The sequence below is a fragment of the Daucus carota genome, chromosome 6, assembly GCF_001625215.2.
Source record: "Daucus carota subsp. sativus chromosome 6, DH1 v3.0, whole genome shotgun sequence".
Taxonomy (NCBI): domain Eukaryota; kingdom Viridiplantae; phylum Streptophyta; class Magnoliopsida; order Apiales; family Apiaceae; genus Daucus; species Daucus carota.
The window spans coordinates 24,656,095-24,728,183 of record NC_030386.2 but is presented as its reverse complement, the minus strand read 5'-3'; the positions used below and the strand labels follow the sequence as shown (position 1 = coordinate 24,728,183).

The 72,089-nt window shown below is 33.8% G+C and overlaps 1 protein-coding gene and 2 long non-coding RNA genes across 4 annotated transcripts in view; all 3 read left to right on the top strand.

Annotated features, from left to right (window-relative positions):
* Positions 1 to 2,721, top strand: part of LOC108224286 (probable nucleoredoxin 1) — a 3,286-nt gene extending 565 nt beyond the window's left edge. The window contains exons 2-5 of the mRNA XM_017398816.2: positions 347 to 516; positions 730 to 1,263; positions 1,425 to 1,949; positions 2,179 to 2,721. Of these exons, the coding sequence (XP_017254305.1) occupies positions 347 to 516; positions 730 to 1,263; positions 1,425 to 1,949; positions 2,179 to 2,676 (1,727 nt within the window). The 3' untranslated portion in view covers positions 2,677 to 2,721. The remainder of the gene's footprint in view (positions 1 to 346; positions 517 to 729; positions 1,264 to 1,424; positions 1,950 to 2,178) is intronic.
* Positions 2,722 to 42,948: 40,227 nt separating this feature from the next.
* On the top strand, positions 42,949 to 45,847 carry LOC108226818 (uncharacterized). The gene is made up of 6 exons (XR_001807735.2): positions 42,949 to 42,991; positions 43,873 to 43,977; positions 44,305 to 44,399; positions 44,482 to 44,586; positions 44,827 to 44,935; positions 45,813 to 45,847. It is a non-coding gene; the product is annotated as an uncharacterized LOC108226818 (long non-coding RNA).
* A 1,344-nt stretch (positions 45,848 to 47,191) lies between these two features.
* LOC135147142 (uncharacterized) lies at positions 47,192 to 48,680 on the top strand. Of its 2 annotated transcripts, none has more exons than XR_010284675.1 (3): positions 47,192 to 47,574; positions 47,662 to 47,834; positions 48,288 to 48,680. It is a non-coding gene; the product is annotated as an uncharacterized LOC135147142 (long non-coding RNA). The 2 variants fall into 2 exon arrangements; XR_010284674.1 differs by having other exon boundaries at positions 48,285 to 48,680.
* The last annotated feature ends 23,409 nt before the right edge of the window (positions 48,681 to 72,089 follow it).

Genomic DNA, 72,089 nt, shown 5'->3' with positions numbered 1-72,089 from the left:
ACATATAAATGGTTTATGCTTATTCTTTTCAAGACAGAGCTCAATTTATTTATGTTGCACAACAATTTCTCTATTTTCGGAACATCTTTTTTAGTAAAGTAGTTTATATACTTGGTTAAGTTAACGCCTGTTAACAGAGTTCAATGACATGGGCTTTTCCGCTTCATGTTTAAGATCTTCTGGGTTTATATGGTCCATTTGTTACCAGGAGGGTGTAATCGCTCCTCCAACCAACTAAATCACAGGGTGTTTTCCGCTCCTTGACCCTTTTTCATATTGTGTTTTTTTATTGGGGTGAGGTGGGGTGTTGAGTTTCGTTTAACTTAGATGACTCTTTTGGTGACAGCTGATGATTTAATTAGTAGAACCCACAAACCGGAGAAAGAATTAAAAAGAGTATCTGAAAACGAGATGACGACGATGAAGCCCGTCATTCAAAAGGGGGATGTTGTTTGTTTGGCAGACCTCCTCTTCACCAGAAACCGAGATTCCCTAGTTAAAAATAACAATCAACAGGTAGGCATTTATCCTCTTTATTTAACTCATGTCATCCATATTCTTTTCTTTTCTCTACCTTCCCCTTCTAATTGATATCATTGTACTAATCAGCATCTCCACTAACGACTCCGTATCATACTTGTATGTCCAACTAGATATATTTCCTATCTTCTTTCTTATCTCTCTTTATAAATCAAACAACTAAAATTAATGGCTTTATGTTGCTTGTAGGTTAAAGCTGAGCAATTGGCAGGAAAGGTCGTTGTGATCTTTTTTGTGCCACTATACGGTTTTTCTGATAGCCTGACTTGGTGCACTGAATTGTTGAAGGAGATTTACCATGATTCTAGACTTAACAATACTTTTGAGGTCGTTTTTGTCGCTTTTCTTGGTGGTCGTGCTCCCTTTGATGGAAATAAACTATGCCATCTTCAACCACCCGAGTGTTTTCATGATATTTTTTCTAGCATGCCATGGACTGCCATTCCGTTCTCTGATATAGCATCCAGGGAGTCTCTGCAAAGAAGATTCGGTGTTCCCGATACTACATTTATACCTAAGATCTTTGTCATTGATTCAACTGGCAGGGTTGTGCAAGATAATTGGTTATTTATTGATCATTATGGAGCCTCAGGCTATCCTTACAGCGACGAAAGGATAAATTTTCTCAAGGGAGAAGATGAAGCAGTCGCTGAGCAGCCTTCCTTGAAAGCCCTCCTGACCTCCCCTCAACGTGATTACGTCATCTCAAATCAAGGACAGAAGGTGTGGTTTATTTGTTTGTTTGACTGCATAAACTAGTGGTTATGAGATTATTCTATTTATTTTTTATTTTCTTGCTTGCCTTTTTCCATATTCAGTGACTTGCATTATGAGTATGAATTGATCATCTTTTGACTCCATTCGTCCTACTTACTTCTTGACAGGTACCTATCCATATCCTTGAAGATAAAGAGGTAATCCTATATTTTTACAGAGAAGGTAGAACAGACGACAGACTCACTGAACAACTTAAGACAGCTTATGAAAAGTCAGCGGTCGAGCAAGATTTTGAGATTGTGCTCATTTATAGCGACCCGCTGATGATTTCGAATGAAGAAACATTCCGGAAGAAGTTTAAGACTATGCCTTGGTTGGCAATCCCATTCAGAGACCCGAATATTAGAAAGTTGGACCGGATTTTTGAGTACCCGAATATTGAGAAGTTGAAGCAGTTTTTCAACCACTGTTCTGATCCTCATCTTAGCGACCCACCCGAGGTTGTGATTTTTGGGCATCATGGTGAATTTTTCGAACCATTTGGCAAAGAGATCTTGTTGCAATATGGGACTAAAGCAAGCCCATTCACCCGCAAGGTAGCTGCAAAGTTAGAGACAGAAAAGGTGAAGGAACTGACGCTGGAGATGCTATGTTTTATATACACGGTCTTCAGAAGGAAAGATGGGTCTGAGGTGAGTTCTATATATATTTCATGCATGTTTTGAACTCCCTAAATTATCTCACCGTAATTTAGACAGTTCTTGACAAACCACGGACTAGAAGCTAGAAGCTGGATGTAATGTAGAAACTACAGATTTTAGCTTCTTTTTTTTTAAATATCAGTCATTTTTCAAAATTAACGCATCTAATAGATTTTGTACTTTTCTGTGCTTGTTGGCTTGTCTTTTTTGACCTCCACAGGTTCCTTTCTCTGAACTTGCTGGGAAGCGAGTTATCCTCTTTTATGAAAAATCAGGTGAGAATTGCCCGCGGGATGGCGACTGCCAGTGCCAAATCGTCGGATTCCTGAAGATGTTAAAAGAAAAGTATCTCCAGATGAAGGGTACTGATGAGGAGTTTGAAGTGATCCACATAGTGGACAAGAATGAAGGGGGAAACCCAAATTTATTTATGCGCCGTAATGGTTTCAAAACGGAATCTTTTGCGAGTGTGCACATTAGAGATTTCCCTTGGTTGGTATCACTTAAAAACAACCAGTTACCTGCTAGTTTTGGTACCTATATATATCTTGATGGGGATGTGCGTTTTTTGTTTCCTTTGCTTGAAAATCCATGTCTAATTCTTGCTTTTGATCAAGATGCAAGACTTGTGAGAAGGACATTTTATCCTACACTCGAGGATACAAACTTTCCCTTCAAAATAGCTCAATTTCCATTTTTTAGAAGTATAGAACTATAGTTCTTTTCTGGTCGAGCTAGTCAATGCAAGATTTTTTATCCATGACATCTCTTTCGGTCTTCTTGAATTTATATTCTTGAACTCAATTGGTAACTCTTCCCCCTCCCTCAGTTCAATATTAACAAATACACCTCTGAACATTGCTAGGCGCTGCCTGGTTGCATTTGATACAGAGACCTTGCCAAGCTTATTCTAGTTTCAGTTCATCTCCTAAATATGAGTCAGAGATATATGGATATATCCATTTCGTGTCAAAAAGGACCCCCTCCCTTTTTTTTTTTACCCTTTACATCGGGTGTTTTAACAAGTCTGATTATCCTTGTCTTTGTTTATGTCTTGGGTTGGAAGTTTTTCACAAATTTTACGAACAGAAGCTCTTATTTTCATATTTGACATTCCTCATATTAATTCTGAATATACTTTCTAGTTTCAGTCGGTACCGTTCTTTCGCGCTGTGGCGTGTGAGAATGCAACCACACACCAGTATAAACCTGCATGATCATATGTTTTATGAAGACTATAAGCTGAATTTTAAGTTTCTACTTTCTATTGACCTATTAACTTATCCGCCTTTAAATTTATTTATAAATTCCATTTATCTATTATAATTTGTTTGTATACTTTGTAAATTTTAGAATTTTATTTTATACAATTTTGGTTAGTCGGTCCAATGATCGGTAGTTGGTCCGGGAAACTGACCTATTTATATTAAACAGATTTTAGTAGCCTAATTATTTTAAAAACCTGTTATACATGATTATTTATTTTAATCGGTCTATGAATACATTTATTTTCGGTCTACGGATGCAATTATTTTCTTCGATCGTTTTCATACTTATGTATATATTCTAATAATTTTAAAAAAATATTTATCTATTTTAGCATGATTAATTATAATAAATGCTTATTTTAATTAAAACACTATAGACCTATTTTTATTGAACAAATATATTTAATAAAATATTAAAAATAAACAATATTATAAAAATCATTCCATTTTTCAAAAAATCACCATTAATCGTTTAAAAATATTTGACCGATTCGATTTTTAAAATCCGATTTATCGCTATGAATTATTTTTGAATGATAAGTTTCATTATAAATAAAATTAATATATTAAATATTTTTAAAATATTATAATTAAGTCGATTTTTATATTATATTTTTATAAAATATTATTATAAAGTATTATATTTTTATAAAATATTATAAAATATTTGACCGTAAATTTATCAGAATGATAAATTGGAATAAAAATTGACTTAATTATAATATTTTAAAAATATTTAATATATTACTTTTATTTATAGTGAAACTTATCATTCAAAAATAATTCATAGCGATAAATCGGATTTTAAAAATCGAATCGGTCAAATATTTTTAAACGGTGATACTCTCAAGGTTTTGATGATGACACTAACAGCAAGCTAATAACATGAAACTGATATGTGTTAGCATGCTATCAAAGGTTGTTTATGCGGACTAACAGTGTTTCAGGATGTTAGCATGATTATAGCTGTCAGCAAGCTTACAGGATGGTTTACAAGCTATCAGCAGGCTTACAACGTGAACAGAGAAACAATCGGATAAAGATCAAAGTCTATTTTCAAGGAGATTTAATAGGAAACGACTTTGTAAGGATTCTAATATTTGTATATATCTTATATAAATATTAGAGCTCAGTTTTTATAAAGAGTTTTGTTCAAAAACGTTTTCCTAACAAATAGGAGATTTTATCTCAAAAGAATCTTATCTTTAACAAACTCCTATTTTGTTTCAAACGGGTTTTAGTTTAAATGTCTTACTGAGATGATTTCAAATGTATTTTATCTTTTACTCAGTAAACTTATATCATCCAAACGTTCATCATTCAATTCAAATTTAAACGTGAGGTTGTTACCAAGATCGTTGGGAAGTTTGTTGGATTATGACCGTTGGTATGATGTATATAAATTTGTGTGTGCTTTCATTTTCGGTAGAGAGAACAAGGAGAACACACCAAGCTTTCTGAAATACAACTCTTTACATTGCTAAATCTTTTGTTGAGCTCTAGTACATATATTTGCATATATATCTATATTGAGAGTTCATAGTTTCGGTTGTATTACACTTATTCATTGTATTGTTCAAGGTGTAATGTTTTGTTGCTGTGTATCGAGCTTGTGAAACAAGGGAACAAGGGGACTAGTTAGCTTGGAGAATATACTTGGGAAGTATAGGTCTTGGTAGGCTTTTGGTTCGTGGTTCAGGGGTTTCAGCAGGCTGATAACAGGAACAAGGGAGAAAGGGAGTTATATTATTGAATCTTGTAATCGTTGTTATTATTGATTAATAATATAATCTCTTACCAGTTGGTAGGGGACCAGGACGTAGACCATTAGGGTTAGGGGTCGAACCTGGCTAAAATTCTTGGTGTTGCTAGCATACTGCTTTACATTATCTGCATTGCATTTATCTTGTTAGCAGGCTAACTGTTTACTCTGAAAATTAACAGCAGGCTGTCATTGACAGATTAATTATTTGGTAAATTATAAAAATCGGGTATATTAGCCATAACACCTATTCACCCCCCCTCTAGGTGTGTAATTTCAATTGGTATCAGAGCTGTGTTTGTACTAATACTTCTGTAACAGGAATAGTATCGATCGATATGGCTGATAACTTTCAGGGAAAGTCCGATTTTAGAGCTCCTCTCCTCACGGGTTCTGACAACTACAATTGGTGGAAAGGCCAAATGGAGGCTCATCTGTCCAGAGATCCCCTAATGCAAAGAGTGGTGCAAAGAGGTCCTTATGAATATCGTGATAAAGATGACAAAGTCAAGGACGTTGATGTTCTCACAGCGGACGAGCTATCAAAGGTTGCTGCCAATGGAAAAGCAAGGAGTACATTGATCAATGGGTTGAATCAAGCTGAATATGACAAGGTCTCATCTCTCAAAACAGCAAAGGAAATTTGGGATGCATTGGAGACATATCACGAAGGCTCACAGGCGTTAAAGAAGGTCAAACTTGGAAAGCTTATGAAAGAATTTGGAAGCTTCGCTATCAAGAAGGGAGAATCCATTCGAGAAAGCCAAGCTAGATTCCAAGTCACTCTCAACAGTCTTGAAAGACTTGGCAAAAAGATTCCTCAATCGGAAATCAACATGAATATTCTAAATGCCGTCCCATTCGAATATGGTGCCAAGGTCACAGCATTGGAGTCAGCTCTCAACATTGATACTATGGATCACCTGGCTATATTTGCTGAGTTGGAACAGTTTGAAGCTAAGATTGAAGCTAACAGCTCAGAAAGCAGCAAGCTGCCAACAGAGAAAATGAAGAATCTTGCACTTCACTCTACTGCCAGCAGGCTGGAATCAGATGAGGAAACAGAATCAGATGAGGATCTAGCTCTTATGTCCAGGAAAATCAAGAGAATGATTGAAAAGAAAAATAAGATGAAAAGAGAAAAGGGCAAAGCTTTTGGTGCAAAGAAAGATCCAAAAGATGATGCATGTTTCGAATGTGGCAAGAAAGGACATTTCAAAAGGGATTGCTACAAGCTGAAAAACAAGTCTAAGCCGTCTAAACAGCAAGCTGATTACAAGAACAAAAAGAAATCAAAGGCACTTCTCACATGGAGTGATGATGAGGATGAATCAGCTTCTGATGTTTCAAGTGATGAGATGGTTAACTTGGCTCTTGTTGGTCTCGATGGCTCAATAGAGACAACTGATTCGGATTCAGAGACTAATAGTGAGGTACATTCTATTAATTCTGAATTACATTCTATTGATACAACATCGTGTGAACTAACCATGCAGGATAAGAGTTGTCTATCAATTATGGAACTCATTGATCTAAAGAATGAGAATTATGAGCTCGAGAAAGAAAATGTTCATTTGAAGAAAGTCATAGGTGATTTCTTGAATGAAAAGAGTGCCAAAGCTAGTAGTGGAATCATTGCTACCCTCAAGGAACAGATCGCACAACTTGAAGGGAACAATATGCAAATCCAAAGAAGGAATGATACACTCATGAAGGAACTCAGCTCGCTGAGAGCAGACCTTAAAGCTAAGGATGCAAGCTTGGAGGCATTCGAGTTAAGCAAATCCCAAAGCTTAGCCGAAATCTCTATTCAAGCTGAAAAGATCAAATCATTGGAGCAAGAAGTCAAAGATCTTCAGAAAGCCATGGGAAAGTTTGTTCAAGGAGAAGAAAGTCTCAAATCTATAATGAAACAAGCTAAAGGTTCTCATGACAAAGGAGGCATTGGTGCAGCTTCTACATCCACATCATCAATGAGATATGAAGGGAAAAATGGCATTCCATACAATTATGCCATGCCTTGGGTGACTTGTCACAAGTGTGGAAAGAAGGGCCATCTTGCTAATAATTGTCCAATGAAGAATTCTCAATCAGCAAGCTGGGGAAGGAAGTCAGCTCACAGGCAGTATGCTGACAACAGAAACAGACAGAAGACAGCTCCGGGACAGTATGCTGATAAGACCAGCAGAACATGGAAGAAGAGTTCTAAAGTGGTCCAAATGTGGATCAAGAAATCTGATCTTAATGTTCTATATGTTTTATCAACTAACACTTCTGGACCCAACAAAATTTGGGTACCAAAACGTTGAGTTGTTTATGTTTGTTTTGTAGGTGTGTCTCGTGTCTAAAGTAAAGCCAAATCAATGGATATTGGATAGTGGATGTACTAGGCACATGAGTGGAGACAAATCTCAGTTTCTAAGCTTGAAGATGAAGAAGGGTGGTCGTGTCACAATTGGTGATAGCAAAACTCTTCCTATTCTTGGCAAAGGAACTATAGGTAATAGTATCATTTCTATTAACAAGGTACAATATGTTAAAGGTCTTACTTATAACTTGTTTAGTATAAGTCAGTTATTTGATGATGGTCATATTGTTAACTTTGGTAAGGATGAATGTACTATACTTGTTGGTGCTAACAAAACTCCTCTAGTTGCAAAACGAGAAGGAAATATATATGTTTTGAACTTTGAAGAACAGGAGGCAGGTGTTTGTTTAGCAGCTGTGGATAATAATCCAGAAATTTGGCATAGAAGGCTTGGACATGCTCATATGGATCATCTCAGCAAGCTGTCAGCAAAGAAGCTTGTTCGAGGACTACCAAAGCTTAAATATGTCAAGATGGAGACATGTTCTGCTTGTCAATTGGGAAAGCAAACAAGGACTCCACATAAGGCAAAGAAAATGGTATCTACTTCTAAACCTTTAGAGCTTCTTCACTTGGATCTCTTTGGTCCCGAAGCTTATAAGAGTATTGGAGGTAAACAATATGCCTTTGTTATTGTTGATGATTATTCTAGATTCACTTGGGTATTATTCTTGCGTACTAAAGATTGTGCTTTTAGTGAATTTGAGAAACTAATCAAGTTGCTTGAGAACAAGCTAGATACAAGACTTGTAGGTATTCGAAGTGATCATGGTGGGGAATTCCAAAAAGACTTCATAACTTATTGTGAAGAAAGAGGAATCTCACATGAGTTCTCAGCACCTCGTACACCTCAGCAAAATGGAGTTGTAGAGCGTAAGAACAGGTCCTTACAAGAAACAGCTAGGACATTGCTGCAGGAGAGCAAGCTGCCAAGAAGTTTCTGGGCAGAAGCTGTCAACACAGCATGCTATGTTCTTAACAGAGTGCTTATCAGGCCAATTCTCAACAAGACTCCTTATGAATTGCTAAGGAAAAAGAAGCCTAACATCAGCTATTTCAAAGTCTTTGGATCTAAGTGCTTCGTACTCAAAACCATTGATAGGGATGGTAAATTCGACTCTAAATCTTATGAAGCTATATTCTTGGGTTATTCTTTAACAAGTCGTGCTTATAGAGTGTATAATCTTGCTAAACATACTGTTGAAGAGTCTATTGATGTTTCATTTCAAGAGTCTACTGATGATCTTGCAAGGGATGAGGAAGAATGTGCAGGTACAGGTACTAGCAGCAAGCTGACAGTGAAGGAAACTGGAAATCAGCAAGCTGACAAGTCAACTGCCACAACTTCAGAAGGCAATAAAGCTACTGAATCCACTCCATCTCTTGAAGAAACTTTGGATAAGATGTCTAAGCTCACATTGGATGAATCCAGAGGTCAAACTTCATCAGCAAGCCAAAATGTTGTTGATCAGACTCCTCCTAGGCAGACTACAAGGAATGAAGAGGTCATAGCTCAACATAATCTACCAAAATCAACTAGAACAGTGAAGAATCATCCACCTCAGTTGATCATTGGAGATAAATCAGCTGGAATCAAAACAAGGAAAGCTCAAGCCAACATTTGTGCTTATGCTGCCTTCATAGCTCAAGAGGAACCAAAGAATGTTCAAGAAGCTTTACAAGATGAAAATTGGATCATGGCAATGCAAGAAGAACTCAACCAATTCGAGAGATGTGATGTTTGGGAACTTGTAGATCCACCAGAGGATGCTTCAATTGTTGGAACCAAATGGGTATTCAAGAATAAAGTTGATGAATTTGGTACTATCACTCGGAACAAAGCTAGACTTGTTGCACAAGGTGCTATTGTCATTTGCATGCTTCAAGAAGTTCAAGCTACATCAAATGGACGTCAAAAGTGCATTCTTAAATGGATATCTCAAGGAAGAAGTCTATGTCAAGCAACCACCAGGATTCGAGGATGAAAAATATCCCAACCGTGTCTACAAGCTCAAGAAGGCACTTTATGGATTAAGGCAAGCACCTCGATCATGGTATGAAAGGTTAAGTGAATTTTTGATCAAAAATGGTTTCATTAGAGTACTTCATCAGCAAGCCAAAATGTTGTTGATCAGACTCCTCCTAGGCAGACTACAAGGAATGAAGAGGTCATAGCTCAACATAATCTACCAAAATCAACTAGAACAGTGAAGAATCATCCACCTCAGTTGATCATTGGAGATAAATCAGCTGGAATCAAAACAAGGAAAGCTCAAGCCAACATTTGTGCTTATGCTGCCTTCATAGCTCAAGAGGAACCAAAGAATGTTCAAGAAGCTTTACAAGATGAAAATTGGATCACAAGGATACAATCAACAAGAAGGGATTGATTTTGATCAAACATATGCTCCGGTTGCAAGATTGGAATCTATTAGGATGCTATTGTCATTTGCATGCTTCAAGAAGTTCAAGCTACATCAAATGGACGTCAAAAGTGCATTCTTAAATGGATATCTCAAGGAAGAAGTCTATGTCAAGCAACCACCAGGATTCGAGGATGAAAAATATCCCAACCGTGTCTACAAGCTCAAGAAGGCACTTTATGGATTAAGGCAAGCACCTCGATCATGGTATGAAAGGTTAAGTGAATTTTTGATCAAAAATGGTTTCATTAGAGGTAAAATTGATCCTACTTTGTTTACTATCTTTAAAGGTCAAGATATATTAGTTGTTCAAATATATGTAGATGATATTATATTTGGATCTACTAATGATTCTTTGTGTAAGTGGTTTTCAAAGTGCATGCATAGTGAGTTTGACATGAGCATGATGGGAGAGCTCAATTATTTCTTGGGGCTCCAAATTAAGCAAACTCCAGAAGGAATTTATGTGCATCAATCCAAGTATATCAAGAATCTACTCAAAAGATTTGGATATGAGAATATCAAGGCGAAATCAACACCGATGAGCGTTGTCAGCAAGCTGACAGCAGACGAAAATGGTAAAGATGTTGATATTCGAATGTATAGAGGTATGATTGGTAGTTTACTTTATCTTACAGCCTCTAGACCTGATATTATGTATAGTGTTTGTGTTTGTGCTAGATTTCAAGCAAAACCAAAGGATTCTCACTTACAAGCTGTTAAAAGAATATTTAAATATTTAAGTGCAACAATTACTTTGGGCTTATTCTATCCTATCACAAATGCTTTTGATCTTGTTGGGTATAGTGATGCAGATTATGCAGGTAGTCAAACTGATAGAAAAAGTACAAGTGGTGTTTGTGCATTTTTGGGTCAAAGCTTAGTTTCTTGGTTAAGCAAGAAGCAAACTTCAGTTGCTCTATCTACGGCTGAGGGGGAGTATTTAGCAGCTGGTAGCTGTTGCTCTCAAATGCTATGGATGAGACAACAATTGAAGGACTTTGGAATCAAATGCAAGCAAACTCCTATCTTTTGTGACAACACAAGTACAATCAACATTTCAGAAAATCCAGTCAATCATTCAAGGACAAAGCATATTGATGTTCGACATCATTTTCTGAGAGATAATGTTGCAAAGGGTGCTGTCAAGCTGATTTTTGTGACTACAGCAGATCAATTAGCTGACATCTTCACAAAACCTCTTCCTGAAGAACGATATGTCGTGCTGAGAAGGGAACTGGGTATGTGTGATGTGCAGTCAGCAGGCTCTTAAGCATGGTCCGGGTACTATCAGCTTACTCCTAGCATTTTACATAATTTTTGTTTATTTTGCATGCCGGTCAGTTAAAGTGTTTAATTGATATATGTGTACATAAATGATATTACCGTTATGTGTTTAGACTGATGAAATTTTTGTGTTGAATTTTGATACGTGACTTTGTGCTTATCTGTGTAATTTATGATAAGTTTAAAATTCAAATTAGTTACAATGAGTATATAAAGGTGTGATAATGTGACGCCCCCAGATCCACATCCCGCGGATCTGGTCCGCCACTAAACATATGGCTCAAAACAACACTTGCATTACATATTAATATTACACAATCCAACTCTTGCCCCACAAGTCCAAGGTCGATCGTCTTACAACATTACTACCGAGTCTAACTTTATTACATAAAGGGAAGTCTGATTTCAGACCATTATAATAACTATAGCTCATACTACCAAGCGGCGTAGTCTAGCAGTTTCAGCTTGGGTGTCGCGCCTTTTCCCTGCCTTTGCCAAAAACCCATTTCCGGGCGGTTCCCTTGGATTGTGCCATACTCACTATTTACTGCTCAAAAAGGAATAAAATAGATGCAAAAATGAGCAATCAAATTGCTCAGCAAGTCCACATAGAACAAAACAACAATCAACAGAATATGCACGTAAGGCATAGAAAACAATTCAAGTCAAAGCAACAAAGCAGCTACCGTCAAATGACAACATAAGATTAAGTAAAGAAAACGCTGGTCTTCCACCTTTCGGTAACACTACATGGCTCGATCAGCACCATTTCGTGAATACCGTTCTCCTGTGTGATCTTTGCAGTCTGATCGTAACCGCACAAGACACACCTACCACTCTCATTTGCTAGCATAAGGGTTAACATTTGTAACCCTAAACTATCTGCCTTACCAGATAGTACATTCTCAACTCTACCACGAATTTAATAAATTCGTGTTGACCAGCTTGAACAGATTCCTCCGAATACAAGGAAATTCTCCCAAACAAACACTTCCTAATCATCACTATTACCAAAGAAGTGCGAGCAATGCACCCTTTCAACAAAGATTACCCGAAGGTAGAAGTGAAGGACAATTAAAAGAATTAAATTCCCAAAGAATAAGATGATCTCCAAAAAGAGAGTAAGTTAATTGTGGTGAGATCATCGCTGCAATGTATTCATATCAGGTTTCGAAAATCCAAGGTATTATCGTTATAGAATCAGTTCATTCCCGAACAATGGGAGTGCTCGAATAAAAAGTAATATATGAACAATATCTTTAAAGTCTTCACAATGAAATGGAGATATTTTCTCGATTCACATTAGTACGAAATGTAATATATTCATAATCAACACTTTTAACACAATTATCGAATTGGCACGAAAAACTTCATGTCAAGAGAGGGATAGTGAACTTGCCTGTCATCCTTAGCTTGAAAATTATTTCCCAAAATTTAATACGTCTAAGTGGCTCCGCCTTTTCAGATATCATATAACTATTTGATACAACACAAAATAATGATTTAGAAATCTCACCAAAAGAGATAATGATTTATATGATTAAATTCAATCTCCTATAATATTATGAATCTCTTTTATTACTAATTTCCTTTATAAATTTCTTGACGAAACATTATATCCATAACTTCTCACTTTTATATTTTTGTACAACTTTTGACCAATAAAATACCTCAAAATCGGATAATAATCAATTCTCTTTCATTATTCAAATAATTATCTATCCGTGATCATTAATAACGTTCTCTTATCTTTTTACTATTGATTATTCACTAATTTATTTATTATCAAATAAACTCAATCTCACCCAAATTATTATTCGATCATTATAAATTAAATTAATTCTTAAATCCACAAAATTTAATAATTTGCAACACTAATTATAATATATTCTCTAAATTCTCAAATTATTACCGGCTCACAATCTTTATTTTAACAAATCTTATTTTATGTTCAACAATTCTTACACTATCACGAATCTAATAATTTTACTCCTTCTTTATATTTGACAATCCCAATTTTGTTATTTATTCCAAATCTTATCATTAAATAATTCCCAAATTTCTTATTTTTAAAGTTATTTTAAATAAATCCTAGCTGGTGAAATGTCCAAATTGCCCCCAACATCATCTCTCTCACTCACCTCTTCCTCCCTCATTACCCCTCTCGCCGCCACTGTTGCTTGGCCGGAGGAAATCCCCGACGGCCTGCAGCCACCACCAACCAGCTATCTCTCTCCCTCCCCCTCCCCTCTCTCTCTCTCTCTCGCTCTGCTGCGACGGTGGCGGTGGATCTTGCCGACTCCAGCATCACCCTTTACCGGCAACTCTCTGCCTCAACCCCAACCAGCACTCAACCCAACAATTCAATTTACGCCTTCTCGAATACAAATCCCCAATTACTATGATGTTAATTTATATAACATAACCCTAAATTAAAGTACATATATGAATTCCATCAGTTTCAAACTTTACCTTACCCAAAGTGGGGCCATAAAAAGATAAAAACCACCACAAGCGTATGTATACTGAAGGAAGGTAAAGATAATCACCTTGACTTTAGGTATTAACTCCTTCCAAATTTCCTTTTGCCCTTTCTTTAATAACTCTGCGTTTGCTTTCTTATTTTTCAGCATAGAAAACCAAACTGTTGCTTTCATCTTACACTTCAATTTATACACCTCCTTAATGACAATTAACAATATTTAATAATTTAAATTAAAAGCTAATCTTTATATTACTTGGGCACTACTTAAAATGTTTGGGCACCAAGTTTGGGTCCAAGATTCGAGGTGCTAAGTACCGCCTCTTTTGTTTGTTGGTTTCATTTCATATTTTTTAATTTTCTTTTTATCTTGCATTTAATTATTTGCTCGCTACTTAACGTCCCGCAACGGCTTTATTTGTTTTGTTTATTTACTGAATACTTCAGTCCCGACTCATTTAACGCTACCTATTAAACTTATTTAAATATTATTCAAGATTATAAAAATAATTATCTAAATAATCATTCTAATATTTTCCTACATATTTCGTAATTTATTAACTAATTATCACGAAATATTTATTCTAACTAACGCGTAACAATTATCTCCGGGACGTGACATACAATTATACGTCTATCAACTGGTCCACGTACCTGATATTTAAAATTTAATGGTACGTTACTGGATTCAATATGCTAGCCAATATAATCCAAACTCAGCACTGGCCTTAAATATTTTACGTGCCAATATAATAAATTCACAATTATTTAAATAATTAACTTAATCGCATAAAATCAAATAATTAATTTAATTACGTACTTGAAATTTTGCGGTTGTTACATTCTTCCCTCCTTAAAGGATTCCGTCCTCGGAATCATGTTTGGTGTTGAATAACTCTGGGTAGCTTTTCTCATGGCTTCTTCTAGTTCTCATATAGCTTCTTCCACATCTTGGTTTTGCCAGATTACCTTAACTAATTTGACTTTCTTGTTCCTCAACTCTTGAAATTTTGAATCTACAATCTTTACTAGTTTCTCTTCATATTTTAAATCATACTGGATATTCATTGTTTCGTAGTTCAAAACATGACTGTTGTCAGTCTTGTGAGCTTTTAGTAAGGACACATGAAAGACATCATGAATATGTTGAAAGTTTAGGGGTAAAGCCAAATGATAAGAAACACTTACCACTTTTCCTTAAAATCTCAAATGGTCCTATATATCTTGGTTTCAACTTACTTTTCTTCCCGAATCTAATGGCTCCCATCCTAGGGTGATACTTTCAGAAGCACTTTTTTTTTTCCTACCTCAAGGGCTTTCTCTTTCCCTTCTAAATCTGCAATTCCTTTTGTCTATCTTGAGCTGCAACTAATTTCTTTCATGTCTTTTAATTGATTGATTAGTGTGTTGAACTAGTTTTGTCCCTAGAATCTTTTCCTCTCCAGCGTCATCCCAGCAAAGTGATGATCTATACTTTCTATCATATAATGTTTCGTAAGGTGTCATTCCTATACTAGAAAGATAACTATTATTATAAGCAAACTATACTAAAGGTAGGTGATCATCCTAACTTTAAAAAAAAAAAAAAAAAAAAAAAAAATCCAAAGAACGAGCTCTTAACATATTTTCTATAGTTTGAACCGTCCTTTCACTCTGTCCATCAATCTAAGGGTGATATACAGTGTTCAGGTTAAGCTTAGTTCGCAAAACATTTACTCTGTCCATCAGTCTAAGAGTGATATACAGTATTCAGGTTAAGCTTTGTTCCAAAACATTCCTGAAATGCTTGCCCAAATCTAGATGTAGTTATTTCATCTCTATCTAAAACAATTAACACTGGCACTCTATGCTTAGACACAACTTCGTTTATATACATCTTTACTGATCTCTCCAAGGTATATCTCACACTAACAGGAAGAAAATGTGCAGATTTCGTCAATCTATCTATAATTTCCCAAATAGCGTCATGATTGACTCGAGTCCTAGGAAATCCTATATAAAATCCATGGTGATGTGGTCTCATTTCCCTTCTGGGATTTCTAATGTTTACAACAATCCACTAGGTCGTTGGTGTTCTGCTTTAACTTTCTAACAAGTCAAACATTTACGTACCCAATCAGCCATCTTTTTATATATATATATATATATATATATATATATATATATATATATATATTAGTCTACCAATAATTCTTCTTCAAATTTTGGGACATTTTTGGTATTTCCTGGATGTATAAAATATCTCAATTCGTGAGCTTTACTCCAAATATCTCTTTTAAGACCGAACAGGTTGGGAACCCAAATTCTTTTGGAAAATCTCCTAATTCCTTTCTTATCTTTCACTTAAATACTCATCACCTGTCAATTCAGAATGTCTTTCTTTAATTATCAACTCTTAACTTCGTTTGATTCTTTCTAGTATCTCTGGTTGCACTTATAACTCAGAAATCCTACTCTCCTTATATTCTGAATCCATAACCTCTAATCCTTGTTTTTCCATCTTCTTAATCAATTTCTTTAATAAAGACATCACATTAATTCTTTCCTTTCTACTTGACGCGTCAGCAACTACATTTGCCTTCCCTGGTTATAGTTATTTGTACAATCGTAATCCTTTATCAATTCTAACCATCTTCCCTGTCTCATATTCAATTCTTTCTGAGTAAACAAGTACTTTAAACTTTTGTATTTTGTGAATATCTCACACTTCTTACCATACAAGTAATGTCGTCAAATCTTTTAAGAAAACACTATAGCAGCTAACTCTAGGTTATGGGTAGGGTATCTCAGCTCGTAATCACTAAGTTGCATATGCTATCTGTTCATTTTCTTTTTCATGTTCGCATATGTAAGTCTAAATGTAAAGACAACCCTATCTGTTACATAGGGATGATAACTCAACAATAGAACAGGACAAGTAAATAACACTACGCCTGCACCGGAATCGGAAGATACGAAGACAAAGGTTGAAGAAGCCATCTACAGTCTTGAAGGAATAAGTTCACTGGAAGAAGTTCATTAATATGTTCATGCCTCAGTGAAGAATAAAGATTGAAGTATTCAAGATTGTGGAAGCAATGAAGATGTTGTCCAAGTACTCGAAAGATTTCAGTGCAACCCCTGAAGCAAGATATGTCTATATCTTGGTTGGTTATTTATAATCAACAAACTGAAGCATAAACTAACCCGGAACCGACTGATCAATGTTTGCTGACAAAGACGGTACAATGTTTAACTTCAGTGTTAGTCGCTTGTGAACCAGACCAGTGCACTAAGCGTCAGCACGTACGGAGCTTTGCAAAATATTTATCGATGGAAGAATTGATCCAGTCATATTAAGTCATTTGTTCCAAGCCAAGCCAAGCCAAATGCCTAGCCTCTGCAAGCTATGCCAAAGTCTACTTCTCAAATGCCATATGTCAAGCTTCCACAGAAAGCCATATCAGGAAGTGACACTTTATATATGTGTGCACTTATATATTTGTATATGTACAAATATAATTATATATGTATATATGTATATTTAATTAAATATAATATATATAATATATATGTATATATGTTTTTTAAACATATGTATATGTATATTTATATGTATATATATTTAAATAAATATATATGTATATAGTATATGTATTTATATTTTACATAAACATTTATATATTTAAGTGTATATATATATTATATTATGTGCATAAATATGTGTATATTTATATCTATAGATAATTATATATATATCCCTATATATATTTATATTTATATTTACATATAATTTTATGTATATTATATATATTTAAATATATGAGAATATATTTAAATATATGTATATATATATTACTATATGTTTATATAAATATTATTTATATACATTTATATATATATCTTTATTTATACATATATTTATATAATATTATGAATATAAATATATATATATATATAATGGTGCAAATGGGTGTACAAGGAAAAATAACTAAGTACACTACAGGGAAGGGGCCAACACTTGTGAAGCGCAAACTTTGACTAAAGTCAAAGTTTGCGCCTCAATACTTTCCTGTACTTAGATTTTTCTAAGTATATACACTGCATAACTGATACTACAAGGAAGTGGCGCAAGGTTTGACCTCAAGTCAAAGCGCCAACTTTGACTTGAGTCAATCCCTTTGGATTTAACTAAGGCAAAGCTCTCAGGGATACAGTAATGCTCAAGTGAGGCGCAACCTTTGACTCACAGTCAAAGTTCGCGCCACACTCTCCCCAACTGTGTCCAAGGCGCAAGTCTATGGAGTGAAGAATTCTTCTAAGTCAACAATATAGTGAAGCACTAGGCGCAACAATTGACCATCCTCAAGGCGCCATGTTTGACCAAGAAGAAGGCGCAACAATTGACTCTCATTATTCTTCTAAGTCACATACACTGTTATACAGTGTACTGGCGCAACTATTGACTGCATTGGCGCCATGTTTGACCACAGTGGAGAGGTTATATATATGTGGCGCAACTTTAATATACATATACTTATATATATATATGTGTATATGAAAGTGGCGCCATCTACTGTGTTTATGGAGTTTGATTTATTTTCATAAATCTAATTCGTCCAGGACGAACTCAAGTCGTCCAGGACGAACTCGTTAACCATGGTTAGTTTATGAAAGCCTATAAATATGTGATTGTGGTTCTCACAATTTACATCATCCTTCGGGATGGATGGCCAAGTGCTATGCACAAACTCTCTCAAATATACACACACCCTAGCCTAGTTTTGTATCATAAATATTTGTAGTGGATAGGGCTTGTAATATTTAGAGGAGTGGTCATTGTAGCCAACCTTCGGGTTTGGATTTGTAGCACCTTCGAGGTATTTATCAATATACAGATATACCTTGGAAAATATTGTGTGTTGGTTTAATATTTTCATATCCTCAGAAACCGACCCGATAAATATCCGGAACACGAAACCCATTACAGGACTGCAATTTGTTTATCCGCAAGATTCGAAAGAATTTTGAATTGTAGTGAGTATCGTATTCAACCCCCCCTTCTACGATACTTTGGACCTAACAATTGGTATCAGAGCCAGGCTGATTGATATACAAATCAGGATCCTTATCGTACGGAAAATCAAGAACCTAGCTTTTGATATTTGATTAGGGGAAATGTTCTTCCGGTTTGTGTTGCTGAATTTGTCCGTAGGCCTAAGCAAGGATTATCTGTCGGATACTGAACTTTGGACCGGGACTTATAAATTTATACTTTAAATTTTAATAAGTTTATTTTATAAATTTAACTTAATTTATTTTAAACTTATTAATTGAGTTTATTATGAATTAATTAAATTTATCTTATAAACTTAATTAAATTTACTTTATAAACTTTGCTAAATTCATTTAATAAATTTGCTTAAATTTATTTTAGACTTGTAAAGTTTACTCTTAGACTTTATCAAGTTTATCATAAATTTTTATAAATTTATTATTTAAATTTGTATAGTTTATGATTTAAATTTAAGTTAAAATATAAAATATAAATTTAAGAGGATTTAACTGATTATGGATATAAGTTCAAGTTCAAGGGTTCAATTTGATTTGTTCTGGAAGCTATGATTTAATTGGAGACGAGACACTTGAATATTTTCAAAAATTAAATTTATCTAATAAATTTTAATATATTTACTAAATGAATTTGAAAAAAATTTGTTCTAAACTTGTTCAGTTTATTATGAATTTATTTAAATTTATTTTTTAAATATAATTAAATTTACTTTATAGATTTAACTAAGTTTATTTTATACTTTATTTTCTTTCATCTTTTAAAACTTATTTTTAAATTTATTTTCTTTATAATTTAAACTTAGTTTAAATAATCAAGTGTCCCGTAACTTTTTTAATTATTCTACTCCAAGACAAATCAGATTGACATTTAGTTGAGACAGATCAGGCTGACAGATTACAAGACAAACACCGGGCTTTCAAATACCAGATTCTCAGAACCGGTAATGGAAGTACATTGATGACCCAATCCAATTGATTTCTCAAAGGATTATTAGAAGCAGTTTTCTATGTTCGACAAAGCTGATTATAATTCGAAGAAGATTCTATTGAAGACTGATTGGACACTACTGACAGTGAATTTTGAAGAAGGTACTTCAGGCCTTGATCTGAGTAATTACTCCTACTTGATTATCAGATTACCAGATCAGGATGGGAATTTGCTACAACTGCAGTGAAGCATCTTTCCAGGGCTTGGAATGTCAACTTTGAATGGCACCACTAGTAGTAGGAAAAGAGAAGTTTTTACGGACGAATCTTCAAGGGATTTCAATCTAACTCAGTGATTCAGGGATATACAATTACACAGTGAATTGTATCAATGCTAAATCCATCCAGAATCAACTGAACCAAAGACAGAGAACTGTGGAGGTTTATGGATAAAATTATCGAGTTACTACCACATCAAATCAGTTTCGTGCATTAATGTCAGAACCTTAGGATTGAACAGAAGAGTTTATAACTGCTGAATTTGAGGAAGCTCAAGTCGACGAAAGTTAACACTTTTGAAGAATGTGAGGACAGAACTTCAAGGATTAGTATAACACTGTCTGAGAGGTTTAGTCATGTCAGATTCAGATGGAATCCATTGGTTTCAAATGGAGACTCTTCGAGGTTTAGTTCGACAGGTTGTTTGAAAACTGAGTTGATCAGCACGCACAATATTGATTGGTATCTTTAGCAAAGAAGGATTGCTATATATATTGAAGCCTCGACAAACAAGGATGATAGGGCTTGTCTGAAATTCTAGTGGATGTTTTGAAAGAAGCATCACAACAAGTTCTTATGCTATTTTAGGAAAGGTGTGAGATGGATCAATTGCTGATGAGAAGGATGATTATGGTTATCTGACTATCCTAGCATTCTCTGAAGATGACTCACCTCGCACTTCTCAAGTACGAATTCTTTCTAACTATGCAATAATTATTTCTTTATATTCAAAGCATGTTATAAATCTCTGAGTAGAACTGTTTAACACACAAGCACAAGCATGATAGCATCACAATTGATAATGTTAAACTAGTATGCTAGATGACTGTTCTGGTAACTAGGATTGATGATAATCTTGTGCATGTGTCTTTAGCAGATTCTTAACATGTGTATGAATATTTAGGATTTGATTATTAGCAATGGTGAGATTAGAAGCTTTCCTTTGGAACACGACTCTTAGTTTTAGGGGTTATGATCCTAGCATATATAACTTTGTTAAAACACTTACTTTCAGATTCCCTAGTACAACTAGATTTGCTTATTTATCTGAATTGTTTGTTAAGGATTTTATTTTGTTCTATGATGGACTGTCTACCTTGTGTCAGTAGAACTTTTCGAACTTCATGTTAGATCTAAAACTGACTTAGGTAATAGAGATAGTATAATGCCATATAACAATAGAGTGAGATTAGTATGAATTGATAATGTGATTATTAATTTGTCTATGATCATTATGCTCTTAGAAGATTATTGAATATATGTAATTCTACTTTATACCTGTTGCACTTGTGTTAATTGGTTTAAGTAGAGAGTACTGAATCTTCTGAATTGCATAACTGCCTGTCTTGCTCTTGTCTTATCTTTGATTGTTTGCCATGTGTATTCAACATCATGTCTGCTTATTTCATGTCATGAATGCATGTCTTTGTACTTGCATTGATTTTAGAAAAGCATGTTTGAGAATCATATTAGGGCAATGTCTAAATAAGAATTAGCATGTTAAGGTTGCTTCTGTTGTTACCACTGTTAAAGAAAAATCTCTAATCCATCCGGACCCAGTTATGATTGGGGACCATAGAACTCTTTCCATTTGTTATTGCAGGTTACATATGTTTCATATGATTTTTGGTGCACTCTGTTTGCTGAGTAGCTGAAATCATATGATTCACAAAAAGTACCCTGTCAGCAAATGTGATCGTGTGAGCAGTTCCGTCAATAATCTTTGAAAGATGACAACAAAGATTCTCTTGCGGGACATGCCTGTTTTCCTGGAATGTCATCATGGAAACATATCTTTCTTGAAAGAGTCAAAGCACACAAATTCCTAGTATCAGACTGTTCTCTGACAAAGGACATTATGTCAGTTCATGGAATAGTGTTTTATCTCAAATCAGGAAGGATTTGAATTTGCTCGTAGCTAATATGTAACTTCAATTGAAGATGGAGTGAGCTGTTTTGATAGTGAAGCTTCATCAGATGAGTATTAGCTATGGCACTTGAAGCTCTCAAACTTGTATGTCAAAACAAGGAGCTCTTTTTATTACTAAGAAGAGAATTGGTGAGAGGACTGCCTCATCTGGAATTCATTATGGATAAAAATTATGAGGTATGTCAATAGGGAAGTCAAAGGAGCATCGCACAGAAGCAAAGATATGATCATTATTACTGAGCCGCTTCAGATGATACGTATGGATTTCTACGGATCAGTTAATGTCATGTCTACAACAAAGCCAAATATCTTTTTGCGAAGATCATTGACTACTCTAGATTCTTTCGTGTTGTTCGTATGTGTTCAAAGGACAAGATGTCACAAATGAAGGTTGATCAAGATGAACCCTGATCATTGATAAATCCAGAAAGACACCATTCTTGTCAGTGGCCAATCAGAAGCAAACACTAACTCTTGGTATGTGTTTGGAGGAAAATGCCTCTTTGCAAGTCTTGCATTTGAAGCTCAAAGAATATTTTCCTCGGCTACTCAATGGAGTCTACAGTCTACAGGGTGATTGTGATTAATCAACAGAAGGTGATTGTAAGTCTAGACGGGACATTGAACGACACTTTGCTCCAAGCTGTTAAAGGTGATAGTATTGGTTTAATAATGATTCAGATCCAAGCATAATCTCTTTGCAAGGATAAGGAGTATTAAGGAGATCCCAGCAACAGCTTAGGGGGAGCATTTGGTGGATTCACTAGTCAAACTCAACGCCAAATTGAAGATGAACAGGACATATGACGAACATATCTGCTTAGACAAAGGGTTTGGACTTTGGAGTCAATATCATTCCCGGGTTCTAGTTCTTAAATGTTCTGAATGGTGAAGTGAAGACTGGGAGAGCTATTGTGAAAGGATGTTGTTTCTTTGGGTTTCAATCTGAAGTGAAACTTGAGGAAGATTCAGAAGCTCTTAAATGGATCCAGATTGAGTGATTGCACAGCAAGATGATCTCAATCAGTTTGAAAGCAGATTGTGCGGATTCTAATACCTGACCTAATGACAATTCAGTACTTAGTACTTGTCGGGTATTTAGATTCCAACTGGATGTTTTTGGCTTTGTTACGAGGGACAAGCCAATTTGGTTGCTTAGAGTTATTACAAAAGAGAAGGTTATGAAGATGATGGAAACAGAATCTTCAAGTCCAGGACTCTACATCTTAGGGACTCAACGATCTTCATTATTGAACTAAAGCACCATTGACGAGACTCGGGTTCAGGATATTACAGTGAGCTAGAGGATGAAGCTTCATGCAACATTTCAAGGACTTTGCAGTTGCAGATCCAACAGAATTTGTATGCTCTTTCTTCACCAGCTCTCTATGAGTTGTCATCCAAGACCTGATGATCGTCACGGACATGGTATGACTTCTGACTAGCATATTATTTTAATATCTGTTTGCTAGAGTCATATTTGGTATCCAAATTATTACCTCTCATGATACAAGGCACACACAATACAACTATCTGTGCTGTGATACCATGATTATATTATATGTGGACTAATGTCACTTGTGCAAGATAATTGCTAAGTGAATGCAGATTAGTGATATGATGATTTTGTTGGAAAGTTGCAATTCTTTATGGTCTACTAGCTAGCCTAAAGAATGATGGCAATAAAAGGAAGTCAAAGATCTTTTGAATATGCGCATTTTGGAAGATTCTAGACCTGCCAAGACTTATGCCAACAACCACTGGACTTAATCAGTACAAGAAAGGTACATCAACTGAAATGTCAAGTCTCAGAGGTATTCAACTTATCACTTTACTTAACTGCAAGTGGATCACATGATATATTTTCTATAAGGTATTACTTCTTTCATGAGCATGTCTATCGTATTTCTTGAATGAATTCATGAGTATTAAATTGTCTATACATAGGACTTGTGAATTTATTTAAAATCCAGTACCTCGTGCTTTTTGCTATTATATATGATTGCCATGTTTATTGATTTGCATGCTTAGATGGTGATTATATGTTTTAGCATGAGTATTTGTTATTTCAAATTATTTAAATTGTGTTGCATGACAATTAAGTGACTTATTTGTTCATGATTTAAATGATTAGAGATGACATGAAGCATGACTTAATTATGTTATCTTTCTTGATCTATACCTCTTTAACAATTGGTATCTAGTAGAGAACTTTGTCATAATCTGGTCGTGATATATCTGTATTTGTGAACATACTTAGGATTATTTTCTAGGTTGGATTCATTTTTATAGGTATAAAATCTGAAGCATGTCTTGTTTCTTTCTAGACTTGTGACTTGTATCAGTAATTGGTATCTAGTTTGACTCTAGTTAGAATTTAGTCATGATATACAAGTATTTGTGGAGTTACTTAGATTCTCTCTAGGCTGAATCCATTTATATTAGTGTATATACTTGAAGCATAACTTTTTGTGTTGGATATTTAATGATTTATTAATTGATATTTTATTTCATGTCTAACTGCATATAGTTGTGATACTTTTAATGTTAGTGATATTTTTGCATGCTTATATGTAGATCACTAATATTAATTGTTAATATTTTTCTGCGAGGAGTTGTGTGAGTTTACTTGTACTCAATGCTTACATGTATAGGACTTGTGAATTTTTCTTCAACTTTCCCTCGGGCTTGCGAATATCTTTGTATGATTGTCATGATTTTAGTTGTTATATGCTAATCTGATAATTATATGATATTGCGTAGGTATTATTATTTTATCTTAGTAAAATTGTGATCCACAATTATATGCTTATTTGTTTCATGATTAACTTTGATAGAATAATGGAAGCATGATTAATTCATTTTTGAAATATTTAATTGGTATCTATTTTTGATGCTTTATTGATGTTTTATTTGTGAATTAATTGTGATGTATTGGCACTGGTGAAATATTGTTGCATATTTCTTAAAACCACTAGTGCTAATATCTTTTAGGTGTTTAATATTCTGAGTACAAGGGAGACAACATAATCTTTATTCTGTCTCATATTTATGTTCTGGAGTGGTGAGTTTCTTCAATGAAATTTTCTTATTAATTGATTTCAACAATTGGTATCCACTACTCTATTTCATAAATACTTCTTAGAATATTTTGCATCTATACATGTAGCGTCATAGGACGAGACATTGATTATCTTGTATTTGTGTACTTGGTGATCTTTGTCACTTGCAGCGTCTGTTTTGACGATGTGCTAGTATGAGGCATTTTCACTAATTAGTGTGGCGAGTGCTTTATACACTGTAGCGCATAAATTTTCTTGTTTCCTTTTTAAATTGTAGTGAGAAACAGGAGTCTGTGTCTTTTTCAAAGACAAGTTCATTTAAACCTTTTATGCATAGATTCAGACTCTCGTACTCAAACCAGTTTTTAACGGAAAACTTTGATTCTTTCATCGGTTTTGATTGTCATTCTTTATGAAAATCATTTTTACAATCACAACTGATTCATTTTTTCTAAAAAGATTAAATGCAATTGCTTTCATTTAAAATCATAGATTTTCTAAAGTGCATTTATATCTCATTCTGTTCTTTGGAACTTTATCAGCCTCTTGGCTTTCCTAGATAGTCATAAGGTTGAAAACCAACAATCTTTATCCCAGACTATAAAACCAAATTCAGAACACATCCCAACTTTTCCCCTGGAGTAATAAGGAACTTTTTAGACTAGAGGTCAATGAGGGAGAAACTGTACTCGTTACAGCAAATAAGGATGTGAGGGATATAGTGTACCCACAGCTCTACCTCTCAAGAAGAAAAGGTGTTTTCAAATTTGAGGTAACTGTTGCTCATCTGTATTCTCCCAAAAGAATATAGAGCTGAAAAGGCAATAAAACAGTCTCTGGAATCATTCTCTCAACAGGATGAGTCCATTGAAATTCGCTCGTCAGCCAGAGCATCTTGTATTGAGTCAAGCACATTATCAGTCATCACTCTGATGAAGAGCCTAAACAAAAATCTTATGGACACAATACAAGAGAGTGCACAGTGAGGTTAGAGGTTTTGTTCCAGAAGCAACTTCTTCATTTACCATTTTACGGTAGATAAGATGGTTGATGCCTTTACAGGTGTAAGGAGGAAACGAGGATCTCAATTGCCAAATCTTCAGGATTCTCGTCTCCCTCCCCAGATAAGAACAGATCTGGATCCAATCGGAATGGATTTCCTATTTATAGGAGATCGGCAACTCTCTGACTATGAGTCAATTTATTGATGAGTCAGTTGAGGATCGGGGATTTACGAAACCCCATTGCACCGCCAGTGACCTCTCTTGAAGGGGCTATGGTGATTTTCTCATGCAGGTACAGAAGATCATACTTTGAGTGCTGAGAGAAACACTGTGAGCCAAACACTGAGACTTAAAACACTTGGTGAGATTCTGAGAAGAACCAGTGAGATGATAGAATAATAAATATGTGAGCATGAGTGAGTGCAAACACATAGGAAATTGAGAAGAGTGAAACACTTGTGAGGTACATATTATAATATTTAGTATCGAAAACTCACATGTTGTTGAAAGAATTGACGGAAGCAACTACGGTTCATTCCATTTCACGGTGTGAACTTATGGTTGATGATTCTCTTGAATCAAGTGTCTTCACAGACATTGAGGAGGACTTAGGCCTTTGCCATAATTAAGCCTTTGTCTAACCTCCCAGAGCAAACAACTCTGGATCCTTAATTGGATAAGCCACTTAGTGGTTGGCAACTTGTGGACCATGATTCGGATTTATCTGATGAGTCTGCAGGGACTGGGAATTACGAACTCTCATTGCACCACCGGTGACCCCCTTTAAGGGTGGCTAAGGTGATTTTCTTGCAGGTACTCAGCATTTTGGAAGCTCAGTATTTGTGTGGAGGGATACACTTACAGAACTCGTGAGTGACACCCTTACCCAAAAACCGAGAGAAAATTGAGTGTTGAGTGATACACCTGCAGAACATTTTAGTGAGACACCTACTAATTACCAAATTTATACCTAAAGACAAAGTGGATGTTGTCACTGGAATGTTAGTTTTACTCATTACTTTTCCGCTTGGAACCTATTCTTTCAGCATAGGGACCAACCCAATCAAAGTAAACCCTTCTTCTGAACTCTTTCTTCGACCCCAGCTTTAGCGTTGTTTAGTTCTCTATGAGGAGATTATCTTTTGGTACAGGAAGTATTGTACACGTTCCTTGACCTATTTGATACCACATATCCTCGGAGGATTCCACAACTAAGGGGGAGAATATATTTAGGGGGAGAATATATGAAAGGGGGAAGAAAAAGTAAGTTAGCTTTCTTCTATTGTCTACAACTAAGGGGGATTAAACTACTCTTTAGCTGTGTACTACTGAGGGGGAGATTCTTCTTTCAACTAAGGAGGAGGATTGATCTTTCATCTAAGGGGAGATAGCTACTTATCACTAAGGGGAACCTGATCAAGGTAACGGGAGGAGAAGTATAAGGTGATACATTTATTCTTCAGTAAGTGGTAGACATGAACTTATTTATTACCACTGAAGAATTCAATGAAGCTGCTGATTGTTCTTTGCATAATGGAATGTTTTGAATTCTCTTCAAGACAGACTATGAGGATTATCTGGCAGGTAAGCAAGAACCAGAGAAATAAAGGTGATATGCACATCTGTTATTTTTATTCATGAAATCTGGAAATGTATTATATGATCCAGAAACTTTGTAGCATTATTTACTAGTCCAGGATTTTACTTTTTCTAGTGTTAGTTGAGTTATTCTCCAGAGGATTTGCTTGTTGTGGTTAACAAACAAATAGGGGGAGATTGTAAGTCTAAATGTAAAGACAACCCTATCTGTTACATAGGGATGATAACTCAACAATAGAACAGGACAAGTAAATAACACTACGCCTGCACCGGAATCGGAAGATACGAAGACAAAGGTTGAAGAAGCCATCTACAGTCTTGAAGGAATAAGTTCACTGGAAGAAGTTCATTAATATGTTCATGCCTCAGTGAAGAATAAAGATTGAAGTATTCAAGATTGTGGAAGCAATGAAGATGTTGTCCAAGTACTCGAAAGATTTCAGTGCAACCCCTGAAGCAAGATATGTCTATATCTTGGTTGGTTATTTATAATCAACAAACTGAAGCATAAACTAACCCGGAACCGACTGATCAATGTTTGCTGACAAAGACGGTACAATGTTTAACTTCAGTGTTAGTCGCTTGTGAACCAGACCAGTGCACTAAGCGTCAGCACGTACGGAGCTTTGCAAAATATTTATCGATGGAAGAATTGATCCAGTCATATTAAGTCATTTGTTCCAAGCCAAGCCAAGCCAAATGCCTAGCCTCTGCAAGCTATGCCAAAGTCTACTTCTCAAATGCCATATGTCAAGCTTCCACAGAAAGCCATATCAGGAAGTGACACTTTATATATGTGTGCACTTATATATTTGTATATGTACAAATATAATTATATATGTATATATGTATATTTAATTAAATATAATATATATAATATATATGTATATATGTTTTTTAAACATATGTATATGTATATTTATATGTATATATATTTAAATAAATATATATGTATATAGTATATGTATTTATATTTTACATAAACATTTATATATTTAAGTGTATATATATATTATATTATGTGCATAAATATGTGTATATTTATATCTATAGATAATTATATATATATCCCTATATATATTTATATTTATATTTACATATAATTTTATGTATATTATATATATTTAAATATATGAGAATATATTTAAATATATGTATATATATATATTACTATATGTTTATATAAATATTATTTATATACATTTATATATATATCTTTATTTATACATATATTTATATAATATTATGAATATAAATATATATATATATATATATAATGGTGCAAATGGGTGTACAAGGAAAAATAACTAAGTACACTACAGGGAAGGGGCCAACACTTGTGAAGCGCAAACTTTGACTAAAGTCAAAGTTTGCGCCTCAATACTTTCCTGTACTTAGATTTTTCTAAGTATATACACTGCATAACTGATACTACAAGGAAGTGGCGCAAGGTTTGACCTCAAGTCAAAGCGCCAACTTTGACTTGAGTCAATCCCTTTGGATTTAACTAAGGCAAAGCTCTCAGGGATACAGTAATGCTCAAGTGAGGCGCAACCTTTGACTCACAGTCAAAGTTCGCGCCACACTCTCCCCAACTGTGTCCAAGGCGCAAGTCTATGGAGTGAAGAATTCTTCTAAGTCAACAATATAGTGAAGCACTAGGCGCAACAATTGACCATCCTCAAGGCGCCATGTTTGACCAAGAAGAAGGCGCAACAATTGACTCTCATTATTCTTCTAAGTCACATACACTGTTATACAGTGTACTGGCGCAACTATTGACTGCATTGGCGCCATGTTTGACCACAGTGGAGAGGTTATATATATGTGGCGCAACTTTAATATACATATACTTATATATATATATGTGTATATGAAAGTGGCGCCATCTACTGTGTTTATGGAGTTTGATTTATTTTCATAAATCTAATTCGTCCAGGACGAACTCAAGTCGTCCAGGACGAACTCGTTAACCATGGTTAGTTTATGAAAGCCTATAAATATGTGATTGTGGTTCTCACAATTTACATCATCCTTCGGGATGGATGGCCAAGTGCTATGCACAAACTCTCTCAAATATACACACACCCTAGCCTAGTTTTGTATCATAAATATTTGTAGTGGATAGGGCTTGTAATATTTAGAGGAGTGGTCATTGTAGCCAACCTTCGGGTTTGGATTTGTAGCACCTTCGAGGTATTTATCAATATACAGATATACCTTGGAAAATATTGTGTGTTGGTTTAATATTTTCATATCCTCAGAAACCGACCCGATAAATATCCGGAACACGAAACCCATTACAGGACTGCAATTTGTTTATCCGCAAGATTCGAAAGAATTTTGAATTGTAGTGAGTATCGTATTCAACCCCCCCTTCTACGATACTTTGGACCTAACAGCATAAGAACACATCTTAGTCCTTTATGAGATGTACTGCTATAAATCCACAAAATTTCATGTATCATGAGGTAAGGTTAATACATGGGCCATTGTAAGTCGCTTATTTAATTCTTGAAAACTTTCCTCGCACTTAGAGATCCACTCAAACTTCTCCTTCGTTTCTAGTCAACTTAGTCAAAGGAGTCTCAATCTTAGAGGAATCTTTCAAAAATCTTTTATAATATCTTGCTAAACCAAGAAAACTTCTTACTTTGGTTGGGGTTCTTAGTCCTTCCCAATTTGATATTGCCTCAATCTTCGCGGGTCTACCAATATTCTTTTCTTAGAAACTATATGCCCTTAAAAAACTGTACTTACGCTATAAAAATTTCACATCTCGAATTTTACATATAACTATTCTTTTCTCAAAATCTCCAAGTAAGATGCTCTTCCTTCATCTTATAAAATATCATTGATAATTAGTAAAGAACTTATCCAATTATTTCTTGAATACTCTATTCATAACATCCATAAATGTTTTAGGTGAATTAGTCAATCCAAAAGGCATCACTAAGAACTCATAATATCCATATCAGGTCCTAAAGGCCGTCTTAGGTACATTCTCAGACCTGATTCTTTAATTGATGGTATCCAGATCTCAAGTTTATCTAAAAAAGTAAGATGATTTCCTCAGTAGATAAAACAAATCATCAACCCTAGGCAAGGGTCATCTTATTAAATCTCGATAATCGATGTAACAACCCTCATACCGGGGTCTGAATTTGACATCTCCATACAACACCTTCTTAAAACACTTTAGGAAAAAAAAATCGTTTTTTTTTTTTGAAAAGAACAAAATCAAACAATTTGATATCTGAGCATTTCGAGAAGACTTTAAAAGAAATCAGAATTTTTAAAACTCTCTTAGACAAATAGAAGTCTTTCACAATGGTATCACTGATCAATGAGTTTTCATAGTAGCTTTAATTTGAAATAAAAGGATGATTGGGAGCCCAATACGATCAAATGAACTAAGTGTTGCGTGTCCAAATTAAGACACTACTAAAGGTTGTTAACCTTCTTGTAATTACAACACACACAAGTGATGGCGTCCCATCCAACTCCTATCACACAGATAGGTATACCTTGTGTCCCCTATAATTAGGGTTGTTCATCCCAATCAGATTGAAGAAATATCAAGGAAGATTTATTTCAAAGATTTTCTTTTGAATCGTTATTTCATAATTTGGACAACATTGACCAACCATAATTATTTCTCAACACAATTCTTCCAAGGAATGCGAGCAATGCATCCTTTTAATCACAATTCAAGGATTTTCAGTGGATAAAATCAGAAATAGGAACAAATATGAGACGATCTCTTAGAATTATTAGATTGAGATCATCATTGTGATGTATATATATTCCAATTCTCGAGTATTAAATCATGAATCACAAAAGATTTTGTAACATCAAAGAAATATTGATTATTAGGAGTAGTCGCTTCCGAACAAAGGAAGGACTCAAGATACAGAATAAACTTCTAAGTTTTCAAAATGAGATTTGATGTCAACTTGAGCTGAAATAGTGTGAAACGTAATATTATTCATAAATAGCGTATTCTACAGATCTTCTACTCAGGCAACGGTGATCTCCCTTGTAACGCGTTCGTGGTTTGCGAAGTTCTAAACCTTTGATTTCCTTCTATTTCACCTATATTCTCTGCTCGCGGCATCTCTTATTTAACAAAAGGTTTCTTCACACCATGAGTCCAACGTTTTTTTTTTCTATATTTTGTTTGTGTTGCAGGGGTTTCCATTTCCTATCAACAATCTCTCTGTTAAACAACTCATTGCTTGCCTCAACTATACAAGTTTTGTACACTTACGTCGCATAGTTAGCAATCTTGAGAACAGTAACCCTAATCTGAATCCAGGGCTTTAAGCCCGGCTGTAAACGTTTAGCTTTCTTTTCGTCCGTATTTACTCGATGTGGAATAGATTTTGAAAGTTCGATAAACTTAGCTTCATGATCAGCTACTATCATACTCTCTCGCTTAAGCTCTAGAAATTTGAGTTCTATATGATTCTCTAGGTGTTTAGGAACATACTTCTCTAGGAATAATTTTGTAAACCTAGTCAATGATATCACACTAGACTCTTCTAGAACTTGCTTAGCTTCCCACCAATAATTAGTCTCTTCATTAAGCATATAAGCATCAAAGATAACTTTTCTTATCCTCCTCTACACCAACTTATTTCAAAAGTCTTCTCTATTTCTCTTAGCCATATCTTTGTCTCAACGGAATCTATAGTCCCTTTAAACTCTAGGGATAGCAAAATTTGAAAGGTTTGAATGAAAAGGTAGGACTAGCTAGTAAGTTGACTCGAAGAACTTCTTTCATGATTGTTTTGAAAATTCTGGGTATGCTGTTGAAGAAGATCAACAAGTAATTGAACAGGATTGGTTCTGGGTTGGAATCCAGGTGGAGCATCTGGTATTGATTCATCAACAAGGTTGTCATTAAGTTTGAATCCATCTCAACAAATAAGAGTAGACGAATCAGTTTAATAGGTCTCATCATTGTAAAAATATAAAGGTTATCCAAAGGTACAACAAGGTGCAATTTTGTAAAATACACAGTATATAACTTTTGAAAACAGGCTCCACATTTTGGTTGAAAATACAAGTTGCACCAAAGTTGCATTTTTTTTTTTTTTTAAACTTTTAGAAACTTTAAAGGTTGCGCCTTTTCTTTTGAAAACTCTAAAACTTTAGAAACTTGAACATTTCTCTTTTTGAAAACCTCTATATAAAAAAAACTTTAAAAAGGTTGAATAAATACACAAATTAAAATTTCACATTGGATCATTGATGTAGCAGATGCAAGATAGGTTGACAGGAATGAAACATGTCAAAAGTAGTTGACAAGTGCAAGAAGCATATGAAAGGTATAGACAAAAAGAAACAATATTTTGACACAAATATTGATTATCCTTCCCAAAGTGGTCATAATATCCGAAGCTTTTAGGGTACAAGTCATGATATAGAAGGTATATCTGCTCTGTCATCATCATACTACATAAAATCTAATCTAGACATCACTATACAGTAGATCACCTATACACATCTCTGCTGCCAAAATGATCTACTGATCAAAACTATAGCATTTGCATCTAAATAAAAGGAAGTGCACGATTCTCTATTTCAATACTATACAGTGTCCTCGTATTCTCCAGATACATCATATACTATAATTGAGATACACACAGACTACATGTGTTATCTCTCAAAAGTCAAACAATAAAATCTATCAACCAAATATCTTTGAGACCCTACGCTAAAACTCAGAAAAAGCTCTATTTTATCAGCATTGTAACAAGTTTAACATTTACATATCATGAGCTGGTGGAGGGTATCTCACCGATTTCAGTACGAAGTCCCTCTAATATAGAAATAGAAATCTTATACACAATCTCCATACTACACACACGGGTCAGAAATCCTGAACCCGCAGAACAAACATAGGATCGTAAGATCCTGGAATCCCAAATCTAGAGTCATAAGCAGACTCTCTCAACAGCTGGTATTGATGGACCAAAGAAAGTGGCACATTGTCGCCACCTGATGGTACAGAAACTGGTGTATAGAAAAGATCCACTAATCTGACAAAGAGTGGTGTGAGGTGCGGAAACTGAAATTGTGGATATGAAAGTAAATGGTACACAAGTCTCTGACATGGTAGTAACTAGGGGTGTAACTCGAACTCGAGGTTTAAGTGTGATATAAACATGGGTGTGACTACTGAAAGGTGGTATAGGAGCATCTTCAATCAGAGATGACACAGCAGTCCCAAAATGACAACAATCAGAAGTATGTGTGGTAATAGGACTACAAGAAAGAGGTGTAGGCTCAAAATGTTGAAGCAAACCTAAAATGGAAGGGTCCTCACTCTCAAAAATTAGGTGGAGGAACAGTAGAAGTGTTAATCGAAAAGGAAGTGGTCAAAGTAGGAACATAAGTCAGCTCAGGTAAGGATAGAAAGATATTCATCCAAGCACTCTTAGTGAACTCATCAAAAGATTCTCTCTCCTTGATCTCCTCGGATACTAAGTTAATGATCTCAGGTGCCAATGACTCTAATATCTGTATAGAAGAATTCTCATACTCGATATCTATCATCTCAATCTCCATCAATGGATCAGAATCAGTCGTAACCTGACATCTATATAATACAACAAACACCATTACTAATAGTTACTACTACGATTGCACGTAACTATAAACGTTTATATTTATAGGGTCTACTAACCCTTTGCCAAAAATTTATTTGGGGCATATGTTCTCTAACATATGGAGATAGGTTCTTCTAGGATACGTATCTTAATCTTCGTGTCATTCTCACTAGTTATATTCCCAGGGTTTCTCGAATCCTAAGGATATAACTACAGCTCTGATACCAAATCTGTGACGCCCCCAGATCCACATCCCGCGGATCTGGTCCGCCACTAAACATATGGCTCAAAACAACACTTGCATTACATATTAATATTACACAATCCAACTCTTGCCCCACAAGTCCAAGGTCGATCGTCTTACAACATTACTACCGAGTCTAACTTTATTACATAAAGGGAAGTCTGATTTCAGACCATTATAATAACTATAGCTCATACTACCAAGCGGCGTAGTCTAGCAGTTTCAGCTTGGGTGTCGCGCCTTTTCCCTGCCTTTGCCAAAAACCCATTTCCGGGCGGTTCCCTTGGATTGTGCCATACTCACTATTTACTGCTCAAAAAGGAATAAAATAGATGCAAAAATGAGCAATCAAATTGCTCAGCAAGTCCACATAGAACAAAACAACAATCAACAGAATATGCACGTAAGGCATAGAAAACAATTCAAGTCAAAGCAACAAAGCAGCTACCGTCAAATGACAACATAAGATTAAGTAAAGAAAACGCTGGTCTTCCACCTTTCGGTAACACTACATGGCTCGATCAGCACCATTTCGTGAATACCGTTCTCCTGTGTGATCTTTGCAGTCTGATCGTAACCGCACAAGACACACCTACCACTCTCATTTGCTAGCATAAGGGTTAACATTTGTAACCCTAAACTATCTGCCTTACCAGATAGTACATTCTCAACTCTACCACGAATTTAATAAATTCGTGTTGACCAGCTTGAACAGATTCCTCCGAATACAAGGAAATTCTCCCAAACAAACACTTCCTAATCATCACTATTACCAAAGAAGTGCGAGCAATGCACCCTTTCAACAAAGATTACCCGAAGGTAGAAGTGAAGGACAATTAAAAGAATTAAATTCCCAAAGAATAAGATGATCTCCAAAAAGAGAGTAAGTTAATTGTGGTGAGATCATCGCTGCAATGTATTCATATCAGGTTTCGAAAATCCAAGGTATTATCGTTATAGAATCAGTTCATTCCCGAACAATGGGAGTGCTCGAATAAAAAGTAATATATGAACAATATCTTTAAAGTCTTCACAATGAAATGGAGATATTTTCTCGATTCACATTAGTACGAAATGTAATATATTCATAATCAACACTTTTAACACAATTATCGAATTGGCACGAAAAACTTCATGTCAAGAGAGGGATAGTGAACTTGCCTGTCATCCTTAGCTTGAAAATTATTTCCCAAAATTTAATACGTCTAAGTGGCTCCGCCTTTTCAGATATCATATAACTATTTGATACAACACAAAATAATGATTTAGAAATCTCACCAAAAGAGATAATGATTTATATGATTAAATTCAATCTCCTATAATATTATGAATCTCTTTTATTACTAATTTCCTTTATAAATTTCTTGACGAAACATTATATCCATAACTTCTCACTTTTATATTTTTGTACAACTTTTGACCAATAAAATACCTCAAAATCGGATAATAATCAATTCTCTTTCATTATTCAAATAATTATCTATCCGTGATCATTAATAACGTTCTCTTATCTTTTTACTATTGATTATTCACTAATTTATTTATTATCAAATAAACTCAATCTCACCCAAATTATTATTCGATCATTATAAATTAAATTAATTCGTAAATCCACAAAATTTAATAATTTGCAACACTAATTATAATATATTCTCTAAATTCTCAAATTATTACCGGCTCACAATCTTTATTTTAACAAATCTTATTTTATGTTCAACAATTCTTACACTATCACGAATCTAATAATTTTACTCCTTCTTTATATTTGACAATCCCAATTTTGTTATTTATTCCAAATCTTATCATTAAATAATTCCCAAATTTCTTATTTTTAAAGTTATTTTAAATAAATCCTAGCTGGTGAAATGTCCAAATTGCCCCCAACATCATCTCTCTCACTCACCTCTTCCTCCCTCATTACCCCTCTCGCCGCCACTGTTGCTTGGCCGGAGGAAATCCCCGACGGCCTGCAGCCACCACCAACCAGCTATCTCTCTCCCTCCCCCTCCTCTCTCTCTCTCTCTCTCGCTCTGCTGCGACGGTGGCGGTGGATCTTGCCGACTCCAGCATCACCCTTTACCGGCAACTCTCTGCCTCAACCCCAACCAGCACTCAACCCAACAATTCAATTTACGCCTTCTCGAATACAAATCCCCAATTACTATGATGTTAATTTATATAACATAACCCTAAATTAAAGTACATATATGAATTCCATCAGTTTCAAACTTTACCTTACCCAAAGTGGGGCCATAAAAAGATAAAAACCACCACAAGCGTATGTATACTGAAGGAAGGTAAAGATAATCACCTTGACTTTAGGTATTAACTCCTTCCAAATTTCCTTTTGCCCTTTCTTTAATAACTCTGCGTTTGCTTTCTTATTTTTCAGCATAGAAAACCAAACTGTTGCTTTCATCTTACACTTCAATTTATACACCTCCTTAATGACAATTAACAATATTTAATAATTTAAATTAAAAGCTAATCTTTATATTACTTGGGCACTACTTAAAATGTTTGGGCACCAAGTTTGGGTCCAAGATTCGAGGTGCTAAGTACCGCCTCTTTTGTTTGTTGGTTTCATTTCATATTTTTTAATTTTCTTTTTATCTTGCATTTAATTATTTGCTCGCTACTTAACGTCCCGCAACGGCTTTATTTGTTTTGTTTATTTACTGAATACTTCAGTCCCGACTCATTTAACGCTACCTATTAAACTTATTTAAATATTATTCAAGATTATAAAAATAATTATCTAAATAATCATTCTAATATTTTCCTACATATTTCGTAATTTATTAACTAATTATCACGAAATATTTATTCTAACTAACGCGTAACAATTATCTCCGGGACGTGACATACAATTATACGTCTATCAACTGGTCCACGTACCTGATATTTAAAATTTAATGGTACGTTACTGGATTCAATATGCTAGCCAATATAATCCAAACTCAGCACTGGCCTTAAATATTTTACGTGCCAATATAATAAATTCACAATTATTTAAATAATTAACTTAATCGCATAAAATCAAATAATTAATTTAATTACGTACTTGAAATTTTGCGGTTGTTACAGATAAGTGATCAGTGTTTACTAGATTTTTAATTCTTTCGGGATCTAATAGATTAACATGAATTATTTTAGGAATTGTACTTCGTTTAATTTTATTCCTAAAACTACTCCCCTGATAATTGTTAAAAGAGTTTTAAAATCACTACTCACTCCACGCCTCTTCAACTACATATACAACCCACCCCGAGACGCTAGGGTTTTCACCCACTTTCTCCGAAAAACTTTCGTTTTCACAATAGCATCAATCGGGTTGCGATTAGCGATGAGGAAGAAGACTAGGGCAAATGTCAAGGCTCACACTCTTCAGCCTACTCCGACATCTCAAAAGCGCAAGTTGATTGACGAAGAGGACGATGAGTTGGTTACGATTGAAAGCGGCGACGAGTTGTCCGGGGTTAATCGAAGTGATGCTGGTGTTGAATCGGGTCAGAAGAAGGTTAAATCTGAGGTCATTGCTGTTCGTGGTCTTGCCGGCCGTAAGGTCATTTTGGGTAAGCCTATTTCCGGCAAAACTTTCTTTACATGTGGAATCGTTAAGATGTTTGAGGATCTAGGGTTTCAATCTTTTCTGATTGATTTGCCTAAAATATGCTATCCTGCTTTAGTGCGTGAGTTTTATGCAAATCTTCAACTGGTTGGGTCGGATCAATATGTGTCATTTGTTTCGGATGTCAAAATCTGTCTGTCGTCTATGTTTTTGGGTGCTATTTTGAAAATTCCTCCATCCACTGTGTCAATTCATACTAAAAGAGGACCTAAAGATGTTGAGGGTTTTTCTCATTTAGATCAATTAAAATTGATCACTGGGTTAGAAAATGTTTCTGAGAATGCTTTTCCTTCGACTACTCAATTACTTCCTCTTGCTCAAGCTTTGTTTAAGTTGTCGATAGAGAATGTCAGTCCCAGACTTGGAACTCGTTCTAATCTGTCCTCTCAAGATGTTGTTGTGGTCTCTATGATTTTGGCTGGTAGGAAATTTGATTTGCCTGATCTAATCTTGAAAAATATGTTGGATTCTGTTGAGGGTAAGTCATCTGGTGGTTTACCATATGGGTTGTTGTTAACTCGGGTGTTTGAGTGGTTTGGGGTCTCATTTGTTGATGAAGAGACTGTCACTGCCAAGGAGTTTCTTGACGTGAAGTTTTTGGCTCAATCCAGTTTGAAACTGGACAAGGATGGCCATTTAGTTGTTGTTGAAGCTCCTCCACCTCCACCTCCATCACAATCTGTGAATGTTGTTGATCTGGGAATTTCTGCACAAGAGATTCAGGAATACATGGAAGAGCTTCGCTCCAATCATCAGCAGCTGGTGGATGGGCAAAAGCAATTGTCTGAGCAGATGGCTGATCTGGTTTCTCAAGTCAGTTTTTGGAAGGATATGATGTTTGGGGTACGAACTTCAACTGCTTCTGAGAAATGCAGTTCTGGAAGTTTTGCCTATGAACTTTGCAAACGTATGTATGGGTCTGGTGGTTCATCTGATGTCAAGGCAACTTTCACTTCAGAAGATGATGCCACAGAAAGTCCAAGGCCTAGGACAGCTTTGGATGCACTGAAGGAAGCTGCTGGAACTGATTCTAAGTATGCTGCTGCTGGAAATGCACTGATGGCTGAAAATCTGATTGCTGCAGAGCTTGCCAAGAAATTTGCCAAGGAGAAGGATGATCAGGACAAGGCTGGATCTTGATTTTCTCACCTTTTTAATGATTAAGGGGGAGGAAATTAGGAAATTAATAATACTTTTACTTAAGGTTGTTTAATCTGCTTAAGTACATTGGCCCTAAGTTTAATTTGCTTTAAGACTAAGTTGGTTTATGTTGGTTTGGATTTGAATTTGCTGGTCTCAGGTGGTTTATCCTGAGGTAACTTGGTTTGTTTTGTTTGGATAATTTTGTTGGATACCAGGTGGTTTATCCTGGTTAGGAATATTTGAATTATCTATGCATATTTGATTTGATTAATTGTTTCTGTGTTAAATTTTGCATATCTGTGAATTAGATATATTTGTTAGATTATATTCTCTGTGATAATTGTGAAAGTTTAGTGATATTAGATTGCTATATTTAGGGGGAGTTTATTACTTTTCCTAATATAGTGTAATCATCAAAAAGGGGGAGATTGATACTCTCAAGGTTTTGATGATGACACTAACAGCAAGCTAATAACATGAAACTGATATGTGTTAGCATGCTATCAAAGGTTGTTTATGCGGACTAACAGTGTTTCAGGATGTTAGCATGATTATAGCTGTCAGCAAGCTTACAGGATGGTTTACAAGCTATCAGCAGGCTTACAACGTGAACAGAGAAACAATCGGATAAAGATCAAAGTCTATTTTCAAGGAGATTTAATAGGAAACGACTTTGTAAGGATTCTAATATTTGTATATATCTTATATAAATATTAGAGCTCAGTTTTTATAAAGAGTTTTGTTCAAAAACGTTTTCCTAACAAATAGGAGATTTTATCTCAAAAGAATCTTATCTTTAACAAACTCCTATTTTGTTTCAAACGGGTTTTAGTTTAAATGTCTTACTGAGATGATTTCAAATGTATTTTATCTTTTACTCAGTAAACTTATATCATCCAAACGTTCATCATTCAATTCAAATTTAAACGTGAGGTTGTTACCAAGATCGTTGGGAAGTTTGTTGGATTATGACCGTTGGTATGATGTATATAAATTTGTGTGTGCTTTCATTTTCGGTAGAGAGAACAAGGAGAACACACCAAGCTTTCTGAAATACAACTCTTTACATTGCTAAATCTTTTGTTGAGCTCTAGTACATATATTTGCATATATATCTATATTGAGAGTTCATAGTTTCGGTTGTATTACACTTATTCATTGTATTGTTCAAGGTGTAATGTTTTGTTGCTGTGTATCGAGCTTGTGAAACAAGGGAACAAGGGGACTAGTTAGCTTGGAGAATATACTTGGGAAGTATAGGTCTTGGTAGGCTTTTGGTTCGTGGTTCAGGGGTTTCAGCAGGCTGATAACAGGAACAAGGGAGAAAGGGAGTTATATTATTGAATCTTGTAATCGTTGTTATTATTGATTAATAATATAATCTCTTACCAGTTGGTAGGGGACCAGGACGTAGACCATTAGGGTTAGGGGTCGAACCTGGCTAAAATTCTTGGTGTTGCTAGCATACTGCTTTACATTATCTGCATTGCATTTATCTTGTTAGCAGGCTAACTGTTTACTCTGAAAATTAACAGCAGGCTGTCATTGACAGATTAATTATTTGGTAAATTATAAAAATCGGGTATATTAGCCATAACACCTATTCACCCCCCCTCTAGGTGTGTAATTTCAAACGGTTCATCGGTGATTTTTTGAAAAATAGAATGATTTTATAATACTGTTTATTTTTAATATTTTATTAAATATATTTGTTCAAAAAAAAAGGATCAATAGTGTTTTAATTAAAATAAGTATTTATTATAATTAATCATGCTAAAATAGGTAATTTTTTTTAAATTATTAGAATATATACATAAATAGACACATATTTAAGTGATCTGGTCGAAATTACCTATTTAATAACATTTAAACCACCTGTAGACATTTAATATCTGAAATCTACATCTACGACTTCAATTACCAAGATCTTTTAGTCTATAGTTCTAGAAATAAGAATTCAAAGTCCAAACATAAATAAATCAAATCAAATCATGCTTGTGACTCCATCCATAAAGTTCCTCAAATATTCATAGTCTTAAAACAATTTTCCAATATACCGCAACTGATTTCAACAATCTCTTTTACACAAATCTTATACTACTAGTATAACTTCGATAAGAAGTATACCGCGGCCAATACTGTTCTATACAAAACAATATATATTATATATTAATATTAATATATATAAATAAATCTTACTCCGGATATAGATTTTTTGGACCAAAACATCTTCGTAAGGGCATCTTCCCTTATTCTTTCGAGTTACGTCGATAAGTCTCATCAGTCTACCTTTTTGTGACAGGTAATATTTGAATTAGACAAGTATGAGCGAAAAAAATGCTCAGCAAATACGTAAAACGATACATAAAGACAAAACTTTAAACAAAGTATAACTGATAAAGGATCAATATAGTGATCACAATTTTCATATGTATATAAAATGTTTCTCATAAATCACAATACTTTTCACATAAAATTCTTTTGCTAAAGTGGCGAATGGATTGGACGCAAAATGTATTATATTCGCTGATCATCCGAATACAACACCGAACATAGTTCTTCCTGCCACTAGGTCTAAACATTTGATGTTTCATAGCTTATGCATTGCACATCAAGTCTATGAATTACTAGTACTCCCCTCCGTCCCCCTCAATTGTTTACATTGGAGGGGGACACGGAGACCAAGACAATGTATGGAAATTGAGTAAAGTTAGATGAAAAGTGGGTAAAGTGGTGGGACCTACCAATATTTAATAGTAGATTTGAGATAGTGGAGGAAAGTAGTGGGTGTAATAGTAGTTTTTATTGTTAAATATGAGATAGTGGAGGAAGATAGTGGGTGTAATGATGAGAAAAACTTACTATTTATAGTAACGTAAAGAAATGAGAGGGACATCCCAAAATAGTAACTGTAAAGAAATGAGAGGGACAGAGGGAATACTTAAAGAAGCCATAGCCCTTCTCTCTCGCGGACTATGGGCTAGGTAACCCGAAAGGCACAATAATGGCCATAAAATAAAAGGTTGGGTTAGGATACCAACGACCCTGATCACTTACGTCCAAAACAAAGCAACCGGAACAATCGGTCTGCTTAGAATCTGAATCCAGGATATGAAATGGTTTATTTCAATCAATCTCAAAACAGGTCATTTGCCTGTTTCTCAAACCAATTTCTAAAATTCGCCAGTAACCCCAAACAATTGGTTACTGTTCAGGTATCAATAAGTATAACAATAAACGTTCACGGATCTATATCTATATAATCCTAATTCCTGAATACAAAAGATTTGACAAAAGACAAGATTTACCCTTTTTCTTTTTAACAGCAGCACACAATTTAGGGACAATGCTGTCTTTTTCCTTATAAACCAGGTAGATCCATTGAATCCGGATCTTACCCGCACCCAGTTTCATATGTTTTATACGTTGTTTAGTGTATAACCCAGGCGTAAATGGGTTATACCCGGAGTTAGTTTGAATTTGACAGCAAACCACCCACGATTCTACCGTGCATTAACTGTTTTCCATATACAGCGCTTCTTCTTCTTCAATTCAAATTTTAAAGAGGGTCTCAAGAGGGTCTCAGGAGGTACCCATCTCCTTTTGTACACACTGCTGTAAGTTTTACGACGCCTATGCCATGAATATTACGGCCTGAATCTTTGGTTACACACTACAGGCATTGGAACGGATTTGTCTTACAATCATTTGAAAACACGTAGAAAGCAACCTGCATATCGGTTTCTCCTAACAATGGAGGATACCTGCACCTCTGGAAACAATTTCGTCATTGGTATGGATTTGCCAATCGTGAAATACAGTTTAATCCTCTGAATGCATACTATTAATATATTCATATGTATTGAATTGCGTTGTGATGATTTTAAATGCCAAGATAATTTTTGCGCAGATCAGAAACGTCTATCCGAATCATCAGACTCTGTTCTTCAAGGAGGTGAATAAATTGCTTGATATATGTTTGATATAATGTCTTTAAGGCCTTTATGTTTTTATGCAGAAGGGATATGTGTGGGCATGAATTTTGTATCTTCAATATAGGTATGGGGATAATTTTGTATCCTTTTTGCTGTAGTGTTATTTTTTAATCAAGTTATTGTACATTATTATTTAATTTTATATTAATTAGAGATATAGAAGAGGAATGAAGATGGGTGTACTGGGAAGTAGCAAGACTGGTTTTGTTGTCTACCAAGTATCGACAATACATGAATAGAACATTTGATATTATAGAGTGGTTAAAGACATGTGGAGATATAATAGGAGATTAGAGAAAGAGAGTTTGTGAGGTCTATTTACCTCAGCCCTATGAAGTATGACCAGAGTTATTAAATTAATAGTCTGCTATTAAGATATTCACAGAAGATTACATCTGTTGTAATAAACTGAATATTCACATATCTTTTACAATCCATCTTCCCCAAATCAGAATTAGGACACTCTGCTGGCATATATTTGTATTAACTTTATTTTTGTTAACATTTCTGAGACTAATTAAATATTCAAAAAATCCAAATAATAATTTCAGGTGCTTACAGTATAATAGAAGCAGCTCTAATGATGCACAACCTCTTTATAGAACAAACTAATTTACGATGTTTATCATAGATGGAAGACAACTTACGCAGATTATCCAATATATGTAGCCTGGCTCCGTCTCTTAAAGTGCACGGTGGTCTGAAGTTTACTTTTTGAGTCACGATTTTTTAGATGGCCATTCATGATTGATAGGGTGATGAATATTATGTATAATTGACCTGTCATGAGCATAATAGGCTAAGACTAAATCATATGCTTCCCTGTTCATTCTCTTTTCAGAATCAAAAAGAAAGGGACGTGGCCAAGATGTGGATACTATCTTCAGAAGACAGAATATAGTCATGTTTGGTGAATCTACCGGAGGAAGTGCATTGTTAAAGACGGGTAAGGAGAATTACATAATGAAGCATTGTAATCTTGCACAAAGTTGGAATACGATTATTTTAAAATTGTGTTTCATGATGAGAGTTTTATTAATTTTATTGGTTATTATTGCTTAAGCATTCTGCCATGCTACCTATACTAATATTAATTCCTTATATTATTAATATTAATGTTCATTATATAGGTACGCAAATTGTCCTATAGTAACAGTTAGATACAAATATTACCAGGATGTAACTTCTCTATATATTCGTTACATTTTACATCTGATACTTTCAAGTATTCTGTTGATTTTTTGTAGTTGATCTTTTGTCATTTGCTATCCAGGCTGAACTCCTCTCACTGTCAAAGATCACAATCCATGTACTATGTATGCATCTAATTTGATCAGCCTGTGTCATCGCTGGACAAAGGAACATGTGGTACTTTATCAATATTTGTTGTGTCATGATCAAAGTTGATTAAGCCATCAATCTTATGCTTTCTGTATATTTCTTTTCTCAGAATCCTGTCAAAGGGGACGGGGCCCAGGTGTGGATACTATCTTCGGAAGACCAAATATACTCTTGCCTGGTGAATCTAATAGCGGAAATGCACTGTTAGGTACATGTAAGTAGAATCACACAATCACACATTATACTTTTGTACAAGGCTGGATTTCTATTAGTTTGCATGCGTGGTTCTTGATGAGAGTTCTGCTAATTAATTAGTAAACCATTACTTATCTGACATTCCATGATTTCTGTATTAATAGAAAAACCTTATGTTAACAATATTTGTTATAGATCAGGAAGCATTTTGTCCTATGTTTACAGTTTGACTAAAAGATTCAATGTATTTTTTGACCAGGTCAGGTCATAAACATAAAGGACGTGCCACAAATAATAATACAATTTCAGAAAGACAGATATACATCCTTCCGATGATACTGAAAAAGAAAATCCATAAATGAACGCGTGTAAGTGATTTTGATATTTGGTCCTAACTGGGTTTATGGGTTTAAAGCTAATAATAAGTTGGTCTCCGATGTTAGATGGGTGAGTTCAGGGGCGGAGACATTGAGAGCCCAGGAGCAGCCATGGACCACCCTCAAATCTAAAAATTGACAATTTTTTTTACCAAATAGTGCAATCCACCCCAAATTTTAGAAGTGGCCTATCCTAAATTTCAGTGGCCCAGCTCAAAAACTTAATAACTTCTAAACTTCAAAATGTAAGACATAAATTACACTTATAAACTTTAAAAGTTAAAATTAGAGGGGGCTTGGGGTTTATGCAGAAGCTACAGGTGTATAAACTAAGCAGTGGCACCCATGAGTAGCAAATTTTTATTCCCAACTCCAAGTTACTTTTAATTAATATGTCAAATATGATATATTGATGCATTCTGTTTTTTGTCTGGACCCTGCATATTAGAATCTTACTCTACTGATATTATATTTACAAGATCATTTTGGCTCACCCTGACTTGAAAACCTAGATCCGCTATAATGGGTGAGTTATTCCTTATTTTTTTATGGAACGAATGTATTCAGCACTTCAACTGTATCCTTTTTTGAAAGCAAATCCAGTTTAAGTGATCCAATAATAGTTTATTTAACATTGGCTAATGCTACAACTTCGACAGTAATTAGATGTAAGGAAGTGTGTCGTAGTAGTACTTTTGTAATACAGAAGTATGGTAGTAAGAGCATTTGAGTCTTAAAATAGAATTAGTGATTAGATATAGTGATTAGATAGGGAGTCTGAACAGAATAGCAAGATACAAATTTTAGTTTATGCTGTATGAAATATGGGTCTTGGTTCCACTAACTGCTCCATCTCTTCTCTCTACAGCTTCCCTCCCTTCTAGCCAAAACTCTTCCGGTACGTATACATCTTTTATTTTTCTCCAAAATCCTGTGCTTATCTGATGTTTCTCTGGTAATTGTATTCAACATGTATGATATCTATTTTTTTAAGTGTTTGTTAATCTTTGTTTTTTTGCAGTTATAGGTTACAAATCATGGATTAATAGTGATGAGAATATAATCTTTTGTTTATAATCCTCAGACTACAATTCCTAGATAAAAGCGCTATTGATATATTACAACTGACTAGCAATATGCCCGGCAAGTTCATAACTTTGCAGAGTGGCATATCTTAAATTTAAAAATCTAATTAAGATTGACACAGACCGGGTATAGATCTGGTAGATTGACTTAAGAAACTTCTCATAGACTTGAAAGTGGATGATAATAATCATATTTCTTTAGTTTATGAAGCTAATATTATTAGTATATACGATATTATAAAATCAGACCTCAAAATTTGATATGCAGGAGTTAAATAAGAATCACATAATATGTGCTTAAGTAAAATTGCTGACAGCTGGAAAATAAGCAATATACAGACTTATAAATTATATTCAATTAGTACCAGAGAGATGATGCAAGTATTATCCATACTATCGCCACTATAGTCCAGGGTGATATTTCATAATAAACGCCTATAAGTTAATAATTTTTCTACTTCCCTACATTAAAGATTAAAGAATAGTTGCTTATTGCATATAGTCCATATCAGATTGAATATTCCTTCTCTAAGCTCCTTTCTGAGCAAAATGGACGGATTTTATTGTTCATTTATGATGTGCACTATTATTTGTAATTATATGAAATCACCATGGTGGTTACACAAACTGGTTTCCTGTATATGTATCTGTGTGTGTTTAAGAGGACATCGGCATGTACATTTATTTGTATTATTAATTAGATGGAACAAGATATAATCCTAATTTGTAAATACAAAGCAGTTGACAAAAGACAAGATATACCCTTTACTTTTTTAACAATTATACACAATCCAAGGACACTTCTGTCTTTTTCTATATAAACTGGGTAGCCCGATTGAAAATGGATATGGTCCATACCCAGTTTCATTTATTTTACTACAGTTTGCATGTTATAACCCAAGCTTAAATGGGTTATACCCAGATATTTGAATTTTTCAGTTAGCAAGTACAGCTATGATTTTAGCCACGATTCCTGTTGTGTAACTGCTCTCCATGTCTCGCCCTCTTGAATACAAATCACTCTTGAATTCAAAGTGATTTGTGTAACTACACTCTTGAATTTGACAGCAAACCACCCACGACTCTAGCGTGCACTAACTGTTTTCCATGTATAGCGCGCGCTTCTTTTTCTTCAATTCAAATTTTAAAGAGGGTCTCAGGAGGTGCTAAATATTGATTATTAATGATCTTTTATTGATATCTTGATGTCTAATATCTGGTTACGTATTTATTCATACTTAAGCTCATGAGAATGGTCATTATTAGTTTACATTCATCTTAGTTCTGCCCTTGCGATGTCTCTTTCCTTCTTTCCAGTTTACAGTATGTGTCTTACATTATTTGGTACAGCTATTATCATATTGTCCTGTTTTTATGCCAAGAACCATGAAATTGAGTGTATATATCATATTATTCTGGTAACATTTTGCCTTATTTTCTAATACAAATTATAACGCAAAGTTATTCTGCACTTAGGACATAACTTGGGATCAGCTTGCGCATGATGCACCTTTCTATGCAATCTGTTGAAAAACCTTTGAACCAGTAAACTTTTACCCACAATTTTTTCAATTTGGTATATTGTTGTGATACTACTTTTAAATTACTCTTTTGTCATACTTTCATCTACAGACTAGAAGAACACTTTTAGGTAAGATGGGTGAGGAACCCAACATGGTTAGTGTTATTGGGGCAAATTTATCCGCAGATTTTGTTGCGAGAACTCTTACTACAGGTCCACTGGATGTTGCAAAGACCAGAAGGCAAATAGATGTTTGTTTTTGAACTAAGTATATGGGGTTAAGGTATTGTATCACTATATCGTAAAACATTTTCACCATAGTTTTTTGGGGTTAATCTTTCAGTTAATGATACATATTTGGGTGATCCATTACACAATCATAAAAAATATGAAGACTATCACAACATGGATTCGACATGTCAATTTGACTATAGTTGTTCCTTGCAAAACTTTTCTTATGCAGACGATTATATTAATAAAGTTTTCAGGAAAAAAAATTAAGCAGATGTAATCTATATTAGTTATGTATTCTATTGATCGGTAAAGTTAAAATATAATTATTGTTAACGTTTGGTGGTTAGTAGTAATTATGTTTTGTTCGTAAGGTTGAACCATATATCTTTCCTGTCTGAAACTTCTTTGTGCAATCTGTCTGGAGCTGTACTATTAGGATGCAAATTGTTTGTTTTGCTTATTGACTTTATCAATCTTTGTGAATGCAATATACACAAAGAAGTTGATAGGTGGTTGCTGAGGAAATTGGTTTCACCAGGGATGAGATGATTAGCAGCTAGGGATTCAAATTTTTTGAATACTCATGAAGTTGGTGGGCATGAAAAGTTGCAAAGTGCATGTGGGAGTTGTTCTGAAGTGTCCAAAGCAGGCTGATCAAGAATAACAATAGTAAAGCCGGTCTTTAGTGAAAGTTGTGAGAATTGTCTTTGTTTCTTTGCTCTGGTAGTATGCTCTAAGAAGCAGGACCTCTGGTATTTTTACATAGATTAAATTGTACTTTCATATTGGGGTTACTTTAATCTAAGGTGATTACAAGCAAAAAATTCTCAGTGGTGTGTCAGGCAATGAAAATATGTATACTTTCTAACTAATTAAAGTGAATACTTTCGCATTACACTATATGCAATATGTAGTATAGGAATTTATGTGGCAGCAGTTGTACTTGATTTATATTTTGATTTTGATTTTTATCATATTTTCTCATATTTTAGGACTTTTTATAAAAATATTTAATTATATAGTTATTATAACACTATAGTCTTTGAAAAGTGTTAATAATTTTATGATCAAAATTAAATATATTTTTCAGGAAAACTTTTTCTAAGATTAAATTTATTCTTCAAAATAATTTAAAAACATTTGTTTTTTGAATATAGATAGGCGTGTTATTTTCAATAAATTTTAGAGAAAAGCAAATAATTAAAAATTATATTTTCTTAAAACAACCAAGATTAAAGTGTCTCACTTATTTTCTTCACAGTATCATCCAAAATAATACCTTCTTCTGCAAAAAAAAATATTAAAAATGTCAGAGACACTGTGTAACTGAAGTCAATGGATTATATTATGGTAAAATCAAATATTCGACTTCTATTTTTATCATCTTAAACATATACAAATACTTCAAGCATATGGTCGTTAAGGTGTGCTTTTCATTTTCCGCTATTTTTATGAATTTTTAATGTCTAATAAGTCGATTATGCTTCAACATTGTTAATCTTGGTCAAGATTATTAATTTTATCGCGCACATGTTTGATGATCGATATATTTATATTAATTTAACAATGACTGTTATACAATTTTTTTTAAATTTCCAATAGGTCTTTTAAAAAAATGTTATTGAAATATAAAAAATTATTTGATATTGATAAAAATTGAATCTAAATTTATGCATATTAATATTTATATATAAGTAGATATAATGTGTTCAACACACCGTGTTCAACTTTGACAAAATTCCAGAACTTAATCGGAAAATATCAAATATTAAAAAAGATGGAGAATTATATATAATGATTTAAATATTATTCATGGTTTTTAATTAATAATTGAAATTTGATAGTAGATAACGGTTTTCCACGTAATTATATATTCAAGTTAAATATTAGTTGTTAATATAAATGTTAATTGACGATAAACTTAAAATAAAATAGTAAAAAATACAAATATTGCGTTAATCATAATAAAATGATGTTAAAATTAATTAGAAAAACATAATAAACGTACCGTGTGCTAAGCACGGGCACTATGATTTAAGCGTATAGACTTATAGATTTTATTCATGAGGAGAAGTACTATTTTTTTCATTTGTCTTGGAGCGTATTCTCCAATGTTCACGTTCTGGTTTCGTGCAGTTCATTAAACTCAAGTTTTGTTCAAAATTCAGACTTTTTTAGCATACATGTGGAAGCAATCTTACCCTCTATCTGCATCTGCAGGTACTTTACTATATTTATTGGCATAAAGTTTTTAAGACTAACACTCCTACCGTGTAAAGTATCTGATTCAGTTTCGTCCAATGAATTAAACTTAACTTCGTTAAATTCCAATTCACTCAAAAATTAATATTATATTGTGAGTCACAGAATAACAACTGTGATTCGTAACACTACGAGAACCTATTATATTATTATTAGTCAATATTATAATTTTTTGAAAACACATTACAATTAATTATTTAAAATTAAAAATTAAAGCGTTACCCGTGTGCGAAGCACGGGCCATATTGCTAGTTGAGAATAATGAAAGAAGATAGGAAATTGGCTGAACAAGATATCAAGAGGTATAACTGTATGTGCATGGTATAATTTGAAAGCAGATTATTTGTAAGATAAAATTTAATGTGAAGTACTTACAAAATATAAGTTGAGAATAAAAATACTTGCCCAAATATGAAAAGATATAGGTGGGTACTTGCCTTTGGTCCTTGACAATTACGTACGGTCGAAATAACACAATTATCTCTTTTTTTCGTCTCATGGCATCACCATCTTCTATTCCAATGATTTCTTGATCTGACGCTCATGCGATTGTTATGAGTTTGAACTTCCGAGATCGAGCCCGTGCGTCTATTTCTATAGGCAAACATAAGACGTACTTTGGTCATCGGAATAAATCTCTATATTCTATAAATGTTTATAAACGTAATTATACTTATTCACTTATCTCAGAAAGATTCCTATTAAAAGAAAAAGAAATGGAAAATGTCCCCTACAAAAGTGGGTGTTTCTCGATGTAAAAACACCTCACAGTTAGACCAGACAATCCAATAAATAAAATATGAACTCAATCCAACACCAATCTTTCAGGTCTAACATTTTCAACTATACTCCATTGACATTCTAGATCAAAACTCAATAATCAATTAATCCTCAAACCTTTATCCTGATCATCGATAAAGAAATATAATTACAATACTTAATCGTCGAGATTCTAATATAAATCAACTATTTCTCGAGACAAATAATTAATCCTCGAGACTTAAATATAAATCAACAACTATTCCTCGAAACAATTATTCTAATCCTCAAGAAAAAAAATATAAACTGACAATTCTAAACTATAACTTAAAATTTATAACGTCTACCCCAAATGACGTTATCAAATTAAATATCATAACCAAATACAACATTAAACCTTTATAATTCAAATTCAGTTTATAACCCGCCTCTCGTTTTATTAAACTTTTTGAGTTGATAAACCATTTGAAATTCAAATATCAGTACTCTTTTTCTTTTATAAACCTTTTATTCGTTTAAAACGAATCACAAAACATTTTTAAATTCATTTTAAAACCATAAGTCATTTAAAATTATTAATTAATAATAATTCATAAAATCTACCAATTAATAATCCAATTAATCGATTAATTAAAATAATTAAATTATTAATTAAAATTAATCATTAAATCAATTTTAAAATATTCAAAGTAATTAATTGAAAATATTTAATCAATTAATTAAAATAATTAACTAATTAACATTTTTAATCAAAGAATAATTTAATCGGGAGATAAATACTTTATCACAAGAATTTTTTTCGAAATAACGTCATTGTAAAAAAAACTTTTTCCTGGATGACAGCCTCTCAAAATCAATCCCAAACAATACAATCCAACTATACTAAAATAAAATTCACAAATTTAACATCTAAAATAAATTATACATAAACTCATCGAAAACGCAGAACACGGCTATCGGAACCAAAAATCCGGCCAACAGTTAACTTTCCAGGGAATTAAAATAATTTTTAAAAATTCTGAAATTAATATATATACTGTAAACTAGCATGCTATAATATATCCAAGTGTCAAAGCAGAATCTCAAAATCTTTAACATAAAAATGCTAGAGACCCCAAAAATTTTCCCCAAAAATCTTTACCAAATGACATGGCAAACACTTGGAATATTATAATTGGGTGATTGATGAATCTGCAGAGGGATCTCATTATTATGAGAGTGAAAACAATCAATCATACTTCGACACGTCATTTGGGAAAAAAATTTGGAGATTTTTTTTGGGGTCTCTAGCATTTTCCTAAAATAAATACTGGCCACCCCCTGAGCTTTTTATGATGTCCGAGAAATATGTCTAGAAAAATTTGAAATCAATACTCATCCATAAACATACGCCGAACTACCTCCTAGATTGCTTAGAATCATGAAACCCCTCTTTTATATAAAAGATAAATTAAACTGAAAAATCTGCCAAAAAAATTTTCCTCTCGAAATTTCTCAATATCTATATCCATACGTAGGTCTTGAAAAGCAGATCGTACAGGGGGGTAGATTTAGGATTTTCATTTTATATATAGAGTAGGGATCTAGGGAAAACCTTTTAGATAGAAAACTTAGAGACCGCCCTCTAGACCGTTGATTATAGTATAGTATATATAATTAATGTTATAATCTCATAATGGCAAGGTTGTAATAGTTTCAAAAAATATGTATTATTAATAAAGGGTAGAAGAACTAAAAAGGAAAATAATATTCGAATTCATTACTCCATCAATACTCCATCAATTAATATACTAAATGCAATCAATTTTATATCATCTATATATTCATAATACAATACTCAAAACAAATAATTTATATTTTCTCCATCCATTAATTTTTTTTTTTTTGTCAGAAGGGAAAAAATCCATTAATGATTGATGTCAAGATACAATATTGATCAAAAGAGTTTCTTTCATTCAATAAAGTTTATCATCTAACCGAAAGACATACATAAGATGTCTCCGGACGTTTAGACAATAAAACCTTAAAATCTTTAGAGGAAAACTTCCAAAATACAGTACTGAAAAATACAATTCAACCTATAACATCTTCCTTGAAATATCCCAGCCTCTCAACTAGTCTCCCCTCCTGCTCAAAATCTTGTGTTTGTCCATGTATCTGACAAATAAGAGAGAAAACACACAAGAAATTGTCTTAGTAAATAGCGTCAAATAATTTGAAAAATTATAGTACTCTACTCTACCCACAAACATGAAATTGTCATAGTATATATCGACCAATAATAAGAAAAAATATAGTACACCAATCTAACCACAGAGATAGTAAAAAGAAAAAATATAGTACACCATTCTAACCAAAGGGGATTCCTTTGGTTAGAAACTCAACTAAAATTTAATCTCTTTTCTCGTTTAGTTATATAATTTGGTTAATATACCCTCTAATAACCATTCTCCTCTTCTAACTTCTATTGTGTGAAAGTTTGTGATGGGAGATATGATAATTTACCAAATCATCCTTTAATTGTTAAAAACATTTGTTAAGCCATTTTGTTAAGCCAACTTTTGATAAGAATATTATAAATTATACCTACATTTTACAACTAAAAGACTTCAAAGTTGGAATAATGCATAAATGCATGCATTAGTTTAAGTTCAAGATAGAGTGACTATTAAGTGAGACTATATAATGGACTAGACATTATTGTAAGTATACAAATTGCTCGGTATAAAGTTCGCTTCACTTGGACTAACTTGGTTCCAGAATTCCCATTCGGGTAAAGATTTAAACGCCTTATATCATAACCCACCTAAATGTACAAAGCTAGCTGTCATTTCAATAATGTATCAAAATCCATTTTATCCCCCCATATTTGATATTTCTATTGAACTACCAAACATATAAACAAGTGTAGCTGCTCACGCAACTAAAGTAGCCACAGAACCTCTCACAGCCACAATATTTCCTCATTCTTAATTCTCTGTAGTCCTATAGGATTGTAGACAAAACAATCTTCTAAGAATAACAATACTCCCTCTGTCCCTCTCATTTCTTTACGGTTACTATTTTGGGATGTCCCCCTCATTTCTTTACGTTACTATAAATAGTAAGTTTTTCTCATCATTACACCCACTATCTTTCCCCACTATCTCATATTTAACAATAAAAACTACTATTACACCCACTACTTTCCTCCACTATCTCAAATCTATTATTAAATATTGGTAGGTCCCACCACTTTACCCACTTTTCATCTAACTTTACTCATTTTTCATACATTGTCTTGGTCTCCGTGTCCCCCTCCAATGTAAACAATTGAGGGGGACGGAGGTAGTATATAACAAGGAAGCTTTGTTCAATGTCAATACTAACATAGAAAAGATACCAAATTACTCTGACCATATTACCTGGATTCAAACGCCAATACTTGACTTCTGAAAACATAATATAAAACAAAAGGCCAAATAGCCCTCCACGCAAATGTATAACCTGTTTCCACTTACGTAAAGATAAGAAAACATAATAACCACAATTTATTTCCCATTTACTGTTCTAAAATACATCTTAACTAATTCATAAGGCTAATGCTTGAGGGAAAGAGCTAATTCTAATCGACAAGAATTTTAATCGGCTAAACACAATAATTGGTTTTTAGTTGAGGCCTTCAATTCCCAATTACAAGTCTGTCAAATCTCAAGGGGGTGTATTCGATTGGGATTTTAATGGATTGTTTTTAGTCTATGGATTTTAATGGATTGTATGGGATTTTGATTTTTTGCGGATTCTTAATAAAATGTCGCAGAGTTGATAGGATTTAGTTACAATGCTTCAAAATCCCATTGATTTTGGTGGGATTTCAAAAAACTTAAAATACACTGAACAATGCCACAAAATCCATCATTTTATGAAATGAAAAAAAATCCATCAGCATTTGAATACCATCAGATTTTAATGGATTTTAAACAATCCCAATTGAATACCCTCGGATTTTAAAGCATAATTTAAAATCCCAATTGAATACCACCAGATTTTGTAGCATAATTTGAAATCTCAATTGAATACCTCAAGATTTTAATGGATTTCAAACAATCCCAATCGAATACCCTCGGATTTCATGAATGCAAAAAATTGCTTTAAAATCCCAATCCAATACACCCCTCTCAGTGTCAAAACATATTTCGTAAAAGACTTTAACCTCGAACTAATTTTCTTATTATGGCTTGGATATTTTCAATTTAAGCTCACTATTGACTCTGATAAATTGATATAGATAAATGTACTTTATACACAAATTCGTGCAACTAACAAAGGTAAATAGTAACAGCTTAATGATATTCGTAAAAATTAAGATACGAGAGAGAAAAACATGTGACCTCCAGACTAGTTTTGGCTAGTTTTTATTGAACTATAAAGAAAATGTTTATTCCATCAGAAGATACCTTATGTCTTACGAACTGATTAGCTATGATTCTCCGTTTGAGTCAAGATTTCTTCTAGCCATGAAAATTCATCCTCTAACTGAAGGGCGTGTTTCGCCATGTTATGAGCCGCAATATTAAATTTGCGATTAACATGAAGAATAGTTGCACCGGGAAAACTTAATAGTAACATGTTAATATCCGACAGAAAGATACCAATTTCATTGTGATACTCACTTTTGTTTTCCAATGCTTGGACTAGAGATAACGAGTCACTAGAAATCCTCTTAATGGGCAATCCAACTGTTTGTGCCCAGTACAAACCCACCAGTAATGCTAGTGCTTCTGCTTGAAATACTGATAGTTCTCCCTCGAGTGGCTTTGATAGCGCTGCCTTTACTTTTTTGTTAACATGTTAAATGACAGCTCCTAGTCCTACCTTATGTGAGGTAGTGGGGATTGATGCATCCACAAATAGTGTTAGCTCTTGGATTTCTGCTCCCGAATGTTCATCCCGAGAAGATTCTTTTGGAAGAATTACTCCATTATCTACGGTTATTATATTTTTCACTTCCTCATAATATGAGGTTACCCATTCTTTTATTTGTTGTGATGTTCTTTGTATCCATGAGTTTTCTTATTTCTTTCCACCCATATACCCCATGCAGTGATCATCATTTTTGCAAAATCTTCTTTACCTAAAAGCTCTGTAGCATATAGTAGCACATCTTTAAAAGAGATATCTTCTTTGTGTCCCATCAAAAACTGAAATTCCATAAACACCCATACTTCTTGTGAAAAAGGGCACCAAAACACTGCATGCGCATTAGAATCTTCTCCATACCCACATAGCGGGCAATTGCTATGTTTAGTTATCTTCCCGTACCATAAACCTTTTATAGTTGCTAAAATTTGATGATAGCCTCTCCACCCAAAAATCACCATTTTTCGAGGGATTTTTGTTGCCCAATAACCTTTCCACCATACTGCCAGTACTTCAGATGACGAGGATGGACCATCTTCAACAGTACTTACAGCTAGGTTGTAACCACTTTTGACCGAATAGCTCCCATTTTTACTATAATGCCAAAGCCATGAGTCCTCATGACTAAATGGACTGATAGGAATTGTAAATATTAGCTCTGCATCCGGACTCAGAAAATTTTCTTGAATTAACTGTTTGTTCCATTTCCCTGGTTGCTGTAGAAGATCTGCTACTTTCAAACTCTCGTTAAGTCCTTTGGTAATTGGTAAAAAGGCCGGTGGCCTTGGTATCCAAGGGTCTTTGAAAGCCTTTGTATTTCGTCCGTTCCCAATGCGCCTTCGTAGACGCCTGAGTAATAAGATTTTACCCCAGCATATACTTCTCCAAGTCGACGACGGATAACATCCTTCTTTAGATTCCAGAAAACTTGAATTTGTGAAGTATTTGGCCTGTAATATCTGTGAAATGAGTGACTTTGGATTTACTAATATCCTCCATGCCTGTTTTGCTAGTAACGCCTGATTGTACTGGGTAAAATTTCTGAAACCCAATCCTCCCTCACTTTTTGGGATACTTATCTTCTTCCATGCTCTCCAATGAATTTTTCGTTTTGAGTGAAAAGACCCCCACCAATACCGTGCCATAAGCTTTTCAATTTCTTGGCATTGCCCGTCTGGGATCCTAAAGCAAGACATAACATAAGTTGGCATAGCTTGAATGACAGCTTTTAACAGGATTTCCTTGCCTGCTTGTGAAAATAAATCAGCCCTCCACGAATGTAATCGTATCCATATTTTATCCTTAATTGCTCGAAATAAGACTTTCTTGTTCTTGCCCCCCATCATTGGTAGCCCTTGAAGGAATTTACGGAAGAGCGGAAGCATGATATAACAATTATCAATCCGTAAATCATGAATCGCGCATATAGAAAGACACATAAATTACACATACGATTTATGAAATAGTTTTAGAATCGAATTCTAACCTTTAAAAGCGATCCAAGGAAGACAAAGAGAGGTCCTAGCAGTTGCTTCTCAATGCGTGAAGCACTCTACCGGTATCCACCAAGATTAATCCTTCGATGAAGCTTTTATAAAGATGGAGCCCTTCTACTTTTGAGAGAGAGAGAGAGATGAAGAAGGTGAGGGAGGCTACTAGGTTTTCACAAAACACAAGTTGTCTAAAGCCTTCTCATCTCTTTCTTTATATAGGGCCCTCCTAGGTTTTACACAATTAATATATCAATATATATTAATATATAAATCCCACACTTTATCTTATAAAATGTTTAAATAATAATTAAAACTATTTTAATTATTATTATTTTCTAAACTCCTTAGAAAATAACCTGCTCTCTCAAAAAAATCCCTTCATCAATAAATTAATCTTTTTATGGTGTGACCCTGTAGGTTCAATATTATGCCGGTAGTAGAAATAAATATTAATAAACCTTTTATTAATTATTTATATGAATTCTAAAATTCACTAAATATAATTAACTGATTAATTATATTTATTCTACATCGTGAGTGATGCTTCTCAACATATCGCGACTATCCGGATAATATGAATTCTCTGCTTAGAATAACAAGAACCTGTCAGTGACTAGTTACCATACAATTAATTCCTTCTACCCTTACAATATCCCGATTAAATACAAGGCATGGATCTCGTGTCAAGCCTATCAAATTTAATCATATGATTTCTTGTTCTTAATGCGAAGTTCATATTAATGCAAATTAGAAACTCCTTTCTAATTTCATACACTCTGGCCAGAGATTCCAGAACTTGCATAGAAAGAATAACATAGGATATTCTCTTCCTATACTGGAAGGGGTAGATCCTCTATTGACGTTAACTATCTCTATACATAAATCCCTATGCCCAGAATAGTCCTAATGGTTGTCCTTGAGACTAAGGACTAAACCAAAGCACAGTTCTTTATATATAAGATAACTTTAACGATCTCAAGTCTTAGGACACTTGTACAACTATCACTCAGTGAATAACTATTGACACGTGAGTAATCTCCATTAGTTATTCAACTTATCGAGTCATGTTCAGTGAACTTATTCCCCAATAAGCACCTACATACTGGCTATAGTGTCACCACACAAATGCCTATGAGAACAGACATCCTCCTCAAGGGAGCAAGCACAGTATGTACCAATCTTTGCGGATTTACTAACTTCCGATTAGTTATCCTATGATCAGGAACTGTTTAAGTCCAGAGTTATCATCTTCTAGATCTCACTATTATAATCTCATTATAATTCTAGAAGCTTTACTCCAAACTATGGAACATCTTATTTAAAACACTTTAAATAGATAAATCCCATAATAAAATCAAAACAAGTCTTTTATTAATATTAATGAAATCAAATACGAATACAAGAAAGTATTTCCTAACTCATCATACATGATTGGATTTAGGACAAACACTTTCAATCTCCCACTTGAACTAAAGCCAATCTCCCTGATATCTAATACCCATCTTCTCTGTATGACGATCAAAGTGAATCTGAGATAATGACTTTGTGAGTGGGTCTGCTACGTTGTTATGTGTGTCAACTCTCTCAATCTTGACATCTCCTCTTTCAATGATTTCCCTAATCAAATGAAAGCGTCGCAAAACATGTTTGGAATTTTTATGAGACCTAGGTTCCTTGGCTTGAGCTATTGCTGCATTGTTATCACAATACAACACAATAGGCTCCTCAACGCTAGGAACAACTCCCAATTCAGAAACAAATTTCCTCATCCAAACGGCTTCTTTTGCAGCCTCACTTGCAGCTATATATTCTGCTTCCGCTGTGGAGTCAGCTGTAGTAGACTGTTTGGAACTCTTCCAACTAATCGCACCACCATTTAGAGTAAACACGTACCCTGACATGGATTTACTATCATCACTTTCTGATTGAAAACTAGAGTCGGTATAACCCTCTATTTTCAACTCAGATTCACCACCAAAAACAAGAAAAATATCCTTAGTCCTTCGCAAGTACTTAAGGATGTTCTTCACTGCTTTCCAGTGGTCTTCACCTGGATTGGACTGATATCTGCTCGTCACACTAATTGAATAAGCAACATCAGGCCTAGTACACAACATCGCGTACATGATAGATCCTATTGCTGAAGCATAAGGAATCTTACTCATACGCTCTCTTTCCTCAGGTGTCTTAGGAGACATCTTTCCAGAAAGAGATACTCCATGGCTCATCGGTATGAGACCTCTTTTGGAGTTTTCCATGCTAAACCTTTTAAGCACCTTTTTGATGTATGTACCCTGGGTAAGACCTATCATTCTTCTAGATCTATCCCTATAGATCTTCATACCGAGAATGTAGGACGCTTCTCCCAAGTCCTTCATAGTGAAGTTCTTTGATAGCCACACTTTGACTGATTGCAGCATCGGTATATCATTTCCTATAAGAAGTATGTCATCCACATACAATACAAGAAATGTTACCGCGCTCCCACTAACCTTCTTGTAGACACATGGTTCATCTATGTTTTTGATAAAATCAAACTCTTTGATTGTCTCATCAAAACGGATGTTCCATCTACGAGAAGCTTGCCTCAAACCATATATGGTTCGTAGTAGCTTACACACTAGGTGTTCATTTCCTTTGGAAAGAAAACCCTCTGGTTGTGTCATATACACTTCCTCTTCAAGTTTCCCATTGAGGAAGGCCGTTTTCACGTCCATTTGCCAGATCTCATAGTCGTAGTAAGCAGCGATTGCAAGCAAAATCCGAATTGATTTTAACAGGGCTACAGGCGAAAAGGTTTCATCAAAGTCAATTCCTTGCCTTTGTCTGAATCCTTTTGCCACGAGCCTGGCCTTATAGGTCTCCACCTGGCCATCTGCTCCAATCTTTCTTTTGTATACCCATTTGCACTCAATAGGCTTCACGCCCTCAGGCGCTTCGACCAAAGTCCATACTTGGTTGGTATACATAGATTCCATTTCAGATTCCATGGCACTTTGCCATTTCTCTGAGTCAACACTACTCATAGCCTCATTGTAGGTTATAGGGTCGTCATCATCAATGAAAGACAACTCATTGTCATTCTCAATGACAAGGCCATAATACCTCTCAGGTTGGCGAGTCACTCTCCCTGACCTACGAAGGGGCTGTTCCACAGAAGGCTGTTCAGTCTGAACAGGTGTTTCCTCTTGAACCGTAGTAGTTTGTGCTTCTTGAACTTCACCAAGTTCAATTTTGCTCCCACTGTTCCCTTCAAGGATAAACTGCTTTTCCAAGAAGGTAGCATGTCTGGAGACAAACACCCTATGATCGGTGTAAAAGTAATACCCTAAAGTCTCTTTAGGATATCCCACAAAGCTACATTTTATGGATCGAGATTCCAGCTTATCAGGGTCAACTTTCTTGACATGAGCTGGACATCCCCAAATCTTAATGTGCTTAAGACTTGGTTTCCTTTGTTTCCATATTTCATATGGAGTTTGAGGAACAGATTTGGAAGGCACCTTATTCAGTAAATATGCTGAGGTTTCCAATGCATAACCCCATAGGAATACTGGAAGATCCGCATAGCTCATCATGGACCGAACCATGTCTAACAAAGTTCGATTTCTCCTTTCAGATACCCCATTTAACTGTGGAGTATATGGAGGAGTCCACTGAGAGACTATACCATTTTCTTTGAGATAATCTAGAAACTCTCCATTCAAGTATTCACCACCTCGATCTGATCGAAGAGTTTTAATACTACGTTTGGTTTGTTTCTCTACTTCAGTCTTATATTCTTTGAACTTTTCAAAGGCTTCAGATTTGTGTTTCATCAAATACACATATCCGAATCTAGATCGGTCATCTATGAAAGTAATGAAGTATGAAAATCCACCCATGGCTTGCGTAGACATTGGTCCACATACATCTGTGTGTACCAATCCTAGCAAATCCGCAGCCCTTTCTCCATGTCCACTAAATGGAGATCTGGTCATTTTGCCCAATAGACAAGACTCGCATGTAGGATATGATTCAAAATCAAAGGGTTCAAGTATCCCTTCCTTTTGCAATGTCCGTAGTCTATTTTCACTAATATGACCAAGTCTGCAGTGCCACAAAAAGGTGAGATTTTCATCATCCCTTTTTCTTTTATTAGTACGTTCAATTTGTAGTAAATTATGCTCTACGTCACATATATACAGACCATTATTTAAACTACCACTTCCATAAAGAATGTTATCTCTTTGAATTAGACATTTATTATTCTGAATAACAAACGAAAATCCATCCAAGTCTAACATGGGAATAGAAATAATATTCCTTATAATCGAGGGAACAAAGTAGCAATTATTCAAAACAATAGTCTTGCCCGTAGGCATATATAAATGAAATGATCCTACAGCTTCAGCAACAACTCTTGCTCCATTACCCATTCGTAGAATCACCTCCTCTTCCCCAAGAGTCCTACTTCTCCTTAGTCCCTGCAACGAATTGCAAATGTGAGAACCACAGGCGGTATCTAATACCCAAGTAGAAATTTGACTTATTGACATATTCACTTCAATCATGAACATACCTGAAGCAGAAGCGGTAGTCTCACTACCCTTCTTCTTCTTCAATTCTGCAAGGTAAACCTTGCAATTCCTTTTCCAGTGCCCCGACTTGTTACAGTGAAAGCAAACAGCTGTGCTTTTGGGGTCAACCTTGGCCTTCGCTGGATTAGTCTTATTCTCACCACCTTTCTTCTTTTTCTTGGGAGGGGCCCTCTTCCTTTTCTTGGAAGTAGAACCCTCACCAATAAGAAGAACAGAACTCTTCTTGGAAGGGAAACTCGACTCAGCAGTTTTCAACATGTTATGGAGTTCAGGCAAGCTAACATCCATCTTATGCATGTGAAAGTTCACAACAAACTGTGAGAACGAATCTGGAAGCGATTGCAAGACCAAGTCTTGGCTTAGCTCCCCATCCATGACAAAACCAAGTTGTCCTAAACGTTCAATCAAATTGATCATCTTGAGCACATGGTCATTCACAGATGTCCCCTCTGCCATTTTACAACGGAACAACTCTTTCGATATCTCATATCGAGCTGTCCTCCCCTCAACATGATACAACTCTTGTAGATGAATCAGTATAGTGTAAGCATCCATGTACTCATGTTGCTTCTGAAGCTCAGAGTTCATGGAGGCCAACATAATACACTGGGCAACATTTGCCTCATCCATCCACGAGCGATGAGCTTGATGCTCATCATAAGGTGCATCATCAACAGGGGCCTTAGGCAGTGGTGAGTTAATCACATGGTCCAACTTCTCAGACTTGAGAATAATTCTCAAGTTACGAAGCCAATCAGCAAAATTGGGACCAGTCAACTTGTTAGCATCAAGAATGCTACGGAGTGATAGTGCAGAAGACATAATGTATATAGTAAATCTGTAAATGATGAACACATAACAACACTTAGCAAATATTCAATTTCATTTAAAAACACTATATGAATTGGGTCTTTATTCATAAGTGGCTCCCACTAGTTTATCCAATTTATACAACCCCCTAATTGAAAAATTAAGCATTCATAATGCTAGTGGGAATAGGGATCCTACATTCCATCACACAACCTCGGCTGTAGCACGAAACGTCATGCGACGTTCAATAGGCAGACAACTCTTGTCAATTACATCTTATGTTATTCCCTAATAAAACTTTAGCCTCTTGAATAATTGAGTCACGGCTGTAGCACGACAAACTCAATATTCTAAGTCAAGTCTAACCCAACATCTCGTACAATTAAATCAGTTTCCAACGGCCCACGGCTGCAGCACGTAACGACCAGTAGATTCTAATTCAATGTACACATCTCTATGTAATAGACAAGTATTTCTTATTTCGAAATCAAAGCCCTCGGTTGTAGCACGAAACGACAATGATTTAAAAACAAGAACTACTTTCTACCATGTTGGAAGGCTATGACCGACACAAGCCCGTTGTGTCATTGGCCAATTACTACTTGATATTATTTAATTTTAGAGGGATTATATTATATTACAATCATAATCATATTATAAAGAGATTCTTCCTTTTAAATTAAATATTTCAAATCAATAATCGATAATTGGATGATTCCCAGATCGGGGGGAGCATTGTCAAGAGGCGTCACTTAATACCCCTTTCTTACAGATCGAAATCCGCTTTTGACAGAACCATCCTTTCTCTCAATATTGAAAATTCATATTTAATTACGTGTTTCATAAACACAAGAATCTCATGATTGTAATCATAATATTTTTATTAAGGCAAGAAACGATTCCTATTCTAGATTTTCTAGAGCACGCCTTATATTGATTTAAGTTCACCTAAATCTATCATCGCATGGTAAACATAGGTATATATCTCATATATAAAATTAAATAAACAAGTAAGCATGCAAATAAAATCATGTTACACATTGATATAATGATGTATGGATTTATTATAGCATGTAACACAATTATAAGCAAGATTGCAAATAATGGGATGCATCAAATATCATCAAACAAGGCATTCAACACACTCCAAGGGCTGTAAATATTTTTTAAACAATTTAAAAAATCTGTTTCTTTATTCCATCAGATGCGTCTCGAAAAAACGAATCCAACGGTACCTTACACATCTCAATCGGAGTTCGGACGCACCCGGAAAAGCCAAAAAACGAAATCAAGCGCGCGCGTCAACTGATGACGTGGCGCTGACGTCAGTGCCGACGTGGCAGGCAGTGCTGACGTGGCACCACGTCATCAGATGACGTGGCGCTGACCTGGCAGTTGACCCACCAGCGCTGACATGGCGCTGACGTCATCAGATGACGTGGCGCTGACGTCAGCTGCTGACTCGTTTGCACAGTCAACACTCCCAGCCAATCAGAATGCGACACGTGGCAGATCCATGTCATAAATCAGAAAAGTAATTTTCAGGCAGAATTAAACTTTAAAAATTCAAGAAAAATACTTTCTGACCTCAGAAAATTTCGAAAAAAAATATGGAAATTTTCAGAAAAATACAAGGAACCCAGATCTGAAAAGAAACAAGCCTTTACGATTTAATTCATAATTAAATCAATAAAGCCCTCGAATCAAAAAATCAATTTAAAAATCCATACGTATGAATAAAAATCTGAAATTTTTATCATGAATCTATATGCATACAACCTGGCTCTGATGCCATTGAAGGAATTTACGGAAGAGCGGAAGCATGATATAACAATTATCAATCCGTAAATCATGAATCGCGCATATAGAAAGACACATAAATTACACATACGATTTATGAAATAGTTTTAGAATCGAATTCTAACCTTTAAAAGCGATCCAAGGAAGACAAAGAGAGGTCCTAGCAGTTGCTTCTCAATGCGTGAATCACTCTACCGGTATCCACCAAGATTAATCCTTCGATGAAGCTTTTATAAAGATGGAGCCCTTCTACTTTTGAGAGAGAGAGAGAGATGAAGAAGGTGAGGGAGGCTACTAGGTTTTCACAAAACACAAGTTGTCTAAAGCCTTCTCATCTCTTTCTTTATATAGGGCCCTCCTAGGTTTTACACAATTAATATATCAATATATATTAATATATAAATCCCACACTTTATCTTATAAAATGTTTAAATAATAATTAAAACTATTTTAATTATTATTATTTTCTAAACTCCTTAGAAAATAACCTGCTCTCTCAAAAAAATCCCTTCATCAATAAATTAATCTTTTTATGGTGTGACCCTGTAGGTTCAATATTATGCCGGTAGTAGAAATAAATATTAATAAACCTTTTATTAATTATTTATATGAATTCTAAAATTCACTAAATATAATTAACTGATTAATTATATTTATTCTACATCGTGAGTGATGCTTCTCAACATATCGCGACTATCCGGATAATATGAATTCTCTGCTTAGAATAACAAGAACCTGTCAGTGACTAGTTACCGTACAATTAATTCCTTCTACCCTTACAATATCCCGATTAAATACAAGGCATGGATCTCGTGTCAAGCCTATCAAATTTAATCATATGATTTCTTGTTCTTAATGCGAAGTTCATATTAATGCAAATTAGAAACTCCTTTCTAATTTCATACACTCTGGCCAGAGATTCCAGAACTTGCATAGAAAGAATAACATAGGATATTCTCTTCCTATACTGGAAGGGGTAGATCCTCTATTGACGTTAACTATCTCTATACATAAATCCCTATGCCCAGAATAGTCCTAATGGTTGTCCTTGAGACTAAGGACTAAACCAAAGCACAGTTCTTTATATATAAGATAACTTTAACGATCTCAAGTCTTAGGACACTTGTACAACTATCACTCAGTGAATAACTATTGACACGTGAGTAATCTCCATTAGTTATTCAACTTATCGAGTCATGTTCAGTGAACTTATTCCCCAATAAGCACCTACATACTGGCTATAGTGTCACCACACAAATGCCTATGAGAACAGACATCCTCCTCAAGGGAGCAAGCACAGTATGTACCAATCTTTGCGGATTTACTAACTTCCGATTAGTTATCCTATGATCAGGAACTGTTTAAGTCCAGAGTTATCATCTTCTAGATCTCACTATTATAATCTCATTATAATTCTAGAAGCTTTACTCCAAACTATGGAACATCTTATTTAAAACACTTTAAATAGATAAATCCCATAATAAAATCAAAACAAGTCTTTTATTAATATTAATGAAATCAAATACGAATACAAGAAAGTATTTCCTAACTCATCATACATGATTGGATTTAGGACAAACACTTTCAGCCCTAAATATGTTTCAATAGCTTCAGTTGTTTCCATATTCAGTGCGACTGTAAATTCAGAACGAAGTGGTTCTTCGGTATTTGGGGAAAAATATAAGAGAGATTTACTGTAGTTGATCATCTGTAAGAAACATAAAATTTATTAGTCATCTAAATTTTTTAAAGTGCTGGAACAAACTAGAGGAATCCTGCAGTATACCTCTACATAATATATCTTATTATAACCATATTAAGCAATTGTCATACCTGCCCAGAACATTCTGAGTACAGGGAGAATATGTTTTGAATGCCTTGTAGAGATTTTGTTGTAGCCTTAAGGAAGAGCAGGCTATCATCTGCGAAAAATAGATGGCTTATGGACGGCGCCGTTCTTGCTATTTTCAGCCCCAAGATATTACCTCTACTTTCTGCTTGTCGTAACAACGCTGAAAAACCCTCCGCACATATAAGAAATAAATATGGGGATAAGGGATCTCCTTGACGTAGCCCTCTTGTTGGAATTATTTCCCCATAGACCTGACCATTTATTTGAAAAGAATATCGGACAGAAGTGACGCATCTCATTATTTTGTTTACCCATTGTTGTGAAAATCCCATCTTTATCATCATTTTGTCTATGAACAACCATTCCACCCTATCATATGCTTTACTCATATCCAATTTCATAGCTGCATAACATCTTTTCCCCCCTTTCATTAATCTCAAATGATGTAAGCACTCATATGCAATCGATGCATTGTCTGTTATAAGTCTACCAGGAACAAAAGCACTTTGTGTTCCATTTATTATTAATGGTAATATAGGTTTCAGTCTGTTAATTAAGACCTTTGAAATTACCTTATACAGTACATTGCATAAACTTATTGGCCGAAAATCACCTACTACTCTAGGTTCTTTCACCTTGGGGATAAGTGTGACCAGCGTAGAATTTATCGATTCCAATTCAACATTTTCATTGAGAGAATCCAACATTGCTTTTGAGACAAGTGGGCCTACAATATCCCAATGTTGTTGATAAAACATAGCATTCATACCATCCGGTCCCGGGCTTTTATCAGCAGCTATTGAAAACATTGCTTTTTTTAATTTCTTCTTCAGAAAAAGCTTTTTCCAAAGGCCTGTTCATTTCTTCGGTTACTATAGGCTGGACAGCCAACAATACCTCATCTATTTTCTCAATAGCAGGTAAAGATGAAGTGAACAAATTCCCATAAAACCTCTAAATTAATGCACACAAATCCTCTTCACTCGAGCACCATTCATTATCCTCATTCAAAAGATCTGAATAAAATATATAAACAGGATCTTAAAACTTAATTTCCTTTCAATAATATCACAAAAACGTAAATCCAATACCAAATCCTTTAAGATTAGCTTATTTGACAATATACTACATCCATAATTCCTTTTGGAGCCTGTTCCTATGATAAATCACTTTTTTGTTTCATTATATTTAGGCTTAATATTACACCTCACTCAGTTGCTTTCGATGTTTCTAATTAATATCCTAATTTCCCCTATTATATATTTAGATCAACTTCTCTACATTAAGTATCAATTTTTCAATTGATTTGACTGACTAAAATAAAACCTGATTAAAAAACTTTTTTCTAATTTAATTAACTAGTACAAAGAATAAGCAGCGTTTAGTTAATACCAACTTTTTGATTAATGTTTAACCTAATATCATAGCCTGTTGTTATGTTTGACTCTTCTCCATCCATTAATTGTGTCTCTTATTTCACCGTTTATGACCAAATAAACAAAATTTTGACTGAAAAAATAAATCATCTTTTTACAATTTTAGGTAAATTTAGGTTAATAGAATGTTAAATATAATCATCTTTCGTATTTGATATATTAAATATATTATATTTTTTATTTAGTAGAATATTAAAAAATTTAATGGAATCTTAAATATATTATAATTTTTATTTATTGTAATATTTAGTACAATAATCTTTCGTATTTGATATATTAAGATTCCACTAACTATTCTAATGATATATTAAGATTCCACTAAGTTTTCTACTAACTATTTGACTAAGTGCTCTACTAAAATACGTCATTACACCAATAATTTTAAAATTAGATGTAATATAATTTATTTTATTAAATAATAATTTTAAGATTCTACTAAGTGTTCTAATGATATATTAAGATTCCACTAAGTTTTCTACTAACTATTTGACTAAGTGCTCTACTAAAATATGTCATTATACCAATAATTTTAAAATTAGATGTAATATAATTTATTTTAATAAATAATAATTTTAAGATTCTACTAAGTGTTCTAATAAATTTTAAGATTCTACTAAGTGCTCTACTAAGTGTTCTATTAAATAATGAATTTGAGATTCTACTAAGTGTTTTAATGCTTATTCTAATGAAATTAAGATTCTACTAATTATTTAATAAAATATCTACTAAATATCTAGAAAAATTAATAAAATATTAAATATATTATATTAAGATTCCACTAAGTGTTCTAATGATATATTAAGATTTCACCAAGATTCCACTAAGTGTTCTAATGATATATTAAGAATATTTAGTAGAATTCTAGCTAAAAATTCCACTAAGATTCTACTAAGATTCCACTAAGTGTTCTAATGATATGTAATATAGAATATTTAGTAGAATTCTAGCTAAAATTTTTAGAAGAATACTTAGTAGTTACCTAATTAAAATAAAGAATATTCAGTAGAATCTTAATATAATAAAAAAATTATTAGTAAAATACGTAATGAAATCTTAATAATGTTGACTAATTGATCCAATGGAACCCCTGTTAATATACAGTAAAATACTTATTATAATATTTAAAATGATTCGACATGTACACTCAATATTATAACAAATCAAATAAAATAGACAAAAAACAAACATAATGTTAAATTTATTAATATCTAGTAGAATTCTTAATATTTTTCTTTGCATAAAATATTTTAATATAACAACACTTAGTGAAATCTATATAATTTTAATATGCTTTAATAAAATTCTAATGTTAATAAATTATAGAATCCTTAAATATTTAGTAGAATGCCTAGTAGAATATTTAATTGAAATTTAATATTAATAACTATCAAATTTTAAATATTAGAATACGTATTAAGTAGAATACAAAATACAATACTTAATAGAATCTAAGTAAATATTAATCAAAAATATATTTATATATGTTGACTTATATATATTATACACAATTAAAAGATTTTATTACTTACCGAAAATGACATGATTTTAAATAGATTTTATTTCTTACCATAAATAATAGATAGCTATAAATATATGTGTACGCTCATTTCCAAAATAACCCTCCCAGTATATATATAATATAAATCTAATTAACCCTTCTATTATCTTAGTCGTTAGATGAAAAAAGAAATGAACGGTGATTAGCTAGGTCTTCTTGTTTTCTCCATATAAAAGTTTTCTATTGATCTCTCTCCTATATATATATATATAGTAAAAGTTCTATGGAGACCCTTATATGGAGACTAAATGGAGATTATATATGTACTGCATTATATTTTGCTTATATATTGCAGAATATAATGCCATTTAGTATGTCATATAAGGGTATATATATATATATATAGAGAGAGAGAGAGAGGAGAGAGAGAGAAGAGAGAGCGAGAGGGATAGAGAGGGGTCAGTGATCGAGAGAGAACCAAGTAAATGAGAGAACGAGAGAACCATATTTTCATCCATTGATCTGTGTTTTCATCCAACGGTTATAATATTTTATAAATTAAATAACACTGTACCATATATATGTTAAAGGGCATGGCCGCATGGGTGGGAAACTAAAATACACCATTTATGTTAATTTTGGTAAGAAATAAGTATATTAAAATCCTTAAATGCATAACATATAAAACTGATTGCAATCAAAATTGCATTAAATTTGGCAGGTTATTTTACGGTGTGAGGATGAATCTTCTCAATTATTTATTTATGGCACGTAGCTATATTATCATTATAATTTTATTTTAAAAAATTTAAATATTCCTTGTATATTGTGTATGTATCGTTAAATTACTAGTAATAAAAATTATGAATTTTTATTCCGGCCAGTGTTAAGATTTGTATTCAAAATGATTTAGTGATCTAATAAACTTGCATTTCGTCAAAAAAAAATAATTATGAATTTGAATGTTATACGTTATATGTATTATATGTGAGAAATTTATAGGATATATTTCATTATTTTCTTGATTTATTTACTGAATATATATTTAAAAATTCTTTTAAGATATTTTATAAAATATAATATATGTATACTAATTTTTTGAATTACACTAGAATGTCGAGGAAAATATAATATATCAATTTTTTTAAAAATAGCTTAGAGAATATCGTAGTAAATTTTATTTATTTTATTATACTAGTAAATTTCAATAAAATTTATTAAAATTATAATATAATATTCTCAGGAGCAATAAAATTATAAAAATTTAATATAGATTATTAAATAAAAACTCTAAAAAATAACACTTTACCTCCCTCATCAAATTACAAAATTTTCTAATCTTGTTTATTTTACATACTAAATAACACATATATTTTAACATGAACCCCTCGTAGAACTTCGTAATGAATTTTAATTTAATTTATTAAATTATAATTCTAAATATATATTTCATTAAAGTTTATTTAATAAATATATATAATTTCATAATGAACTTCTGAATAAATATATATTTCATTAAAATATTTTAATAAATATATATTTTTTCAAATTTAAATACAGATTATTAAATAAAAACTCTCAGTATGAACACTTTACCTACCTTATCAAATTATAAAATTTTCTAATCATGTTTATATTACATACTAAAAAATAAATATGTTTGAACATGAACTCCTTATAGAAATTCATAATAAATTTTAATTTAATTTATTAAATTATAATTTCAAATATATATTTCATTAAAAGTTTTTAATAAATATATATAATTTCATAATGAACTTCGTAATAAATATAAATTTCATTAAAAATTCTTTTAGGAAATTGTATAAAATATAATATATTTGTATAAAATTTTTGAATAACACCAGAATGTGGAGCAAAATATAATATAAGTTTTCTGAAAATAGCTTAGAGAACATCGTGGTAAATCTTTTTTAATTTATTATACTATTGAAGTTTAATGAAATTTAATAAAATTATAATATATATAAAGAATTAAAGATCATTAAAAAAATCTGAATAAGAACCCTTAAATGAATAATATGTTTTGAAATACATGTTTTTTGTATTTACATAATAAATAAATATATATTGGATCAACTTTCATTATCATCAATGTAACTTAAGAAAAATAAAATTTTATATTAAATTAATAAGAAGACATACTCGAATTTTTAATATTAAATAATAATAATTATATAAATTATTATAATAATTTTAAAAAGACCGTTTTAATATAGTTCATAGTAGAATTCCGTAGTGAATTTTTATTTAATTTATTATGTTGTAAATTCAAATATCATTGTAATTGAAGTACGAAATAATATAATATGTCGAAAATTGTTATAATATTAATTTTTATGATCTAATAAGCATTTTTTTTACTAAACAATCTAATAAGCATTTTGTTACAGGAGGTGTGGGTGGAATCATAAAAAATAAGGATGGAAAAGTTTTGTACATTTTTTCAGCTCCAGCAATTGGCAAGAGCAGCATCTTGGAGATTGAGGTTGAAGCGATAATCCACATCATTAACATAGCTCTAATGAAACAATGATGGTAAGCTCAGACTCGTTACAAGCCATGAATGTGGTTAGGAATGGAGAATTACTAGGGAATCGAATACTTGTACAGGGACGTGAGCTAAAGGATATAGTGCAACATGTCTTCATGATGAGTTATGTGCCTAGGGAGCTTAATAAAGAGGCGGATTCACTTGCCAAATGCGGACTAGCCCAAAACAATTTAGTGGAGTACTGGATGTAGTAGTCCAGGCCCATTATCCAATAAGATCGGGTTTATTTTCAGGGATTGGTTTTTTGAGGAATAAAAGAGGCAGGTAAAAATTAGAGATAATTCAAAATCTAGAAAAAGGAAGTTACCTTTTCAAATTAGATTATCCTTTATCTACTGCT